Source organism: Sander vitreus, chromosome 19 (assembly GCF_031162955.1).
Source record: "Sander vitreus isolate 19-12246 chromosome 19, sanVit1, whole genome shotgun sequence".
NCBI lineage: Eukaryota > Metazoa > Chordata > Actinopteri > Perciformes > Percidae > Sander > Sander vitreus.
This window is the reverse complement of record NC_135873.1, coordinates 12856522-12928610: the sequence shown is the minus strand read 5'-3', so window position 1 is coordinate 12928610 and position 72089 is coordinate 12856522. Positions and strand designations below refer to the sequence as shown.

The following is a 72089-nucleotide window of genomic DNA, read 5'->3' as shown; positions in this document are numbered from 1 at the left end:
CACACACACAGAAAAAATGAGTAGTAAACAGTAAACAGTTTTCTACTTTAACTCAATAATCTGTTTGATGTTTGCACAAGAAGACAAAGCAGATTGAGAAATATATATATATGTATTCCTCTAAATAGCTTTTTTAGAAAATCTTTATTGTAATCAATCAAAGCTTTGCACACAAACATGGTAAGATCAAAGTGGTGTTGGACCCCAAAGCAATGAATGAGAACTGGTAGGTAAGTGCAAAAAGTTTATTTGAACAATAAGGGTAGATGCAAAAAAATACCTTTACTGGTAGAAAATCAGGAGAACAAGGACCGCAGAGGGCTACCGAATATGACGGAATTATCTGGCAGAGTATTGGCGTGAAGACCAGGCTTATATGGAGTGGGTGATGAGGTGGAGGGGAAGCAGGTGTTCCTCGTCTGCTGCCTGGAGAAACCGGCCATGCCCACTGCCACACACATGCTCTGCAGAGATGAGAGGAGAGAAAAAGACAACAACAAAACCAGAACCAAAAACAGGATCATAACACAAAAAAAATGAAAATGTATGTTCATGTTGCTTTCTTTTCCTTCTATGGAGGATCCAAAATGTCATTTTTCTAGATTGAAAGAAAGTCATTCTACTTTAATTCTACCCTACTTCTCTTACTTTCCAAATGTTTCCACACTCACACACACACACACACACACACACACACACACACACACACAGATTCCCTTTATTCTTCAATTTTGACCTTTAAATACACTGTCAGTTTTTTTTATATCTTTGTTGAGACACAAACAAAACCTGAAATTGCCTGTGGGCTCCTGTTCACAAGCTCACAATCAATGCTTTCTGACATTTAGGGGGGGGGGGGGTATACAAGTGTGTGTTTTGTGTGCATTTTACTGTGCGTGTGTGTGTGTGTGTGTGTGTGTGTGTGTGTGTGTGTGTGTGTGTGTGTGTGTGTGTGTGTGTGTGTGTGTGTGTACCACCAGATAGACAGGTGAGGTGACTTTTGCTTAACTCTGTTCTGTTCTGCTCTAACCAGCACCTGCTTACATTTATTAAGGTTCACATTTCAGAGCAGCCTACGCGCTGAGACCTAATGAAACGCAGTTTCACTCTCCTATTCTGTACTGACTCCATTTTCTTCTAAGAGTGTCCTTAATGTCATTTTTGTACTATTATGTTTACCTGTAATTACCTGTCGTACTACTTCACGATTCCAGCAAATCCAATATAGTGTATGTGAATTAGTATGTGAAGTATAAATAGTGTATAAAACCATATTATAAAGCTGAAAAGCCATCTGATTGCACACAATACAAGCACTGTCCGTACACTTTCAAAATCAATGCAATACACTGATCCGACTAATGGAGGGCAAAGTAGCTGAAAGTATTGACAGTGTGTGTACAGTTAAATCAATTGGCCACTCAAACTGTAGAAACACTAAAATGATCATGATTAAAAGAGAATGAAAGAATAGCTGCTCCAACTGTGCTGTCAAACTGATCCCCACACGACCTATTGGGAAATTGAACAGGCCTTCTGAAAAGCCACTACAGTTTAAAGCACCGCAGAGGTAACACAATCAAAATCAACAATGGGTTGCTCTGCACAGGAGTAATTCTTTCTGTTTACTAATTTGTGTGCACAGTGACAACCTGTTGCATCATCTCCTTGTGTTCCTCGACTGAACTGTTGGACACACTTGAGACTAATTATATACCAGCACGATTGACTGATTGTCTGTCCGACTGCAGCGCTGTAAACGCCACTTCAATCAGCAATCGGCAATCAACAAGACCTTCATCCCTGTCGTGGTGGGTTCAGGACAGGGGCTTGTCAACAGTGACTGTGACGATGGCTGCCCAAACTGTCAGACCAATGAGGGAGACGGTGAGGATGAAAGCGCCCTCCAGATGTTACTATTTGTATCTCAGGCATCTGTTGATTTTGGCACAAATATACAAATATAAAGAAGTTGGGTACATCATCTGTGCTCAAGAGAGAGTTTTAAGTGTTTGAAATGACTGATAGTGTGTCTGCTTGCTGTGAATATACTCTACAGAGAGAAACACATGTCATAGACTGAGCATCCATGGATTTTTAAAATTACAATACTGGTTTACTATCTACTATCAAAGATTGCGTTGGTTAACACAAATACAAAGAGTCTGAAAAGAGGACCACCTTTCAGAAAATGACATGCTTTTTAGTTTTTTACAGCACAAACCCGTCTACTCTTTCTTGGAAATGGTCCTGTCCTTGCCTGAGGCTGTCCTCAGAGTCTTTGCAGGTCGACCACTTAAAGGTTAAGACCTGCTCCTAACCTAAAATTGGTTGAGTTCACCAATTAGGAGGAGGTCAACGTCCGTCTGAGCCAGTTTATGGTATGATTTGTTCACACACACACACACACTACACACACACACAAATCTAATCTTCTCAGTGGTAATGCATGCTCTGGGCGAGATCACGTACCTGAACATTTAAATGTTTCAATGTTCACATGGAAAGGAAACCAAAGTTCAGTGCAGATTTTGCAGACTGTAGTATGAATGTGCTTATAGTGGACACTTTAATAAAGGAGTTAGGTCACTTTATATTATATTACATAATAATAAAACTGTCTAATGGAAAGTGACACCATATCTGTATGCATTATATGGCCTGTCACTTGGCGTGTTATTTTTGTAGTTGTGTACGTTCACAATGTACAATGAGGGATTATTAGCAACATTACAGGTACATTCCCTTTCAGTTTTACATCTAATACAAACATGGTCTAGAATTGCTACTGATCCCACCAGCTGGAAGCTGGACAAAGCAAGGTAAGCTATGTACAGCAGCCATTGGTCTCAGCCTGCAGTATTCCAAGATCAAACACTACCTACTGTAAGGGACCGTTTGGTATTTATGGAATGGACCACCGGAGGAAAATAGGGGAGGGTCATGTCTTTTTATTCTTTGTTGAGGGGAGGGTCACCCAACATTTTAAAGTATGGGGGGGGCGGGTCACCCAACTTTTTTTTATTCATGAAAAGAGCAAAATTTCAAAGTGGCTTGTTTGGTGCATATTTATCCATGTAGCTCTCAGTCTCGGTCCCCTAGCAGATGGGTCTGACCGCATATGCGGAGATGGCTGGGGGCAGGCCCCCTGGTGGCTCAAAAGGGTAATTGCATTGTTTAAAAAATGAGTGGAATAATTATGTCTGGCATGACCAGATATTTTATAATCAGATTTCATATACTGCTTTAGTAAAAAAATGAAAATATTACCTGGCTGACGACGGGAGCAGCAGGACGCAAAAAACGAAACTTACTGTTGCACTAGTCTGGACATCTTGCTGTGCCAACGTTGCAATAAAGGTTTCCTAAATGCCATGTATATAAATGTGATGTCAGCTTACTAATTGATTGCGGGTTTTGTGTAGATTTGGACTTTTATACGTTTATTCCACTTTGTTTAAACGGCGAAATGGAGAGGCCTCGTTCACCTGTTTGGAGCTGGCTGGTGAATGTGACGCCCGTATAGGCCTTGCTGGATACACCGTGACTCTGTTTGTGGATCTACTGATTGCTGTGGATTACTTTTTTTTCGTGTCATTGGATTACGACAAAATACGGATCTTTTTTCTCAACGTGTCTTAACGTTTTATGGTGAGTTTGGAGAGGCATCTCAACAGACTGTAGGTCCAACACTGATTGTTCACTGTTACATTTTGGTTTAAGCGTCTATTGCGTTCCAAGACAGCCGTGCCGCGATTGGATTTCATAAGGGTGAATTGTTAAATTGTTACAATGTAATTTAAAAATAAACATATGTGTTTTGGAATATAATGTTCAGCTTCGGCACCTTTACCTATGTGCTAAAATATACAATGACTGAGGAAGCCTAGTGACCAGTGTTGAATTGTTATTTCCCAGTGTCCTTTGCTGAATGGTCTCAATGTTTTATTGTTTTATTTCATATGAATACTAGTTTACTAGAGGAGGAACTTAGTATTTGAAGTAATGCAGTAATGCAGGAAGTGTGCATTTAGTTTCCATGCTAATTGTGTTTCCACAACAATGTTAGTGAGTAAATCTACTGAAATGGCCACCACACCATAACAGAGGAGTGGGATGTGTAAGATGAGAATGCAGAGGTTAACTTGTGTACATCATGGCTGTACAAAAGCAAATGGCATCTGTACTTCTTTATTAAGTGCAAACTTGCATGCAAGGGGAGGGTCATGCCTCTTTTTCAAATCATGTTTGAGGGTCATAGGAAAATTATTACTAATGAGGGGAGGGTCAAGTCATTTTAGGTTAGAGGCCACAAAACTCCCCCGGTGGCCCCTTAATTAAATAACAAACAGTCCCTAAGAATGCATAAAGCTATGTCAGGGCTCAAACTATATCCAAACAACATCAAACCCATAACGCTTGGCTTCAAGGTATTAGAGTATTTGACACAAATAAGCATATTGCAACAAATGTCATCTGTCTAGACGGGAACAGCATCACAAAAACACAGTGACACCGCGAAACCAGTCAACTGAGACACTGATGCTTTAAAGCCCAAATGTCTCATAACAATGGGATTAAAACGGCATTAATACCCATGTTCAAAAACAACTCTCAAACCCTTATATCCTTTTTTGAAATCCTCTTCCTCGATTCACCCCAAAAACACTTCCCAAATAATCAGCTTAAGTGATAAGACAGGGGCTTTTTTTTTAATCAATATTAAAGACTGCAGTGGTTCCTTTCAAGAAAATCACTGTTTGAAATGAAATGTAGATGTCATTTATTTATTTAATTTTCTTTTTGCTTTGAGGAACCTTTAAGGGGTCTTGCTCTCCTCATGTGTTTCAACTAAAATGTCAAATTTCACAATGAGCTGTTGAAAAAATAAGTAGGACAGGCAGGTCGTCTTAAGAAAACAAAGATCCACATTAAAGTACAAGGACGTCACTCTATAACCCACTTTAATGGATTAGCTGGCAAGACAATAGCTAAAACACACACACACACACACACACACACACACACACACCATATTGCATTTGAAATAACCTAATCCATTCTGTTAGACGACAGTGACAATTCTGTCCTGAGATAACTGGTTGTGAGTGTGTGTGTGTGTGTGTGTGTGTGTGTGTGTGTGTGTGTGTGTGTGTGTGTGTGTGTGTGTGTGTGTGTGTGTGTGTGTCCTCCAGCCACCAGCAGTGCAACCCTCTCTGACCTTAAAACACAGGTTTAATCCCCAAGGAGAGGCCCCAAGTGTCCCAATACACTCTCTAACACACACCCACACACACACACACACACACACACACACACACACACACACACACACACACACACACAGCTGGCTGCTCATGTGACACACTCCCTACGGTGTGGGAACAAACCCTCTTGACACCAGACGTGAGAGTGCTAAGGATGTGTGTGTGTGTGTTTGTGTGTGTGTGTGTGTGTGTGTGTGTGTGTGTGTGTGTGTGTGTGTGTGTGTGTGTGTGTGTGTGTGTGTGTGCTTGTGCCTGTGTCTAAAAGCGCGTTTGTGCATTTGTGTCCCTTCATTGCTCAGTCACCTGAATGCGTTTGATCACTGATCACTTCTATTTGTGTGTGTGTGTGTGTGTGTGTGTGTGTGTGTGTGTGTGTGTGTGTGTGTGTGTGTTTCAAAGGGGAGCTCAGAGGACAGCCGTTAACAATGATATCACTTCAGCCTCTATAAATCTCATTCTACCTCCCACAGGGCGAGGAGTGGTGGGAGTGAAGAGAAGAAAACAAGAGTGTCAGGAATGAAAGACAAGTGTGTTTGGCGCCTGGTGGGTGATGGAGAGAATAGGGAGAGATGAAGGGAACAAAAGAAGACACTAAAGAAGTGCCGCTGTTGGCATGGTGCAAGCAAGGTTGGAAAGGACAGAAAGACTAAGGCCAGAGATCAGAAGAGACTGTGATCTGTCCAAACTCTGAAGTGTTCCTCTTCATCATTGTCTTCCTTTCTTTGAGACTGTCTTTGCAAGAAAAATCATAGCTGTAATTTTGCGTTTACCTAACAAAGACCTTGAGTAGATGTGTGAAACATATTTTGTTGCTTAGCTTGGGAGACTGTGAGAAGATTTCCTATTTCCTTCTGTGTTCTGGTTGACATAAAACAAAGCAAGAAAAGCAAAGCACTAACATCTAGTGCGGAAGTGCCTTTGAGCAAGCCGCACAGCCCTGACAGTGCAGATGTGAAAGAGTAGAGATGTGTGAATGTAAAGTCCTCAGTCATTCTCTCCTTTCTTCCCCTTTTCATCTTCGGCATTAGTTAAACACCACACAAAGCTCACCAGGAAGTGAAAAAATGAAATGTTCTTTGGACAGACCCCCTCTCTCTCATTACTACATTTTCCTCTTTTCTTTTCCCACTTTCTCTCCTCCCCACCTTTTCTTTCTCCCCCTTTCTTGCTCTCGGTCTTTCATGTACAGATCAGAGAAGCCTGCCTTAGAGAGGCTTTCCAATAAAAGCTGGCGTTACATGCCTGATTTAAGAGGGCACACACACAAAGACCCCTCTATCTCTATCTCTCTCTCTCTCTGACTTTCCTCATCCCAGACCTGTCTGTAGGATAACCCTCCCTCTCTTTTCTCTCTTCCTTTTTCAAACACTTTCTCCTTACAGAAATAATGTCACTCACTCATGGACTCTCACTCTCTTTGGCGCGCACACACACACACACACACACACACACACACACACACACACACACACACGCGCCTGCCTCTGCTCTTGTTCTCTCACAATGGGATTAGTGGTGTGATTCCTCCACTCCTTTTAAGTGCACACCACCAATCCACTTACGATAGACTCCGCTGCATACGAAATGGATTGAAGAGGAGGGAAGTTAAAAGGAAGACGTGAGGAACGGGAGAAGAAGGGAGTGAAGAAAGATGAAGAGAGGAGATGGATATGCGTTTAAGAGGAAGGAGAAAAGTGGGAGAGGTCACAGGAAAATAATTTGGGTTTTGGGTTTTAAAATTACAGGTTTTAAAAACACTTTTTAGATGACAAAGTGTAACTCCGTGGGGAAAAGACAGGATGAACAGATGGAGGGAGGAAAGCAAGACAAAGCAAAGAAAGAGAAGAAAGAGAGCATAAAAGAGAATTGGCGGCAGACTTATAACCAGAGGTGAGGCAATCACTGCATAACTCTAAAAAGCACGCACACACATGCACGCACGCATGCGCACACACACAGACACACACACACACACACACACACACACACACACACACACACACACACACACACACACACACACACGACCTGTTGCCAGGGTGACGAGAGGCAGCAGAGGCCCCGCCCTCCCCCACCGTGTTTCATACAGTGATGTCATCGGTTGCCGCCGGCGCCCGGCGGGCTCTTGGCCAATAGGACAAAGGCACTGGAGGGCGCAGCCTGTCCTTGTCTCTCTCTCTTTTTCTTTCATCAGGTGCTCTCTCGCCCGCCCTCTCGTTTTCTGTCCCTCTTTTTTTTTTTGACTTATTCAACTCAGTCAGCGGGCGGCTGCAGAAGTTGAGTCTTTCACTGCTGATGAGGAGTGAAGCTGATTAGACCTGCTGGGAGAATATTACACAGCATGAGAGGCTAGAGCGATTGTTCAAACCCAGTAAAGGGAAGGCTATAGAGTCAGACAAGTTTATTTGTTTCATTGGTACGCTTTCCATCAGAGCATTCTTCATTTTTTAAAGCAGGTTTCATTTGAACAAGACTCTTTTGCCACACTAGCATCTCTTTGAGGATGTAATGCTCAGTGTAAAGAAAACTAAACTGTTAGATAGCAGTGGCGCTAGAGAAAAAGTCTTTAAAAATGACTTTAAAGTCATTACATACATTCTGGGGACCATGAATGTCTGTACAAAATTGCATCACAATCCATGCAGTTCAAATATTTGTTGAGATATTTCAGTCTGGACCTGAAAGTGTAAGACCAACTGACTGACCAACCGATATCGCCAACCCTAGAGTCACGCAGCTAGCATGGATAATAAGAGAAGCTAATGTTAGCCCATCACTGACTTCTTGACTCAAGGAAAAGTCTGCCGGCAAACACTGAAATAGGCTACTTCATTTAAACTAGAATGTAGTACAAAGTAGTTTTTTTTAATATATTTTAGCCCTTTACCATGAATAAGCATACTGTGCATTACAACTAAACATGATGCAAACCATGTTATGTCATGAAGAGTGGAGCAGGTGGACCCAAACGCCGGAGACTGCAGGAAACAGGAACTTGAAGAAATTACTCTTTATTTACATTTGTGCAGGCCAGGCAACACTGATCAGAACAATAAAACCAAGGATCCAACAAAAGCTCTATTCGCACAGGACTAGTATTACCTGGGGTCCTCTAGTAATTAGTCATAATTGCAGCTGTCGTCTGTGATCTTAATCCCGTGCGAAATCTGCCATTTGTAATTTGTCATGTAAAAATTCCATTACATTTCGCCAAACACTGAGGTCATAAGATATTAGTCCTGTGCAAATCGGCATCTCGGTCGATTGGGGTCGTATTGGATGCATCAGCAATTATAAATGAAAGTGTTGATATCATATCCTGGCGATAACGTCAGTAAAAGCAATTAAAATACAGATTACAGATACAGAAGACTTTGTTTATCCCGTGCAAATGCGCAGCACGAAACACAGATCTAGGGGTGGGGGATAATTTCTAAATCACATGAGGTCCCTTATTAGTAATAGCCTACTAGTCCCATGGAAATAGGGCTAAAGACTGAACTGAAAACCAGGGCCCACGTTTATCAAGCTTCTCAAAATGGTATTTTAGTCTTAAGTGCTGAGAATTCAAAATTAATACACTGTGGAAAACGTGTTTATTTCTTTCATTTCCAATGTGGATATCATAATGTATTCTCTTGAGAATTCTTTGTTGTCAAATATGTGTTGAGTGTAAACTCCTCTTAGGAATTTCACCATTCAATGTGAATTTATCTGAGGATATTATTATTTTATTGGACATTTTTAGACCTTTATTTGAGAGAGGGGGGGGTATGACATGCAGCAAATGGCTGCAGGTCAGAGTCGAACCCGGGCCCGCTACTTCGAGTAGTTAACCTCTATGAATGGGAACCTGCTCTACCAACTGAGCTATCCGGCCACCCATAGCTGAAAACATTCTTAAATAAGGACATCTATTCAGTGATTGGTCCATGCCTATGTCATCATCAAAATCCTGTGAATCATCTCTAATGGCCCTGACACACCAACCCGATAATCGGCCGTCAGACAGTCTGGCGAGGTCAGTGACTCGAGTCTATTCGGTGTGTTCCGTGCCGTCGTCCCTCGAAGGAGCCGTCGGCCTTCATTTTGGCCAACCTGACTTGCTGGGTCGGAGGGCGGGCAGTCAGACTCACTCCACCAATCTGATTGTTGGAGTGCTACACCGGAAATAATGAGCGGGATGAGTGACGAACGCCTCTCAAAATCTGACGAAAATCTTTTAAACTGACCTTTGTCAATCTGAAATGAAGACAGATTCAGCAACTGCACGGCCTATTTCTCGCTTAAAATGTTTTCAGAAACACGTTTCAGTGAACTATTTTTGTAAAATACAAGATGGTATTTCAAACAAGCCGCCATTACTATCTGGCTGGAGAAGCCAGACCCACGTGACGCGTTGTCATTTCCGGTTTTCATTTTTTGTATTACGTCTCGCGCACGCGCAGAACGTACGCTCAAAACTGCGTCGCTTCGGTATGTTCCAAGGTACTTTTTGGACCTCATCACCCGCATGATCAGTCCGACTGCCTTTTCTGCCGACGGTCAGCTGTCGGGTTAGTGTGTCAGGGGCTTAAGACTGATACTTAAGATATACAGTAGTCCTACAATGAGATGCTTGATAACTCACTTTTAATCGCAGCTTTGAGCCAAGATTTTTTTTTGCTCCTAAGTCAATTCTTAGCAGTGTTCTTGTGAGCTTGATAAATACGGGCCCATGACTGTAAATGACACAGATGTGACGAGGGGAGGAAGTGCAGATGGACAGATGGGCAGAGAAGTGCAGGTGAAGGGAATCAGCTGATTAGGCAGGCAAAAGTGAGCACTAACGAGGCTGATTGAGAGCAGGTGTGTACTGCAGATGGGCAAAGGAAGGACAGGCAGCACAGGAACACAGGAAGAAGAAGAACACACAAAGCAACCTTTGTACAGTAGACTTATTTGTGACAGTGGCAGGAACTGTCATTTAGCATTTTCTTTTTAGAGGAGACAAGTAGTCACCATCATGAACACCAACAGTATGAGGAGAAGGTACATCCCTGCATTGACCTCATTGAACATATGGTACTTAAACTTGAAATAACAGACTTGGAATAAGAATAGAATAACACTTATCGCACCACTAGTAGTGTGACTGAAATAATGATCTCCATTTGTCCATCCATCCAACAGTTTTGTTCTCTTGTGTGCTATTACAACCTTCTTTCAGATAAAGAGACTGCTCCAGAAGTTCATCACAAAACAAGGAACAATCAGCTTGGTGGTTGTTCCATGCAATGTGGACATAGCGACCACAGAGCAGAGGCTTTCAAGATGGCACAGGAGGTGGACGCTGATGGGGAGAGGACTTTGGCTAAATGGAGCTGAGGCCACCTCTGTCTCTGTCTCTGTGTCTGTCTGCCTGTGGTACCTTGACTAAGCCAGATTTGGTGCACAAAGGCACCGAAGACACTGTCATTCTTTTTAGGCAATTATACAAATCCAGCGTGTTTGTCAGGTTGTGTAGCATATAGTCAGTAGCTTTTTCTATTGCCTGTAACACTCTCTACAATGAAGGCCAAGTTACAGTTTCAAAACTGGCAGAAAGACTCACCCTTGAGCTGGTGCATCATATCCAGGTGAATACTACTTAGTGCTTCACCTTAATGGTTCACCACAAATGACTTTGCTTACTTAAGGTGTAAGGTTTGACTCAATGTGTGATTTATAGAGAGCTCTGCCTTAATTGGAAGAGCAGATAAAGAAGAAACTAACAATGACTCAGACACATCTTGGTCATTACATCACTTGATGTCTTTGCTGTGGTTTCCATACAACAAAACTGTAACCTAATATGTAAAGTTTACTATTGTAGTATTTTTCTTCTCGCTGTGGAAAATGCAACCTATTTTCAAATATGAAATGATGGTCTCTTTTATACGTAGCTAAGTTTGGGGTATGGATGGATGGATGGATGGATGGAATGTAATAGAATTAGAATACAAATTTATTTTTATTGCAGTCAACCTAAATATTGAGTGTGAGGTGGACCAATATCGAAGAGAAGTGCCAGGGTTCATCACGTACAAGAACATTGAGGCCATGGCCTGTGAATGTAATCTCATTTCTGTGTGAAAGGAGAACGACATCCAGAGTGGTGGTGTGCTTTATTGGCCTCAAGCTGGAGTCTACAAGGACTATTCACAGCAGATAAGCACACACACACACACACACACACACACACACACACGCATGCACGAACGAGTAGATAAGAAACCATCATTTTAGGTGTCCTTCCATTATGCAGCCCGATGTGTGCGTGTGTGACACTGTGTGTACCAGGTCAGTGAATGGAGCCACCGGGGCGAGACTGATTGCTAATTATTGCATTGGATGTTGGCGGCATGTGGAGAGAGGATGAGATAATAGGAGGAGCAGACAGCACAGAGACAGCCCTCTGTGCCTTACATGCACACGCACACACACACATTTAAAACACATTTTCACGCCAGGTCCCCTGTTCACCATATACACTCCAGGGCACATGCAATAGGAAGTAACAAATTAATAACGGACACTTCCTTGGTGCATTTGAGGTGATGAAAGTTAGATTCTGCTCAATGACAGACAGAATCTTGAACTTGAATTTTGAACAGCGTGACTCTTTCGCAAATGTACTGTCCGTAGTTATGTAACAGGACAGTTGGTTGTTGACCCCTTTGACAGCCCCTCGTAACACTTTCCTCGTTGCTACGCAGAGACAGGAAGTGGGTATGGCCAGAGGAGACCCCTACTGGACCTTCTTCCTGTTTGTTGACATAAGGTGGGGTGAAGTTGAGTTAATTCTCTGTGTTTGCTTCCCTGATACCAATCCTAGCCATAACAATGAGAAAACTGTCAGCAGACCAGGGTCAACCTGAAAGTACATCCTGTCAGGGATTCAAGGTAATGTTTGCTGGTTTTGTTTTTAGCCTTTAGTGCAACTAAGAAGGTTAAAGGGACTCATTTATGTGGATTAATATCAGTACAAGGTGTTCTCATTTCACATAAGCTGCCATGTTTTGGAGGTGTGCATAATTATCCTAAGATATGCATTAATGAACAATGACAAATGAATAAAACAAAGCACGTGTTGAAGAAAAACAGCACTCTTCAGGGCTTATAAATCAGAGATTGTGCATTGGATGAAATGATCCATTTAAACTCATGTTTTCCGTATTCTGGAGGCAAGAGAAACCAACATGATTAAGTAAGTTATTCCACAATTACCTCTTTAGAAGATGACTCTATACTGTGACAATACTGCAATCAAGACATGAATATGTGTAACTTTTGCTGGAAAAATGTGAATGCTTCACAAATGCTCACACATTGATAATACTTAGCTGATAAAACACACGTGAATCCAGAGGATCACATTACTGATTAGTGCTTCTTACTGGAATTTTGCAGCAAATTACATTTTGAAGAAGCTCTCTGTCTCTCCCCAACTTTATCAGGTTACGGTTGGTGAGATGCTCAACTGTGTAAGTGAAATTAGAAAGTGTTTAAAATAATCTGGGTAGAATGGATTGAAATTCTGCCAAAAATGTTTGTTTTTTTTGTTTTTTTTACAAAGTCATGTCAAATAAACAGACATGCTTCAACACTTACAGGTCCAGGTAAATGACTGACATGCTTCCAACATGGACTGGATGCTGCCTGTCATAATGAGGAGAGGTTGATTAATGGACAGGAAAACAGGAGAGACTGCATGTGTTAGAAGGTGCACATGTAAGTAATCATTTCATAAACTAAAATATTCTCTCACACTCATATTCTGCCTCAAACACAAATATCATATGATCTCTTTTCATCTCACAGACAAACACAAGTATTCATAGTTCCATGTAATGAAAAAGAACACAGGGTTCGTTGGAAGGTTAGAACTATCCACTCGACAGAAAAGAAAGGCCACAGACATGACAACAACATCACATGGCAGGGGTAGTGATGTAGTGATGTCAAGAGGGTAAGCGAGCATCCGGAAAACGTACCTCCTATGGGGATATTTTGATGCTAACAAGCATCCATTGCATAGCATTCCATTGACTCCCATTCATTTTGGCGTCACTTTGACAGCGAATAACTATACATCTGAAGCATTTAAAGACTCTATTTGTCCATTGTTCATTTCTTAAGAAACACAACAATGTATAAAAGGCTCCTTCTATCTCACGTTATGGCTCCGTAGCAGCTGTTTTTGTAAAAACGATTGTGTCATAACTACGCGACTTTCTGTCGCACAGTAGAGAAATTCGCGTACAGTACAGGGGAAGCTCGCAGGCAATCGGGGGGACGTGGAGGCATACAGGAACAAAATATTTCAGCAACGTTTTGCTCCTGCTCCTACGCTCATGGACAGCTCCTATTCACGCTCTCCATCTCTGCAAGATTTGGAATGATTGAGATTTCTCTTGGCACAGCTACCAGAAGACTTACAACTTTCAGACAGGTTGCTCACGTCACGTCTACGTCATCAAGCTCAGTTTGAGGCTGCACAGCAGCTGCGCCGTACGCTCAGCCATCACTGGAAAAGTGCTTCTAATTGACTTAACTGGTCTCCGTCGAAGTCTATGGCATCGCTGTGTCCATTCTTTTACTGTCTATGAGTGATGTAGTGCTGCGTCACTATCTCAGTCACATCAGGAAGAACAGAGTACACTGGAGATGCCATGACTCCAGGGGAAAGGGTAAACATGAATATGAAGAAAGGAAAGGAACTAAATATTTTGGAAAATGGTACGCACCTGTCTTTCTTTTATGCAAAGGAGGAAAAGTGTAACAGTGCTTGTTTGGACTGGGAAAGGAAGTGTAAAGGTGTGTTCAGGCCAAACGCAAAGCACATTTTTCGCCTCGCTTTACTTGCGCAAAAAAAGTGTTTTTTGGAGTATTTTGATACTCGTTAACATTACAACGTTAGTGCTAACTTGGTTCATAGTAAAGTATAAATGATAACTGGAATCAAGTAACACACATGTATTTTGAGAACTTACCATGTAGTCCTATGGTTTTGCTCACTTTTTTGTCTCTGTACAGTACTGACGTTAAGTCGTGGAGCTCCGCGTGCCCTCAGACAGCGACAATAAGTTTGTCCCCCATTTGTGATTCTCTGTGACATCTTATCACAGCTCACAGAGCAAACAGGGGAGCCTGTATGTCAGACTGAGTCTAAAAGACGCAGTTCTAATGTAGCCTGATGGTGATCATTGAAAAATTACATGATTGGGCACCCACACACACTGATTTCCATCTTGTAATTAAGACAAAGTGTCCCATTAGTTCTCCATTAATGACTGGAACAACTACATGTCCAATCAAGTGATTTGGTCCGCTATTCATTTTTGGTTTCTATGGCAACAGACCTATTGAACCACTCAGCGGTTGATTAACAGTGAAGAGTGTGCACCATAATGTACTCCATTATGACGTAATCCATCCATTGTTAATCAAGAGCAAAATGAACACTCTAACATATTAATAAACACATGCAATATATTCAATCCTCTGCACTCCATCTGTCTCTCAGTCTCACTTAAATTCAGTTCAGCTCTATTTAGTTTCCTTTATTGGCCTGAATGAGGATGGTTACAGCACATCCCAGTTGTGATCAGACTTTATCTAATTAAAATTTAGAAAAGCACTTATCCTAGCTGTTTAGAAATCACAGTGTGCTAGCTGGGATATTCCAAAAGAAACCTGCATACTGAGGCACCTTGTACAGGTGATGACTGTCTGTCCGTCTTGGTGCACCTGTGACTGAAGTAACTTGAAATGCAGTGAGGAAAAACTAGTTTGTTGCTGTCTTTTTTCAGTACTGGAGATCAAATGTCCCCTACAAATTACATTTATATAAAACTAAATGGTTGTGCCAAATATGCTTGAGTGGAAACTCAGTCGCAGCCTGGATTATTTAGTAACAATGTCTTTTTTGGGCTATGGTTTAGTACCCTGCGCTCAATGGTGTTTTAAGCCCCCACCGTCGACTTCAAGACAGCGCTGCAACCTGTACCTAACCTTAACCCTAACCTTAACCCTAACCCTAACCCTTGCCTATCCCTAGTGCCTTCCATGCAGTGCTGCCTGGAAGACGACGTTGGGGGTTTAAAACACCAAACACCGTAGCTGCACAGGTCCTGAGGAAGTGGTTGGGGTGGATGCTTTGCACACAGGAAAAGGACCTCGACATGGGAGACAGGAGTTTTGTGGGCACGTTTATGCAATAACAACACTTTGGCTAAGGTTGTCAAAAGATGACAGTATAGTAAAAATGTCATGTCTCCTGCTTTCATTCACTTTTTTCTTCTTCTTTTGCTAGTATTTGCTCTAGACCACAATCTTTCCAAACCTGTGTGGTGAGTGCCTTAATATGAGCATTCAAATATTTGAATTGCTTTAAGAAGATATTGTATTGCAAGTGCAGATATTGTATGGAAAACAAATAAATAAGTTGTCATTTAACGTTTTTGCAAATACATTCAGTACGAACATTTTCCGACTTGACAGATGCATTTATTATAAAACATTTCCTTATTGTGTTGAATGTAATTCACAGAGATATTGAGGAGTCACTGTTCAGGCAATCAGAAATATGGCATAGTGATATGATGCACATTGTAACCTAAATATGATCAAAGATAGGATATAATCAGGATAGAACATTAGTGTTTCTGTAGTTGTACTTCATGTCAGATACGAAAAATGTTGCCAAGAGGAAAAACCATTACAAAACAATAAAATGACCTACAAAATAAGTTAGGGAAAGTACTACTGAAACACCAAACTGGTCCTTCTACACAAACTACTGTGAGTGATGAGAGCAGTCTGACGAATGGAAGACTAAATCAGTAGAGTGGCTCCTTATCTCTCCACACTCACTCTCCATATTTCAGTCCTAGCAGGGGTATTAAAACAGGCCAATTCGCATCAGTACCAAAGCGACTACGGCATTCAGCTCTATCTATTTTGAGATGGCTAAGCGCCTCGCCTACTTTTTTTCTTTGAATTGAGCAGTTTTTAGCCCAAAGCAATTAGGCAAACTCACCAGCCCTGTCAGCGAATGCATTGAATGCAATCCTGCATTGAGAAATGAATCACTGGGCAGATTTTCTACCTTCCTGTCTCCATTCAACACATCTTTTCTTCTTTCTTTTTTAATTCATTTCCCCCTTTCCTCTTTTGAGGAAATGACAGAAAGAGTGATTAACTGCTAAAATCCGCCTGTTGGCCCCCTCACTCACACACACACAGATACACACACACACATATACACACTCACAGAAAAACTCAAATTCATCATTCATGTTTCATGTGAATAGTGCCGTTTGGAGAGCTCCATTTCCATGACAACCGGTCTGAGGATTAGGGTGAAGAACTGTCATTCCAGAGCAATTGTCAGAGCACCTTGATTCAGAAGAGCACTTGAGAGTGAAGGGAAGGAGCAGAGGACGGGGGTGGAATGAAAGACATTTGGGTCGGTTGAAAGGATCATGGGACAAATGGAGGAATGGGTAATGATCCCGCTGAAGATCACTTTACCCCCACATCCTTACTCATTCTAAGTCACTATATGTAAATGTATAGCAGAAAGATAAGAGAGAAAGATGGGGGGGGGGGGGATCAGTGAAGAGGTGATGGTGCAGAGGAAGAAAGCTAGGTCCAAAACCTTGTATTTCAACAACTGCTGCTAAATGGGTTTCCATTGTGGTTACAATTAGGTAACAATAAAGAGGCAATTATACGAAGTAGAGTGAAGTGAAATTAAGTAAAGCAGTCACTTTTCCAAAATTGAAAAAAAAAAAAAGATTAAGGAGTTCTAGAATCATTAAATACAGGTTTTAACCATGTCACAATTCATTTGAATTGACATATTCCTCTGTATTAGCATGCGTATTGATTTATGCAGTACTGAAGGTGTATGGGAATACACACAACCCATAAATTACAGTTCAGTCAGACAACTCACAATTGAAACAGCCCAATATTTGTGTTTGGTGGCCAGACTTCGACCTCATCACTCCCCGCAGATTGGTTTCCATGAGATATTGGGGAGTGATGATAAAGTAGCTTCCCCCTGGCCGGAGCCTGCAGGTGGATGCAGCATCGTAGTGTTCTGTCTTACAGCATACTGTAATATTTCACCGGTAATAAGACCGAAATAATATTATTAAAATAAAGAAATGAATACATAACATCTAAATATAGTTGATAGATGTAGCTGTTATAGTTTTAAAAATATCAATAAACAACAAAGCAGTCCAGCTTCCCTGGCAATAAGACCGAAATAATAACATTAAATACAATACATATTCCCATTGAAATACATTAGTTTAAAAAAACGTGCTGACCATCACGAAAAAAACTAGATAAACGTGCCTGCGTACACGAATCAATAGAACTGCCATGAGACTGGGTTGTACGTACATAAACCTGGAGGCAGGTTAAAGGAGCACCGTGACATTTTAAATTCTTTTCTTTTTTTCACTTCACCTAATCTTTCTATGACAGAAGGATCGCTTCCCACAAATTTCATATTCACTTTTTAAACTGCAGCTAGGAAGCAAAATTATCTTGTGTGAGCATGTTGCATGTGGTTTCCACTATGGCAGCTTGTCACTCTTCCTTTTCTCTAAAGTTTATATAACAAGCTTTATACATTTTGAAACCTCTGCGCAAAAAGCCTTAATGTATTCATTTTATTTTTACATATTCACGAGTACCTGTTGCTTGGAAGTCTTACATTACACACAAATCTTCAGCAAGCCTGCAAATCCAATAGACAAGGCAGCTGTCATTCAGCACTGTCTCCTCTGTGAGGATCGGCTTGGAACAATGTTTGCACGGGTGGAAACAGCCTCCCTCCAATTAGCTGTACTTTCTGAAGTTAGCAGCCATTCATGTTCATCTCAAAACATCTGCTAAACACACACACTTTTACTCTGCTGCAAAAAAATAAATCCCCATCTATTGGCAACACAGGAACTAATGAAAACACTTGAGATTTTACAATACATGTACAATATATCAGTTCATTGCCCTGGAGTCACAAAACCTAAACTGCACAAGGGATACACTGGTATTATTCATTAATGGGCAGAATTTAAGATGCAGAGTTTATGAGCTGATCAGGTGCTTTGGTGATGTTATTAAGTGTTATGCAAAAACATGCACACACACACACACACACACACACACACACACACACACACACAACATTAATCTTTAGATTATGATCAACAGGAAAACCAAACATTCATGAATATGTTAACAAACCCCGTGCAGGATTCTAGGGTCTATATATATATACTGTATATATATATATATATATATATATATATATATATATATATATATATATATATATATATATATATATATATATATGGAGAGAGAGAGAGAGAGAGAGAGAGAGAGAGAGAGAGAGAGAGAGAGATGACATTGTTACCATGATGTACTCAGCACCGGTGCCAACCCTTCACCTCATACACTCATGAATGAGACATGGCATTGTCTCATGGACATGCAATGCACCTTGAAACTGCCCTACAAAATGTAGTAACAACAGTGATATCTACAGCACTTCTGCTGTAGCTTTTGCCCCTTTAAAAGGAAATGAAGAAACGAATCCACAGTGTTAAAGTCATTAGCATGTCAGAGCACTACAGCTGGCACAATCTATCGTCTATGTCGCCGCTTGGCCCTTTCCTGAATGTGGGATAGAGAGTCTTGGGAACAAAGAGCAACAACAGAGAGGCTTGTTGGAGAGTCACGTGATACATCGGCAGATCCGATGAGACCATGCTATAACTGTTACTGTACAGGGCTATAGTCTCTATACTGTCCCTCAGCAGAGATAAGCAGGAAGTGCTTCCTGACATCTCAACATCACACATACTGTACAGTATGGCAAGAGGACAAAGAAGACCAATGTCCACTTTTGTCTACATCAACAACATAAGAGTCTGCCTTGTTTGGGCCTATTTCACCACATGCTGAAAGTTGGTATCCAGAGCTAAAAACATGTTTTTCTACGTAGACCAAGCAGACAGTTGACTAAACCTGAACATCTTGAGGGCTTATAGAGAGATTTAATATATTTTCAAGACCCAAATGTTTAAAACAAGGCCCTTTTTTGAACAGATACTTCAGACTTGCATTTAAGTAATGTCTGACCATTCAACCCTGTCTCCTAAAAATGACGGTCCCATAAAACAAAACTGTTTCGAGGTAAATGTATTTTGTCCTGGATTATGTTTGTCTTAGACATAATCACAAATACAGTTCTTGTTTAAAGGCCAAGTGGATGGATATGTTAAACAAACACATGACTTTCACCGTGGAGAGTGCTGTTCAACGTTGACTTGTTTACGTAACATGCAATTGCTGTCGGGCAGAAACCTCACATCTCCATATTTCGTAATTTATTTTTTAACGTCCGTCCGTGGGTTTTACAAATATTTAAACAGTGACGAGGCGATTTCAACTGACTTAGTCTGAGGTAAATAGCTTAATAAAATGTTTTTAAATTTGCCTTTTTTATTAATTTCCTGAAAAACAGAAACACTTAAGCTGTGTCACTTACATAATGTACTTAACATACCTAACTATAAAATTACGTAAAAAAAACCTAACCTAACCAATAGTTTTGTCGTCAAAACCAACTTTTGATTCAATTCACAACGTTAACTATTTATTACGTTACATTTCCCTCGAAACGTAATGGAGAATGCAGTTTTGTTGTATGGGAACGTTATGTTTTAGGAGACAGGGTTAGACCATTATCTTTTAAGTGTGATGTTTGCCACCAACTAAATATCATTGTCAATACTGATGTAAGTCACTGTATGTCCATTTCATGTAGATGTACTATTGTGCTGAATGAGAATGGGACTGGGGGCTGAAGTAATTACATGGGATCTTCAAACTGTCCCATTTGTTAGTGATTCAACATACAGGGGATACAGTAAGCTTAGACTGCTCTATATCACCAGTCTGGTTGTATAATGGTGCTATAACAAGTCTTAAGGATATAATAAACCAATTAATGAGCTCATGAGACATACAGGACCTGTCCTGACCACAATACCATCATCTAGCTCACAGCATTAGCCCTAAAGATGTTGACGTTCAGTCCGAGATGAGTCATCCATGTTCACGAGGAACACTCTCTGGAGTTTTGCCTCCAGAGAACATCCCTCTTGTTCATGTGGTACATTAGGAACACTGACTTATTGATGAAGCTGCAGTCACAAGATCATCAGGAGCTTCTGGTGTTTGGTAGACCATCTGTTTCCTCTGCCATTTTCTAAAGCAGCTGATCCAAAGCCCCTTGGAATGAGCTCACAGCTGAGATGAAACACCAGCTAAGCTAAGGTGACACTGGAGACAGACCTATTGAGGGTGTTGTGGTGATGTGGTGCAGGCTTTGAGCAAATATAAGGGAGTGGCTCAACCTTTACATCCCCCTCCTTCTCTAAAAAGCTAAAACTCCCCATCCATCATCTCATTAGAGGGGAAAGTGTCCCCAGGCTTTCAATAACAAATTAGATTGCCAATTGATATGTTATGGCTGATTACATTTAGCGGTACTTGAATGGTATCAGTTACACACTGAATAAGCCAGGCGGAGAACTACAGAATTAATTTCTCTTGCAGATGTCTTTCACCGGCCAAAATACATTGTATGAAAGAAAGAATAGGCAATAAAGGGATAGAATACATTTGAATTCATGCATCAGCAGCAGTCAATATTAGTACTTGAAGTTGTGTTTCCAGTCAGCTGATGAATGTTGAGCCCACAGTACGCACAGTAAACAGGTTTGGCTTTGTGCTCTGACCTACAAAGCCTTACTTCAAGTGTACGTGAGCATACACAACACACACACACACACACACACACACACACACACACACACACACACACACATACACACACACTTGGCTGCCTAAAAAGCTTTCCAATTAAGTCATTTTCCCACCCAGATTAGTACAAACTCTTAAAGTATTAATGCTTACCATTGCTAAGCTCAAAAAACACAACCTTCCTTAAGCCACATTCCTATAATACCCATCATTACACTGTGACCCAAACAGATCCTCTGTAACAGTATAGGATTGGCTCTGAAATGGGTCTCAGGTGGATAAAAGAACAGCGTGGCTTGTTCCTATTTGTACTTCTGAGCCCCAGTGGATTTAAAATTGGTGTCTACTTCATTTTTCAGTACACACACCTCCAAAAAAGGTTCAAACTAAAACTTCAGCTGCCCAGAGAGTTTGCAGCTGGAAAGAGAGAAAAATGTTATTTCATGATGTAATTGTCTATGAAGACAGCAATGATGGTCTCTGATTAAATTGTTCGTAAAGTGATGCTCCTGAGTAGCGATAATAATTTATATAATTGAAGTACTCAAATATGTGCACTTGAATGTAAGAATTTCAAACAAGGCATTCCAGTTCAGGTGGAAGAGAGAGTTAGACAAAACCATTTCTCCTAAGGGTAAATGCCTTCAGGGGGTTTAGGTTAATCCCATTTTTTGGAATATTTACACTTTGTTTTACAGGTAATAGCTACTCTGGAGTGGCAGAACACAGTTCCCTGCTGTGCATTTCTGTCAGATGTCTTCATATTCTCAGTCATCACATCTGCTGTACCTGCTCTATGACATGATTTCAAATTGTGAACACTTCCCTCCCCTGTCTTACTTGTCCATAAGGAATAACATCTAGTTTCAACATAACAAAAATAACCTATCTCTGAACCTACACTGTGAGATTGTATTACCACTGTCTACAGAACCAAGCAAGCACATACCTGCAGTAAAGAGGGCTGCATGAGAGGTGTGCTGTGCTAATTCTGCGAACAAGCAATTTTCACAATCCATGTTTCCTTCTAAACAGCTTGTTGCAAAAAGCACAACATTGTTCAGTCTAGCTAACGTGCTGAAACAAGCCTTTTGGTTTTACACTGAATTCCTCCACAGACATAACATGTAATATCCAGAGTGAATGTGGGTATTATTTTGTATATAACTCTGGTTTTCTTGTTAAAGGAATAGTTTGACATTTTGGGAAATGCTCTATTTACATACTATATCTAGCTTTTTGCCAAGAGTTAGAGGAGAAGTTAGAGGATTGATTCAACTCTCATGTCTGTACGTGAAGCTAATGCCAGCAGCCGGTTAGCTTAGCTTAGCACAAAAACAGCTAGCTTGGCCCTGTCATATATTTTCTGTTTTTTTACTACTAAAATACATCATTTTACACACTTTTTTTTTGTACGGATTAAACAGAAAATGTTGAACTACTGTATTCCATTAAGAGACATTGCTTGTAAACTATAAATAAATGCAGGCATGTATTTAGGGATGGGGATTAATGATGTGAGTGGAGTACAAAAACACATGTAGCGTGAGTAGCACAAAAACAGTATTGAGATTGGACCCAGCTCCACTGTCAGCTCATTAAAAACAGTTGTGAAACCAAGTTGCTGTCTGCTATCTGCTTCCATCTGATCCTCTTTAACTAATACTGCGAGGATGTACTCAGGGAATTTTTCTAATTTCATGCTCCTGTTCCCATTTTAGGGAATTAAAAGAAAATGTCTCAAGGCAGCAAACAACTTAACACATTCATTTAACCTCAATCACACAGTCGATAAAACTAAGTCCAAAAGTAAAGAAGAACCACGCTGGAATCAAAAAAAGCAACTAGTGTGCAGAATAAGTACTGAAACTATTGGCAAACTTTCCCCCAATCCCCCTGAGTAAATCAAAAAGGCATAGCGGATTAGAACACTGTCTCAAAGCTCCTATTGACCTAGAAGTATGTGTGTTCATCACCACTAAATCAGGAAGCATGTGTGTATTTTATTGTGTGTGTGTGTGTGTGTGTGTGTGTGTGTGTGTGTGTGCGTGTGCGTGTGCGTGTGTGTGTGTGTGTTTTTTAAGTGTGTGTCTGTGCATAAGAGTGATTAAGCTGCAATCATATCGGTGTCCCTAATCCCTTTACATGGGCCTTCATTTTTGAGACTGAAAGCTCAACATCCGTCTCAGTGGAAGATCCTCATAGTGAAATCTATGCATTCCAGTGTTAATCTTATGCACGGAATATACATTAGATCAAATTAGAGCGTCAAGCACTGACAGGCAGGTGGGATGTAGAGGAGGAGGAGTGAGCGAGTGATAGAAAGAAAGAAAGTCAGAAAGAAGAAACACTGTGAGAGGCAGCAGCCTCTGCCCAAATGGCAAACTGCCTGATCATCTGGTGTGACACACACACACACACACACACACACACACACACACACACACACACACACACACACACACAGCTTATCTCCAATAAGCAGATGTGCATGTTCCACATCTCTTCATGTCAATCTCATACACCCTGACAAAGTGACATGTTGTGTGTTTGTATGTGTGAGAGAGCGAGTCAGAGAAAGAGGGAGAGGAAGAGTCAGAGAGCGAGAAAGACCTACCCAACAACCCAGCATTCACCAAAGCCTCTTACACAGACCACAGCACTTCAAAACGCCTTCCCACAAACACACACACACACACACACACACACACACTCATCAAATAATAGATTGTATTTTCCCCATCTCCAATACTTCACACATTTTGATTGTACCTCCATGGCTTGAAAGGTCTCACACACAAACAAACACACACACATGCGCGCATACACACACACACACACACACACGCCCACACTGACTGCCAGAAAGCTCTTGAACCGAGCAGACCAACTATAAGGAACACATTTCCATAATCACTATTCCATTCTGTGCCTGGGCTCCTGCACTTGGTCTCTCATTTATATTTCCCTCTTACATCTAAAAATGATAATTAGAAAATAAGCACAAGGAAGGACAGGACAAGATACAACATTTTTGAAATTAATTTAACTAATTTTAAAAATAAATGTTTTTCCCTTTCTAACATAAAGAGAGATGCAGGATACTTGTGGTTTGTTTTATGTACTTGTTTATGTCTTTGCAGATGTAGCAGATGCTCAAGACCTCCTTATACTACAACAGCTTAAAAAATATATTTTTTTGTGATCCTGATTGATTATTATTGTTATTATACGTATTTATTATTCAATTATATCCTCAATCAACTGATTTCTCATTTGGTCTATAAAATGTCATAGCAACAATGTTTAACAACAGTCAAAACCACGAAGATATTATTTATTTATTTATTTATTTATTTATTATCCACTATATGGAGTTAACTGTGATGTAGCCTAAGACAAGGAAAAGCAGCAACATCTAATCTGAGAAGCTGGAACAAGAGAATGATTGGCAGCTTTGCTAGAAATATAACTTAAATGGTTTCAGATAAGTTATATCAATCAACTAAATGATTAATCGTTTCAGTTATTCAATAACAACAACAATAACACATGACGTACTTTACCTTCAGCCTAATGCAACAACAGTTCAGGTCTTTGGACATACCTTTAAAAATTACTGTAATTATTGTATTGAGTGATAAATCTTACCAATATACAATCTTTGGCTTCATGCGCCACTGCCATTGGCCACTGCCCAGTAAGCGAGCTCGTGACTATTTATTTACAGCTAGTTAGCCCACTGTTAGCGTGCTAGCTAGGAAACTGTTAAGTTAGCTATTTATCTCACGTTAGTTAGCAGTTAACGTAACGTTTTTTTTTTTTTTACTGCGTTTTTAAAACTAATCCAGAAGCCAGCTAAGGAGGAGAAACTTAACCTAGCTAAGGTAACGTTAACATTCAAAGTTAGCTAACGTTAGCTGTTAGCTAATGTTTGCTAAACTCAGCTAACATCTGATGATGTTGATCTAGCTAATCTAGTCGGACTGTACGTAATATTTAGCTTTTATCAACAATAGAGTTAGAAGTATTTGCTGACACTAGTCAGAATAATTCAATTCTGAAAGGTCCTTGTCTTTGGCTTTGGCTTTGCTATGAGAGTTACCTCTTGTTACCTCTCTTGTTTTCATCCATTCCATCCACACTGTCAGTACACTTTGTCAACTTTTATTGAACTTCATTTTGATGCTTATACATGTAACATTTGTCAAACATAGTCCATTAAACACACATACAACACACACACACACACACACACACACACACACACACACACACACACGTGCTTTACTGTACAGTGTTGTGTAGTACAAGGACATTTAAAAAAATGTGTTAGAAATTCAGCTGAACAAACACAAACAAACAGAAGTTATGTTATTTAGGTGAATTGACTGAATCTGATTGGGATTATTTATGCCAGAGTGGTCCAAGAGATGATGCAAGATCAAAGGTGTGAGGGTGAAATATGTGTGATCTGGGGGGTGGGAGGGGAGACAGAATTTATGCTTAGAAAAGGAAAAGTGAGTCAGAGAAAGATAAGAAAGGCAGAGGATCAAACGGCACACATACTTTCAAACAATAAGCTCCTTTATTACCAGTAAATAGCCCTTCTCTGGGAAGATCATAACAGAGCAGTGTTTCAGGACAGTGGATTTAAGCGTTTAATTTGCTCTTTAAAGGAGCTGACACACCAAGCCGATAATCGGCCGTCGGACCGTCTGGCGAGGTCAGTGACTCGAGTCTGCTCGGTGTGTTCCGTGCCGTTGTCCGTCCGAGGAGCTGTCTGCCTTCATTTTGGCCGTCCCGACATGCTCAGTCGGAGACAGGGCAGTCGGGACTCACCCGGAAATGGTGAGCGGATGAGCCTCTCAAAATCTGACGAAAATCTTTTAAACTAACCTTTGTCAATATCTGAAATGAAGACAGATTCAGCAACTGTATGGCCTATTTCTCGCTTAAAATGTTTTCAGAAACACGTTTCGGTGAACTATTTTAGTACAATATGAGATCGTATTCTGAACAAGCCGCCATGACAGTCTGGCTGTGAATTTCCGGAGAAAAAAGACCCACATGACACGTTCGTTCTATCAGCTGCCGGTTTTCATTTTCTGGGAAACAATACAGAGAAGCGCCACCTTCTGCTATGGAGACGTATTACGTTTTGCACACGCAGAGCGTACTCTCAAGTCGGCGTCGCCTCAGTGTGTTTTGTGGCATTTTTTTGGAAATTGGAGACCCGACTGATCAGTCCGACTGCCTTTTCTGCCGACGGTCGGCCCGTCTGGTTGGTGTGTAAGCACCTTAAAAGAGAGAGCCTTCAGGTGTTTTCCATAAGACAAGTTATTTCCGCCTATATTTTGAGTTTAAAGTAAATCATGCTGTTAGTGCCTCAGTCTTAACTACTACTGTTATTTTCATTATCGATTAATCTGCTGATTATTTACTAGAATAATCGCTTCATTGTTTGGTCTATAAAATGTCAGAAAATAGTGAAACATGTTTATCCCAGTTCCTCAAAGTACAACGTGATGTCTTTAAATGTCTTGTTTTGTCAGTTTATTATGATATGAAACAGAGAAAAGAAGGAAATCTCCATAAATTGAGAAGCTGAAAACAGCATTTTCTGCCATTTTTACAATTCTAATTTTAATCAATTATCAAAATAGTTGGTGTTTATTATTCCGTCGATCGAATAATCGATTAGCAGACTAATCGTTGCAGCTGTACTTTAACCAACAGTGATTTTAAAAATGATTTAAAAAAACTGCAAATCCTCATATTAGAGAAAGAACAGTCAGTGAATGTTTGATTTTTCTGGTTAAAAAGTGAACCAAACTATTCATTTATTAAATGCTTTGTTCTGTCGATCGACTAATTGTTTGTTATCTGTGTACTCACTGGTCTGCTTATGTCAATTGGTTCTCAACGCAACTTGTGAAATGACAAAATCACCCCAAAACCTGTATGTACGTACGGAAATTGTAGAGTAATATGTTGCCTTATTTTCCTATTTCAACGGTTTCCTCTCACTCTGTGTTCTCCCCTACCGAGGTATGGAAATGAAATGACTAAGTGTACTGATGTGTGTCAGAACAGGGTGTCATTGATGTTGCTCAATAAGGGGTTCTCTTCAGTAATGACGATGCTGGTGATCAGACACAAAAAGACAGATTCACACACAGACATCCATTCCATAATGACATGATTGACTCTTTGAAATGTGAGGGGTTTCCCTCTCTCCGTCCCTCTGGCCACATCCTCCATGTTTCATGACTGGCTCTTGCCTTTTGACATCCACACAGACGGGCCCTTTCCATCTGATGATACTTGTGAAGCTGTAAAAACAGGGAAAAAAAGATGTTTTTTCCTGATACGTGGATTAGGTTAAGGGTTTATTTAAGACATGTCTATAAAAAGTTGAATTTGAGAACTACATTTAGATTTGTGTGAAATGATTTTTATTCACTGAGCTACTGAGTGAGCCCAGTGCTCTGTATATGCTCCATTCTGTCCATTTTGTGTTACTTTCTGTTGCTGTGATGACCCATTTTCCCCACAGGAATCATTAGACTTTCTATTTTTGTTGTACTCTAATCATTGCATCATCACAGTGCAGGACGTTTCACAGCACTGCTACCAGTGTTCATCATTCAGCTGCAATGTCCTTAAGAGTTCAGATGGTTGTTAATTATGAACAACAAGTTAACAATCTTCATTCACCACAAAATGAGGACCTTCTGTACATAATTAGGGTACATGACCACTTGAGGGAGAATTTGCAACCCAGGATGGCAAATTGTGTCTGCTTTGCATATGCCTTATGGCATAGTTCCACCAGAACTTTCTGGCCTCCAAAGGGATTCTCAGGCTAATGTTGAGTCATTAAACTGTTGCCTTTCAGTCATAATTGCACAAAACCTACTTAAGTAGTCACTTCTTCACAATAGCCTCTTCAGAAGTCAGGAAAAGCCCCTAAGTTATGTGAAAACAGAACCATTTATAACCTAGAATCTTCATAACCATCCATGTTCATCATAGCCTATTTATTCATGTTCTATTTACAGTGGTGGTTACTGCTCATGATTATGACTACAGCTGATTATCATTACAGGGCAATGGTGTGTTATGATGTTTATGTTTTTTGGTCATTTTGGTAATTACCTGGTCTCCTAGATTTGATAGATTTGCTTGCTTACTCAGGTTTTTAGATATTTGCGCATGTATTTGAAGGGGTGAGAGGGGTGCTGCTGTTTTACATACAATATTAGGACTTTATGTCAAGTACAGCACGAAACATGCCATGTGAAAGGTAACCTCAAATTCAGAATATACATTTTTTTTCATTGGGATGAAATGTTCCATCAGAAGATTCCCATTTTCTTTGTTAATGAACACTGTAGTATTCTGTGTTTGTGTCTTTTAGATGTCCATGGACAACAGAAAGAGGCCAACGGCTTCCTCCAACTCTGGCAACTCAGTTTACTGGTCCTCCTCGTTCCCGCGGCAACCAGCCAGGGTCCTGATCGTGGAGGCACTGCCACCGTGGTGGTCAGAGACCTGTACAGTGCTCTGTGATGCTCTGGAGAACTTCCTGTCCCTGGCCTGTAGTCTGGACGGACCCTGTAGGATACCACTGCTCAGTCTGTACGTCATCAGCAGGCAGCAGGAATGTCTACTGCCATTTGTGGTAAGTTAGATGAAGGCAACGTGTTGTTCTAGGTCCTCCTCTCTCACCCCCCTCTTCCCTTCTTTGCGTTCTGTCACCCACATTATCTCACTTTTATTCCCTTTTCTTCTGTCCCTCTGTATTTTCAGCAGGTTCGTGGTAACCTGGCCAGGCTGCGTTCCTGTGTCGAGGAGCTGAGGACTATTCCAGGTGAAGGTTGTATCAGAGGAGCAGCCAGAGGAGGCGAGCTGCTGCGTCAGGCAGTGCTGGACAGTCTGCAGCAGTTTAAACAGTACATCAGACATATCAGTACTGACAAGCAGGCCAGCAACAACATATCTGTGGAGGTGAGCATAGAAAGACCTTCTTTTTGCACAACCAGCTCAACAAGAAAAACATTTATTTTTTACAAATCACACGTAAACACACAAAAAAAGGCCTTGGTATTGGTCATTAAGCTGCTGTCACCCTGAGGCATCATTCTGATACGCTTTTTAAAAGATCTCAGGTTCAAAAGTTAGACTATCACAGATAGGCATAATACTCCAAACTAAATCGGTGTATTTTTATTTTTGAATACAGCAAATGTCATCCACTCAGTGTGACTCGTAAGGTCTGTTTATTTCATAGCACAGTTTTTTTAGGACTAGCATCTTTGTATAGTGTAGTAATCCATCTGAGAGCATCACTCAACCCATCTTCTGTAAGTAAAAGTTGGAGATGCTGGGGATTGAACCCAGGACCTCATACATGCGAAGCACGCGCTCTACCACTGAGCTACATCCCCACATTGCTTTGCCACAAACCTCAATGTTTCTGACAGAAGTTGGGGCCACAGTAAGCCAGTTTTAAAAATTAGCATGTGTATGAAATTGATCTGACTTAGAATAGTGTCATTAGTGCAGGGTTCAATTTATGTTAATGTGACGAAGCTTCACATTTTTAAGTGATGCTGAGCTTTAACGATGATCACTCCCAGTGATCAACTTCTGAATCCTTTGTTCTCTTCTCAGACAAATGGGCGAGCATGACAATGGCTGTTCTGCTTCATAGGCTATGTTGACATTAAAAATGAACAATCACAGAGAGTATTACAAGTGACAACAAGTAGTTTTCTTAACTTTAGTAACACAAAGCTTTGGACCATGACTTAACAGGCTTACATCTTCACCTGTTTCCCCCATCCACACCAAAATGCAAGGCCAGCATTTTTAGTTGATCCACTGTAGCACTCATGAAAAGCTCAATTTTCATGTGTGAAATAGGGGATGGAGGGTCGAGCAGAGAAAGAAAGAGGTGTTATCAAATGTAGCCATCTTAGTGTAGTGTAAGTGTACGTAGTAGTCTTCAGGTGATGTGACGAAGCTTTACATGAAAATATGGCTTTAACAATCATCATTCCAGTGGTCAGCCTCTTCCTTATAAAGGAAGGACATGGAGATGCTGGGGATTGAACCCAGGACCTCATACATGCGAAGCATGCACTCTACCACTGAGCTACATCCCCACTTTTTACCCACTGCTGCTCCAGAAAAATAGCAGCGTTTCGGACAAAACAAATGTTTTGTGCCAGGTTATTGTATAACAAGTCATTTCTACTAAATGTTTTTCTGCTTCTGTCTCTCTAGATCCATTATGAAGGAGCGTCTCTTCAGCTGCAGAGTAGCTCAGAATGAATAGACCCCTTTTGATATTCAAGCTTTGTACTTCATGTCCACTTTAGTGGCTAAAATATATACCAGATAGTCCACTTAAAATTAGCTCATGTTCATTTTTAAATGCAGAAAATGGGCTCTATTTATCTGCTGCGGAGCCATCTGTGAGTGAGTTGTAAAAAATAACATCAGTAAAGCTTCAATAGTTGTGAGTGCCTTCCTGCTAGAATATCCGCTCCGATCAGCTATCATATTTAAGTGGCAAATCCTGTGAGTGCACAAAGTATTTAAAGCTATAATGTGTAGTTTCTGTCTCCCCCATGAGGAATTCTAAGTAATGACAACAAAACTGTCGGCGCGTCCACATGATGCAGCCTTCCGTGATTGCGCTCAGCCCCCACCCCTCCCCCACACAGTTGCTAGTAGCCAAGGAGGACACGGAGGATTAAAAAAACATGAGAGAAGAGGTCATGATCTTCACTAGAGTTTCTGCACGCGAAAGTCACCGTACGACACAATCTTCTGAACACAGCCAAACTGAGAAATACAGAGAGAGTGGTGTGGAGCTGATAGTCTTAATGTAAAGGACGTTCATTATTATAAAAAAACGTTACGTACTAAAGCTTTAAACCGCTTTCCTTTGTGAGATGCACCCATTTTTGTACAGAAATAAATTAAAATGGTTTTAATTTGTTTAATTTGTTTCCACTTACTTTTAATGATTAAAATGGATGGAATTGTTGACATCCATATAAAGTCATAGATATCACTTGGATGCAGCACATTTACTAGAACTATGAATTCCTATTTGTGTTATGTTATGCAAAGCCAATATTCCGTACATGTTCCAGGCTCAAACCTTGAGATGCAAATACAACATTTTAGATTGCAGCGAATGAGAGTTTAGGGGAATAGTAATATTACTGAAAACTGTTAAAGTTAATTGTTGGATATATGGGGAATCAACTGAGAGATGAGCCAGTCACTGTCTTTCTTGATAAATTTAAACAACATATCCTCTGGATACAAACCTCTGGGTTGTTGACGAGGATTTCTCAAATCCAACCAGCATTATAAGAAAACTCTGGACCAGATGATTACACTAAGACCCAGTGTTTCCGACAGCAGCAGATATGAATAGCACCATTAGGAGACAGAGAGACACTAAGCAGAGACATGGCCCTCTGTGTGTGTGTGTGTGTGTGTGTGTGTGTGTGTGTGTGTGTGTGTGTGTGTGTGTGTGTGTGTGTGTGTGTGTGTGTGTGTGTGTGTGTGCCATCCTCTGTGATGCTTCAGCAGCAGATTCTACTTTTGGCCAAACAGCAGAGAGCAGAACCCATCAACAATCCCATAGTAATCATCATTTACTGTAACTGTTAATGGGATTCAGTCGGGTGCTCAACATTAGTCTAACATTAGTTTATCTGTGTTCCCCCCATTAGGCATATACATGCCACAGAAAACTAATTTAATCTCTTTCCATCATCAGACATAGTGAAGACTTCATAAATCTTAATGATCAAAAATAATTGATTAGTGACAGACATTTTCCCATGCATAACCAGTCGTTTTGTTCATTCCTTATGCCATGACGTGTGAGATAATGATAGCTCAGTTACAGGAAACAGGCAAATAAATTACAGATCATAGGGCAAGATGGCAGTTAAAGCTGTGCTTTTTTCTCTCGTGAAAACATCGTTTCACAGTACGTGTAAGTTAGAGTTGTGTCTTTATACCATATGCCACTTTTCAGTTAGGGTGGGAGTCTGCTTTCCTGGGACAGCGGTTCTGTCATCATGTTTTTTAATTTAGTAACTTAACGTAATTTACTGTATGTCATGTCCTTTAAGTACAACAGAAACACAACAGTCAGACCCAAGGAATGCTTTGCTGTGGTGATGTTGTGGCCTGTTCTTCTGAAGATATGACAACTTGAAGCACAAACTTGACGTTTCATAACGCAGCCAGCTGTTACAATTCAGAAGTGAGCTTTTGGTAAAGAGTTGTGGGGAGGAACAGCTATGTGGTCCCAATAATAGTCAAATTAAAACTGATTGAGGTTTTTCCACTGTTGTGAGGAAGGAGCAACAGTGTCGGATACCCCTAGTTGTGTTTTTTTTCTCCTCTTCAATCTAGTGGGAATAGAAGCCATCTAAATGAAATGTTGAGGGTTGTCACTGTTAAATGTTTCTTATTTGAGTCGATGTCCTTTGAGTCCTTTTTATTCGGTTTGCTGAGGAATTTTTCCATTTTTACTCTTGCTTTATCCACAGGTTACTGTGGTGACCAGCCAGCCAGGACGGGGAATCGTTCGCCAGTTGGAGACGGGGCTCAAAGATGCTGACCTGGTGTCACTGAAGCGTCTCCTGGTGGTGCAGATCTATAGTGCGGCAGACTGGGGACAGGAAAACCACTCACCAGAAGCCACACACACAGAGGCTGAAGGTACATGCAGACACACACACACACACACACACACACACACACACACACACACACACACACACACACACACAGTGGAACAACTTGAAGGAGGTCTGCTATCTACTTTCTTTACTCCCCCTCACTTTCTACATACTTTTCCCCTGCACTTTCTTAATCATCTTCAGAGTTTTGTAGCATTGACCCATTTATTACGCTACACTGTTTGTTACATATCTACAGTCAACACTCGAGATGCATATCCCAATTTATAGAACTTGGCTACCAACCAAACATTTTCCAATCCTCTCAGGAAGACTAATTTCATAATGATATGTCATTCTTTGTAATTACATGAAGGTTTAAGTTGTGTGGTCTGAATAAGTAGAGAGTGCACTGAGGACTGGATAGAAATGAAGGGGAGACAGAGAGAAATAGAAAGTGAGAGAAAAACATACAGCAAGGAGGGAGGAGAGAGAAAATGAGAGCAAGTGTAAGAGACAGGGTGTGGTAAAGACAGGCAGTGAAGTCTTTCTTGTGAAAATATTTCTGCACCATCTGAAATATTCATTTCATGGTGATAAACAGTTGTCTGTATGACTGACTGCAACTTAGTTTTCTCAGAAGTGTTTGAGGTGCTGGAAACAGGATACTGATGATGATGTGAGTTTTAACTCACCTGACACAATTATGTCAGTTATGTAATCCCGCCTAGTTTGTTGTCATCACCCACTCTTGGTTATTTTTACATCATATCTAAAGTGAAATGTTATACATTTGCCCCAGTTCTCCCCATTAAACCAGCATTGGTTACCCCTGGAGTCAATCTTGTTTTGGAGCAGCCTTTCAAAAACAGAGCTAGTTGGCAAAATAAATCTGCTTTCAAATGGGGGTGCCATATGTGAATTGCACACATTAATAAAACCGTGGAGCTGTCAAAGACCACAGTAACCACTTTCCCACTATCGCGCCATTGTGAGCTAGGGCTATCTTTGGGCCAGTTAGTGTAAATGGCCTTGGGCCTCAAGCTGCGAATACCAAAACCATTAGTGTTCCTACTATTGCGCCGATAGCCCCTGCAGTATTGCCCCAAAACCTGCTCATAACATGCCACCTCGGTGTAAACGTCACCTATTCTGCCCATTTGACCTAAGTTGAAAGTGGGAAGTGGAAGCTCAAGTTGAGCTATCATGCGATATAAAGTCTGCATGCGAGGCACCAACGAGCTAACGTTACTGCAGAAGTTTGCTTGCTGTTGCTGACCTTTGCTTGGTTGAGTAATGGCGACTATGCCGAAAAATGATGTTCCTTACAGCAGATGCAACTGGTAATTTTCTTATCATAATGAAATATTGTTGAATAAAAATAGTCCTGAGCTTTGTAGTGGTATCGTTGATAAGCAAGCTGAGATGTAAATATTGTTCTTTATTCTCAAGTGAACTAAATTAAGTGGATAAATAAATGGATAAGAAATGACCACAAGGGTGTGGAGGACCTAGTTGTCTTAAAAGCAGATAGTGTCCAGTTTGATGTTGCTTTACCAGATAATTACAGGAATAAGAAAATAATCTGTCACAAAATCATGTTCATATTTTCAGATATATGGAAAAATAACTTTTGTTAAACTGCTCATAACTCATGTCCATAGTGAGGTCATGCTATGTAATGGTAGGTTACAAGGAGTCTTCATTTTAGTAACAAGACTAGACTAGTGTCCCTGCAGCAGCTCCTCTAGTACAAATTCCTTTGTATTTATTGCATTCATCGATTAATATGAGTGATGCTAATTCCTCTTACTCTCCAGTGTCTATTAAAAAAAGAAAATGTTTGGAATTTAGTTACCACAGTTTGATGATAGTGAAGCCTACACCCTTTTAGCTGCTGTGATGCCACTGGGACGAGATCACTGCGTTCCTCCACAGTGTCTAGAAGTGTTTACAGCACTGAGTGAAACACGATAGTCTTCAGCTGTCTGATACTACAGCCAACACTCTCTTCATTATGTCAACACCAGCGGTGCTACTAGACCACTGATGTCCCACATAAAGCTGCTTTATTGGAAATGGTTCTTTCCAAAGTGGAGAAAACATGATGGCTGCTCCCATGACATCTTCAAACGCATTGTGATTGGTCGCACAAGCATGTAGGTGGCTCAAGATCGTCTCTAATGAATCAGTTTCACAAACAAACAGTCAGTTTGAATTTTCATCTACCTGTGTTTTCTGTCACCATCAGTATTCTCTTAAAAACAACATGTTTTAACTCAAATACTTGGAAACATGACAAACAACATAACAGCATTACACAGTTGATGACTCCTTTTTTTTCTTTTTTCGTTTGCTGTGATATCAATTGGCTTAGTAATATATACATTATAACAAAACAAGCAGGCCTTTAGATACCTCCTTAAATATAGGACCATTCAGTCTTTTGGTATGAAAACCAATCCTAAATGTACTCTGCCTGGTATTTCAGTCTGTGACATTACTCAGTAAAACCACCACCAAAGTTCTGTGAGAACATCCAAGAGCTTCACTGACCTCAAGAGTTCATCTGGCTGAAAACTGAAGCAGGCTTAAATCAAAGATAAGAACTTTAGCTGTCTAGTCCGTGTGAATTCAACTCAGACTTACAGGATGCTCGTAAAGCTCATGAAATTGGCTTTAAAAGTAGTTTTGTCACTGTTACCAACACCCCTGGTGAAAGTCTAAAAGGGTGTTTAATGTGTTAAAAAATAGTTCAGATACCTGCAGTTGCGGTGTATCCCACAAGGGTTACACACAAACTGCAGAGGTGCTCAGAAATGACATTGTCATTTATTATTATTATTTAAATGATAACTCGATGGGGGGGCCTTGTAGCAGAACTTTGCTATTCAGCCATGGGATCTAACAAGCAAATTGAAGGACTGAATTGCCCATTGTTTATTCTCTCAATTTATAAAGCACTTTGTAATTTTTGGTTTTGAAAAGAGATGTGTAACTAATCTGCCAAATCTAATACGCAAAAATGAAGGAAGCCACGTTTATTCTGGGAATACTCTGGAATCTGGGCGTGTTGTGGAATCTTAATAGTCTCTGTGTGTGTATGATGCAGAGTAGGAATGCTGTGAGAGAAATTGCAGCAAATATATGTCTCACTTGACACCAGACTATTTATTTAAACTGTGTGTGTGTGTGTGTGTGTGTGTGTGTGTGTGTGTGTGTGTGTGTGTGTGTGTGTGTGTGTGTGTGTGTGTGTGTGTGTGTGTGTGTCAGTCAATATCCATGGAGTGCAGTAGTATATTATAGGAAGTGGGTGGAGTATCCATTTTTGTTTTTATACCAGAGTGAGACTTGGAGCCAAAACCATAACTTAATGTTTGACTCTGTGGGTGAGTGAGTGAGTGTGTGTGTGTGTGTGTGTGTGTGTGTGTGTGTGTGTGTGTGTGTGTGTGTGTGTGTGTGTGTGTACAGTACAGTACAGTACAGTATAGTACAGTACAGTGCAGCTGTTTGATAGAAACATCAGTAAGAGGACAGATGCAAATGTCTCATTATTCCGTTGTGCTCAAACTGCGTGTGTGGCTGGCTGAGATGCCGCATATTTGATAGTGACTGGCAGCACAACTTTGAGGTCTGCTGTGTGTGTATGCACTTGTAAGTCTTTGTGAGGACCAGATTGAGTTCAACACCTTTAAATTGAGGACATCATTTGAAAGTGTGGACATTTTGAGTGTTCCTCAAGTGCTTTTTTAGGGTTAAGACTTGGGTTGGGTTAAGGTAAGAACCAGGATAAGGGTTGAGGTTAAGCATGCAGTTGTGATGGTTAAGGTTAGGGGTGAGGAAATGCTTGATTTCAGCGAGGGTCCTCACAATTATTAAAAGTACAAACATGCGTGTGGTTGTCTGAGGGCCAACGCCTTAAGAGCATCCTGTTTTTGTTGAACCTCATCCAGTGTATCCTTGAATCCCCGGCCCTGTTCTGTAATTGTACAGTTGAGCACCAGGGAGAAGATAGAGAAATGGGTCACGGAGCAAGAGAGAAGGAACACAGAGTGAGAGGAGCAGAGTGAGACAGACATAGGGATGATTATGGTACCAGTGGTTTTTGGTTTCCCAAAAGTTGTTGACTGAAACATATTCAACAAGTTCTCCCACACTGGATGCACTGGTTCCTTAGGGATAGACAGCGACAAAAACTATTCATTTCCATTGTTTATATTCATAGGAGGAAAATGTAATTGGATTGTTTTCCCTTAGCTACAAATGAAACAAATGAAATCTGTAAGTTGTGCAACAATCTTTTGCAGAGGCACTGTTTTCTGAGGACAAAGTTGCGAGTTTGATTCTTTAGGCTTAAACATTGATGATGTAATAATCATAAGCTTTATTCACCGTATTAAATATCAACAAATAAGTAAAAATGTTCTATAGCATATAATCAAACATGAACTATTACCGTTTCCCAAGAGTAGTGTCTATTCTCAGAGCTGTTGCATGTCTCTCTCCCTGCATTTCCTGTCTGTTTATCTCGCAAAAACTAGTAGTTATAACTGTATTGTTTGCCACATAGTAGACACACAGGACACTGCATCATAAAAGTCAGACAGATAATAACTGTTGCAGACAAAACGTATGGTCTATAAGTGTTAGTTTTTTTTCATTGGGCATTCCCCAGGGATGTGGCTCTTCCACACGAAACAGTGCACAAGGGTCTTTCTTTTATTATCCTCCAAGATGAAATTGGGGTCAGAGTTTGTTAGAAGTAGAGGAAATTATGCATTTTAAAAATAACACTGGCTGGCCAAAAGGGGATGCTAGGATGATCGGCCACACCAAGGTTGTTACTGATTGTCCCAGAGGGGGAGTCACTTTTTTTCATGTTTGGCACACTGTATTTAGTCTCTGTTGACCCTTCTGCTGATGTAATTAATAAGTGGTTTCACAGCTGTTGGCTTTACAGCCATCATTTTCTAAAATGGTCAGTCCTTAAAGGACAAATCCGGCGCAAAATGAACCTAGGGGTTAATAAAACATGTGTACCGAGTCGACCGTTCTCTGGGATTTGTTTTCATGCTAATCGAATGTGACGAGCTCCATAGCAAACCGCTAATTAGCTCATAACGCTATAGTCGTCGGGGCAGAGGGTAAAGTAAAAAGAAATCGCTATTTCTGTACCACTAACAAGGCTCAAAATAGCACCACACTTCCACGGTAGCATAATGAGGGTCCCTACATGTAAACTGAAGCATTGAGAACGTTGTAAGTGTACAGATAGTTTATCAAAAAGATAGTTTAGAAAGACAGTACCGTTCATGTATACTTGCGGGCGCCATCTTGGGAAAGCAGTCACGACCAGTCGAACACCGAACGCCGTGCTTGAGTTATGTTACTGGTTACTGGTTGCACGGCGTTTGTCGTTCGACTAGTAAAACTGGAAAACAAATCCCAGAGAACGGTCGACTCGGTACACATGTGTTATTAACCCCTAGGTTCATTTTGCGCCGGATTTGTCCTTTAATGACGAGAGATAGAAGGAGAGGTGAAGGAGGAGAGGCCGAAGAGAGAGGGGCCAGGGAACTGTCTTTTCACAGAGATAAGCATTGTGTTGGAGCAGAGCGAGAGAGAAATGCTGATAAAGGGTAGAATACAAAACTAAAGAGAAGATCAGACTGATAGAAAAGAAGATCAGACAGGAACAGTGACAGACAGGTGTTGATAACAGTATCAGTAGGTGGGTGGATGTCCTCTGGCTCATTGCCTGATTGAGGCCAAGGAGATTCGGTGACATCACCTGAGACTGACTGTGGTGCTGGCATCAGGCTGAAACCCAAATATCTTTTTACTTGCCAGACTGCATTTTTGTGTGTGTGTGTGTGTGTGTGTGTGTGTGTGTGTCTCCTCCATGATCTTAATTTGGCACATTATACACACATTCATGCAAACACACACCAGACAAAGCTTATATTTATTCTCGAGACAGAATCACGAGTTCTAAAAAGAAGCATGCGTTTTGGCAGTAAGAGGAGTTATTTTTCGCAAAGTCATCGTCAGCACTAGAGGACACCCACTGTGACAGACAGCCATGCATGTGTGCGCAGACACACACGTGCACAGACAACGTCTGGAGAAGCCACGGAGATAGATTACTACTGTCTGACTGTCTCCCATGAACACCTTGGCCTCTCCTCAACGCATCTCTCTCTATCTCTCTGTCTCTCAGAGCCTGCTTAAACCCAAACAACATAACAATATACAGAGAAAGCTGGTCAGATACCACCAATCCACTTTACTCCACCTCACCCTCAAGCTGTCTGCTTTCCATATCATGTTAACCAATGATCCGATATTCAGATTAGAAGGCTTTTAAAGAAGCAACAAGTCTTAGAGTTAACAGTGGTCTTGTCTTATTACATTCTTAATGCAAGTCCAGCTCCAGAGCATCTTCATGCAAAGTTACAGTAATAATTTCTGCATTTGCCTGCCTGTACTGTCATATCCAACAGTACTACCTCAGCTTTGACTGTACTGCATCTTTAAACTTTGTCTTCTATTCAGCTTGGTCAATCAGTCAAATCAATTTTATATGTCACATGACAATTCCAGTGAAATTGAGTTATCCTATCAGCTCTCAGTGCTGATCTTTGGATGGTTTTTTTTTTTTTAACTAAAATGGAGATGCTGGGGATTGAACCCAGGACCTCATACATGCGAAGCATGCGCTCTACCACTGAGCTACATCCCCTGTGCTGTAAATTGACTAATTAACTGCATATAGTCAGCTGTGAAGCTGTTCTGAATGAATGTAGCCTTGTTGAAGACAGCAGATCTAGTCTATAAGTGCTGAATCACAGTGGGAGTTTGCATATGAATGATTTAACTTGTAGGAAGTTGTTCCACCATCAGAAATTTTCCACTGAGACATTCTTTGAAAAATCTCCATACCTAACAAACCATAATGCAGTTTTGTTGACTAGTGCATTTTTCATATCTGAAGTATAGGAGGAGAACTATTATATAACTACTTAATCAGCTGGAGATGCTGGGGATTGAACCCAGGACATCATACATGCGAAGCATGCGCTCTACCACTGAGCTACATCCCCTTCATGCTGCTGATAACTTGGCATCCTGACCTGTGCACAATTTAGCAACTATGATTTAGCCTCTGCAAGAATTAGCAGGACTGAAAGTTATAAAAAAAAACGGGCAAACGGTAAGCAAAAAAACATCTAATTTATTTATACTTTTCATACTTCATTTTCCAAAACAATCAATCAGACAGTCATACACACTTTTGCAACGATTGGCCAGATGAGCCTTTTTTGGACACCTGCCTGTTTGCAGCTCAACCACAAAAATCGCCTTTTTACATATATTGCATTCAAATCTGTATGTGAATAAGTGCGCTTGTGTATTTGTGTGTTTTTCACCCTTTTGTCGCAGTATTATGACATTGTGAAGCATGCTTCTAAAAACTCCCTGTAAATCCCTTTCAAACAGCTATCCTATTTTGACAGATATTCATTCAAACTGTTTTAGTCTTCTTCATACCATTTCTCAGCTTTGTCAAAGCTTTTATTTCATTCAAATACCTAGTTTTCAAATGCTTCTCAAAGTGACAACACAGTCATTCCATCCACGTATATTTAATCCCAAAATCCAGGTTTTAAGTGACAGCCGTTCTTCTATTCAAACACCACAGAATGTATTTTTTTTTTTTTTTATTGCCTTTGGAGGTTGTGTATTATCGTCACTGATCTGTCCTCCATCCATCTCACATCAGTAACCTCCTTTATTGCTTCTCTACTTTAGCTCTGAGCCTTGAGGTAAACATTATTTTCTCATCCACGCACCAACACAAACACATTTGGGCTCCGCAGACAGGGTGCTCCTCCAGGAGGTTCAAAGCGTTGCTACAGTCAACATCTGTGTATACTGAACCCAGGACCTCTTGCATGTTACCACTGAACCACATCCTCATATCTTATTGTGCATCTTTAACCCAATTACTATGTTCCTCTGCCAAGACATGCTAAAGGAGCTTTACATTATCAATAAAGTTGGAGATGCTAGGGATTGAACCCAGGACCTCATACATGCGAAGCTACACTGAGCTACATCCCCTCCATCTAAGTGTGTAAATGTACTGATAGATTTTTGAAAAGAACCGGCATCCCTTTATTGTTTCTGACCTTTGATCAATTTTCAAAAGTTACCAGGACTGCAAAATGTAAAACGAATGTGTATATGTGCATAATATGTGACTGTGTACTTGCAAATCATCATATTACATTCAATTTAAATTCATTTTCTTTAAAATGTTGCTAGCTGCTGGAGCCATATTGTCTGTATAGAAACTCAAAACCAAAATGTATCTATCTTTCTCATGTACTGGTGAAATATCCCCCAACATTATATCACTTTCGTCCTTACTACCTGGGAGCAGTAATCACACTACAGTACTCTTTGATTTACAGTACTTAAATAGGCAAATTGAGGAATTTCCTTTCTTAGGCATCTACAAATCCAAACAGCTATGATTTCCAGTGGTCTTGGGATGAGATATCAGATATGGAGTTGCTTAGAAATGAGTAATCAAATCTTATTCATCAAATAGGATTTGCTTAGACTTAAAGGGAAGTCATCGAAATGTAAATGCTACATCAGTGTTGTCTGTCATTTAGAGTTCAAACAATTGCTCATAAAGCCACATTTACTGATAAATATTAGATATTATATTTTTCCTCAGACATTGAGCTAAAGGTAGAAGCCGTCTAAAAGCAGACTTATATCTTGGACAAAGAGCTCTTTCAAACTGACACCCCATCAGCAATTCTTGGAGCCGTCTCTCAATAGAAAAGGATTATAGCCCATTATATCTCTCCTAATCCTCTCCTTGCAAGCTCTCTCTCTTCCTTTTCTTCTCTTTCTCTCTGTCCTCCCAAACTGCCCACAGCACTAGCTCAGTGTCTTCCCATCCAGATTCATCTTTTCTTTTCCTATCTGTCTGTTCTGTTTGTACGAGAGATAAGGAGCCTTTACACGGGACACAGGACAGTTGTTGTAGTTAAGACGAAAGGAATAGAGGGAGTGTGTAAGACAGAGAGAGAGAGAGAGAGAGAGAGAGAGAGAGAGAAATGTTTGTTTATGTAACTGAGCGTGCATGTGTCTGTTTTTTGACTGATTGTAAACTCTTGTGTGTTCCATTTGCTTGAGTACAAATATGGCTATAAATGAGTGACTCCTGAGTGTCTCTTTTGCACCTTCACTCTGTGTGTGTGTGTGTGTGTGTGTGTGTGTGTGTGTGTGTGTGTGTGTGTGTGTGTGTGTGTGTGTGTGTGTGTAATTTCCCATATCATTTTCACTTTTCTTTGAAACATTCTCTGCTTCACGGGATCTGCCTTGCTCCATCAAAGCGCAACAGAGCGATGAGAGGATCTTTTCCTCGTTCCTTCTCTTCTCCCTCCAGCTACTTAATTACTTTCTCCTCCTCTGCCGCCTCCCTTTTCCTTCTTTCCCTACATCTCATTTTATATATTGTTATATTTTTTGTCTCCAACTCTCTCCTCCCTCGTACTTTGCAGACTTTCTGTGAAGTATTTTCATTTCCTCTCGGGTTTTATCTTCTTCTCACTTTATCTCTCTTGTATTACCATAGATTTATGATGTATTAACCTGGATTTATTGTACTCCTCTGCCTAAAACGCTTAGAAGTGGGTCTGCTTAGATTATATCTAAACTACATTAACGAAAATGCTACTTTAATACCAGTCTGCAACTGTGAAACTTAGTCTTTAGGTAGCTGAAATCTTTGAAACATTAACTTTGCACATGGAATAAAGATATGTTAGGCAGCCACTGTTGTATTAGTTTAGCATGTTAATGTTGCAAAGATAAAAAATGACACACACTGAGGGGAGCCTGTTTTCAGTCTATACACTCTACAGCAGATCACAATTGAATATATATACATGTTGCCATAGATTGTGGGTGTTCTGTATTGTGTAATCATGTTAACTGTTACACTGCCTGCAGTACTGTGCTTTATCTTTGTGACTGCCACCTTGAATATGTAATGCTCTCTTTGTTTAGAAATGTTTTCTTTCTCCTTATTTGCCTTCTGCAGAACACTTAAGCCATTTCCACACCACACACAGTTGCACTTGGATCAGCATACATCCCACATATCCATTTTGAGTCGCAAGAATAATGACTCTGAACATTTTTGTCCCTTGAGAAGAGGATTATAATCCACTGGCCCAAAGCCAAGATTTATAAATGGGTGGGACAAGTCATCCTGAGGACTCACACTGAGCCCTATTTCTTGTATAACATTACAATAATAATGTGAAACTTCATCGATCCCCAGAGGCAACGTCTCCACAGTTTTTGCTTCACTCCAAAGGGAGTTAAAACCTACAGAGCAACAACCATGGAGCTTTTTCATAGAGGCTTTTGCAGAGGGAATGCTTGCAACTGTGTGTTTGTATTAACTGTGGTCATCTGGACATTAAATGAATGTGTCCCTGAAACCTGACCCTGAATGAGCAGAAAGCCTTTATCTGTTCAGCCTTAAAACAAAATAGAGTCATACACTGGGGCTCAACATAGTATTTCGCTTATGACATATCTACTCTATTTTGTCCAAAAAAATCACTTTGTTTGCTAGCAAGAAAAACATAAATGTTTGGAAATAGTCCTGCACATAAAATCGGCCGTGAAGAGCCGCAAACTTTTTTTTTTTTTTCTGAAGTTGATGTGAGTCTTTTTGTTACCATCCTTCCACGGCAACTCAACAAGGAAACACTGTCTGGTGTTATTATTTCTTTCAGTATCCCCTCTTCAGTAAATCTAAAGATTTTAATTAGTGTGTAATTTCTCATTGTGCAGGATGTTACCCTGGGAGTAACTAGAGGATGGTATCGATGGCATTTGTGACTTGCTCAGTTCATCAATCTTGTGCAGAAAACTCCAGTATAAACTCAACTCCTGTGGGAGGTTAATAAACACCTGGGGTGTGATTCTTCCGGATAAATCCGGAAATCCGGCTTTTCCGACCTGAAAATGAAGCTCTCGTAAATCATGCAAATCCATTTTTTTGGGGGGGGGGTGGTCGCAAGGCACGGGTCAGGGGTATTGGTAAACATAATGACCGGTCACTGCTATCAACGTTTTTTGTGCCTCTGATTCAGGTCCATTAATTTGTTACGATGTAACTTCATTCAAAGCAGAGCTCCACCAAAGAGCCTGCAATCGTTGCGGAAGGTTATCTGAATAAGAATTTTGGACGTGCGGGGGCGAACTAACTTCTTAGCTCAAGCCGACAACGACAATTTTTATTTTATGTTGCCAATGCAAGCTGAAGCAACGTAGCAGATGACATTGAGAAGTTGCAGTGAGGAATATTTTAGGAGCACCATTTTTGGCAGTGCAGAGAGGTAGTGGCCCACACTAACTTAGTGTTGAGCCGGGAAACATGGCTAAAAGAGCTCTACAGTGAACAGATGTGCTGGGCGAGCCGTCAGTCGGTGGAGCTAACAGAAGCTAGCTGGCGTAAGCTGACAGCTGACCAACGCTACCAAGTGATCGGCGGAGACGGGGAGTACATGTATTTGAAAGAGTCCGGCAGTTGTGGCAGACAAAAGTCCATTCGGGAGTTTGGATGGAGAGTTCACTGAAGTCCACTGTGGTCTGAAGGGCTAATCCTTGCTAGATCACTAGCTAGCGGTCGGGAGGTTGACAGCTAACGTTAGCCGATCGATGGTGAGTAACGTACGTTAGCTACACAGGCTGGCAGCAGCACAGAGTCCAGAGTTGATACGTGTGGGGGTTGTAGAAAGGTGTTGAGAATGACCAACACCTAATCTTAAACTTAGGGTACTTAATTTACTACGACCCACTCAGAGGTTACTTAAATTGGGACATTCAGTCAAAATCAAGCATGTCACCTTCAAACGGGATCTCTGTTTGCAGGGTTCAGGCTGGACCCTTCCGGTGATCATCCTGTCTGGGGGACCGGCTGCACAGTGAGAAGCCGCTGCTGACGGGCGCAGAGCTCTGCCGGAACTCCGACTGCTGTCTGTCCACGCGGCCATCTGACGGCATCAGTATTAAATTGAAACAGTTTCATTACCGGTTAAAAATGTCTCGTTATCGCGTTAAATAGTAGTCTTATTCGGTACAGCTGGTTTTAACGCCGGATGCGAAGTGTAGCTAGGCCTATGGGAGTGCACATGAAAACCCTGAACAAGCAGCGTTGTTCTGATCTGTCTTTCTGCTGTGCCCCATTCACGTAGTAGTTTTACACTATGTAGGTTAAACTCTGCAATTAATCCGCGGTTCACATGTATGTATGAACTGTGGTGGTCCGTTACATTGTAGGCTATATTCAACATCACTGATTAAGTAGCCTAAGTCAATCCTAATTTTTTCCCATGTCCCGGATGTGAAAAGCCCCCTTACTGGACTACTGAATATAATAATATTCCATTATATTTTGTATTTTGAATTGTTACCTGCCACCATAATTTTATGATTTCCTTGCAATAAATATTGACATTTTGATCATAAATTGGTGCCTAAAAATGTATCAGAATGCAGGAATTGAAGTATTTTACCCTCAAAACCCCAGATCCCCTCCCCCCCTGCTTTGTGTGTTCCTGCAAAGACAAATTCTGAGCAAGGAAAAACCCTTAAGTATAGTCACAGACAGCCATTAAAACATTTCAATTGCAGAATTAAAACGGATGAAAAGATGGAGAACCAGACAGACAATATGTACAACAGAGAGAAACACAGACAATCGAACAGACAGACAGTGACAACATACATACTACATAGGCCTACGTACATACTGTAGAGAATGACAGTAACAGCATACAAACGGCATAAATAAAAATGCTGTCGCAGCGTCATGGGTGCGGCGTATATTTTCCTGCTTTTTTGCCAATCACACCTATGAAACACCATCCCTACATTTTTGCGTAATTGGTTCTGTGTAAAAACAACTTTCCACCAGACTTTTCCTTCTCAGCTACGATTACAACACCAAACCTGCAGTCATTGAACCCAAGGTCGCTCTCTTCCTCTCAGTTTTTTTCTCTCTGTATCTTTCATTTAGTTAATTTTCCATCACAGTCAGTTAGTTCAGTTTAGTGTGTGGTGGGTTAAAGTGCACAGAAGTGCTCCGGAGGAAACCCCACCCAGACCTGCTGACATAAGCGCACACACCCAAGCACAGCTACTGCAAAACATTCACACAGACAGGAAGCACGCTGCACACACACTCAGATTATTTGGCCATGAATTCAATTGCACTAATCAGGGAAAATTCTGTGCTTTCTCTAGCTTTTTTATTTATTTATATATAAATATGGTTTTACGTGATTTATATATGAGGATGCATGAATTATAGGAGTGCGTGTTTTTCATCTTGCCACACACACATGGTGCCAAGGTCAGGCTGTTCACACCTCTGTGTGACATTAGCTGAGCAGCAGGTGGTCGTACAGATGGAGACCGGCATCACTCTTCACACCAGGATATGGAACCTATTAGTCCCACACTGAGAGATGGCTGTTTGCGCCGCATCATGCACACATAATATTCTTTATCTCAACCCTCCTAAAATCTTGTTTGTCTGTCAATCTGCCTCCATATACATCTTTTAATCTATTCTTTTTGCACCATTTTCAGAACAATTTGTCAGAAGGTCATGAGAAAACGAATCTCATAGTATAGCCTGACAGACATAGTTAGAAAACTAAAAGGTTAATGTCAACCAGCTGATGCATTAAAGGAGTCTTCCTATGGTTGCAGTTTGCAGGTACATATTTCTTTAGCCCAAGAGAGCTGTTTCAGTTACCCCTCTCTTGCTCTTTCTTTCAGAACAACAGATGGTTGCTTGAAGAAAGAGCAAGAGAGTGAGTAGAGAAAGGTATAGAAAAAACTATGGAAAGGGCTCCTCAGAGTGGTCCACAGCTATTAAACACCCAGAGAGTGTTGTTACTCTTTCTTTTCTCCCTTCTCCGACTATACCTGCATCTGTCTGCCACTATCTTGTTCTGTCAACCATATTGCTCTTCTGTCTTCATCACGTGTCCCTAGTCTTCCGTCTGGACCAAAATTGGTTGCCGACCAACTTACTGAAAGACAGATTTTACAGTACATAGAACCACACCGCTAGTGTTGCTACAAATATGCTAAATGTTTTCATTTCTGTGGTTTCACTGCAAAACAATTTAACCTGCTGGGATTGTCTTATCATCACAAAACAGCAATTAAACACTTAATCACTAATTTCTGTTTCATTGGCCTGCGGTTTGTTTATGTCTTAACAAGCACCAACATTAGTCCAAACACTTGAATGGGCTATCTATAGAACATCATTTAATCTCCTACGTATGCAGTCTCTGCCTTTAAAATATCACTCTCTCATCTCTTCTGTAATGACACACTTTCTCTTCCTCTTCTCACTCTTTTGCTCATTTCTCACTCATCAAGGCAAGGTAAGTTAACATATTTAGCACATTTAGCACATTTCAGCAACAAGGCAATTCAAAGTGCACCATCGAGACAAAGCGCAAAAGATATGCCACAAAAGGACATTTGCATACAATTATAAACATCCGTCATTGAAGAGAAAAGAAAAACAAGCTCAAATAGTGTGTGACAGCTATAAAATACAAGAATAAAAGCTACAGAGCAGTGTGGGAAATTAATAATTATTTAAAATCCATTTTTTAGGGAGCTTCACCGTTAAAGTAGTTGAGTCTACTAAAGATAAATGCATGGACAAGTCTTTAATTGAGTTCTTCATTGATTTGTTCAATGCGCTTACTCAGTCCCAAAACAACGTCCCCTGGTAATATAAATGTGTGTGTCGTCTGCAAAATGATGGTAACTTTTTTGTTGTTTTCCATAATCTGAGCCAGTGAAAGCAAATAGATGTTAAACCGAAGAAGCCCCAAAATGGAGCCTTGGAAATTCCAAATGGAGTACAAATGGAACGCACCCATACTGTATGTTGTGGTCAACCGTGTTGAATGCCGCAATGAGATCCAGTAATAGTAAAACTGAAATTTTGCCACTATCTGTGTTTAGGTGGATGCCATTAAAGACCTTAACAACAGCACTCAGTATTGTGGTGTGTTCGTAAAAGCTGACTGGAAGACATCATAACAATTTACCATCTCTTACTTCTTCTCTATTTTCTTCTAATTCCCTCTTTTACCTTCTCTCTATTTCTCTAATCACAGATTGTAAGAGGACAAAATCACCGCTCCTTGTGCATGTCTCTGTCTCTGTTCCTGTCTTTTTTATCTGCATCTGAGCATACACAGATGGACTGTGTCGCTCTCATCTCTCAGCTTTCAAGCCACTTAAGGAAAACAAGGTCATGCTTCCCTTCTCTTTTGAGAGGTTTGTTATTTGCTATCACCTCTCCAATCTCTTCTCTGCACTCTCTTTTATAGGTCTGCTCTGTCACCATCATCTCTCCTCCTTGTCTCCTTTCTTTTTTTCTCTCAAAAGTGCGTGAGAGTCACTATGAGTGTGGGATTTTGTTAATTCCTAGAAAGTGGTGCTATAACTGTATGTATTCAGTACAGTTGTAATAAGCAACGATGTTAGGTCCTCAAAAAAGTATACTTTCTAAATATCTTTTTCCTTCTTTCCTCTCTTATGTACCTCAAATGAATACTGTCTGCAGAGCTCTTCTCATCCTCTGTTCTCATGTGTTTTTCAAGTGCTTCAAAGAAGGCGTCCAGCTGCCATCCTCTGAGTCTCCATGTCTTTCTTTTCAATCTAACTTTATTTCCAGATTCTGCTTGAAACCAGGCAGTTGATCTCTTGCGTCTGACGATCAAGCTCTCCGTAACGTGATTTATTTGCATTAACATGGCTGCAACCACCAAGGTTTATATAATTGGTTTGATATTAGCTTGTTGACTGGACAGATTTGTGATTATATTTTTATATTATCTTTTTTCGAAACATATTTTCATTTAGCATACACTGGGACTTAGCATATGCACAGAATCAAAACTTCAAGAATGAGGTAATGAACCTAATGAGCTGCCATAAAAGGATCTTCCCGTTTTTTGACCTTCTGTCAAGTACGTGTCGCCATATATCTTCTTTTTTCCTCAGTGATGATGGCCAGATAACAGTGCTGTTGTTGCCCCCCTCGTCCCTTTTGTCCTTTTCAAGTGTCCGTCTGCTTTAATTGTCTCTATGACCACATGGCTTTATCAGAAGTGACTGCGGCCGCTGGTGTGTCGAGTGCCTGTGTTTCAGACCAGATGATCAATGTCCTATTTGTCATAGTCTCAAACTACATCAATGAGCTATTCATCACTAACAGACACACTGACAGACAAGGACAGAGTGTGTGTGTGTGTGTGTGTGTGTGTGTGTGTGTGTGTGTGTGTGTGTGTGTGTGTGTGTGTGTGTGTGTGTGTGTGTGTGCAGTCAGTGTTGCTCTGTACGTTAAATATGGATATCAGAGGGAAATTCCACAGACAGTCATCAACGTTTCCTTCATGTTTATGTACACTTTGTAAAGTTTGTGTCAGGGGAATGCAATATCACAGTATTGCCTTACCCCATTTAAAATTGACACATTGGTGGCAACTTAGTGAGGATATTTTTATTAAGATTACATAATAAAAGTTGCTTAAGGAATTGAGAGAAAGTTTCTAAAGTCTGTCTGTCTGAACGTACGTCTGTCTCACTCTTGTAAAAGCAATATCTCAGGACCCCCTCGAGGGAATTTCTTTAAATTTGGCACAAACATCCGCTAGGACTCAAGGATGAACTGATTAGATTTTGGTTGTCAAAGGTCAACGTCACTGTGACCTCACAAAAAGCATTTTTGGCCATAACTTAAGAATTCATACGCTAATTTTGCCCACATTTCACACAGCTGTCTAATAGGATAAAATGATAAAGAATTGACATTTTATATCCAAAAGGTCAAAGATTACAACGCTGTGACATCATAAAGTTCTGCAGAACGCTTTTGTGTCCATTATTCAACGTCATAACATAGGAACAGAAGGGGAGACATCTGTTCGGATACACTAATCTTGGGTGTCCACCTTGAAACTGTGGTGATTGTATAGATCTTTGTTGCTGCCGGGTTGCACATGACGTACAAATCATCCATGTTTTTCCAGAAAATACACTTAATACCTTTTTATTAAATTACTTTAAAGTCTTCACTACATATATTATGCAAGTCTGATCAGACGTGGATATAAACTGCAACGATAAGTCAAACTTATTTTCAATGATATAACGTTACCTGAAGGCGATAACCTGGTGAGTACAATGCTATCAGAACCAATAGAATTGATGGCCAAGTTGATCCAAGTTGTAGTAAACTGGAATTATGCATTATGAGAGAGCTCAACCCCTGTAAGTGTTCACTGTATTGTAGTATCACTGAGAAAGAAGCTCCAACTCAGTTGTGTCTGTCCTCTGACCTCATTGGACTGGAAATTATCAGTGAAATGCTCTAATCCATATTTAAAAAATTAAGTTATCTAAATGAACTGAAAGAGGAAACAGGGTTGAAGAGTAATGCTCTGCTTCCTCTTCTGCTGCATTAGCTCACTTTTGTCACTAATTTACCCACAAAAGCTAATGTTACAATGGTCGATGGTCATGAGGACACTGCAGTCTTCCTAATGCACATTGCAAAGAGTAAAAGGAACCATTACTGGGCGTGGGCCAGGGTGGGATAGAGAGAGCTGAGGGTCAATAAGAAGGAGAGACTGAGGGAAAAGGATGTCTTGTTACAGAAAGCAATGAATGTAGTTATCTCCCCATAGTAATTTATATATATATATATATATATATATATAAAATTAAATTATTACCAACCCAAAGATAAGTGCTGGTCGTGGAGAAACAAACAGATACACTCATGTCTTTGGGGTTTAAGAGATGTACAAGGCCATAGCCAGATTTCTCCTTGTAGATCACCAAGTACATTGGTCAAATTAAATTGAACTCAATTTTGAATTTAGAAACATCATTACAGATTGAATATTTATTTTTTTCCCCACAGGCGATTTTTAAATTGAAAGTGACAGCCCTACCCCAATTGGAAGAGTGGAGAAAAATAACCCAACCTTCGCTGAAAATGCTCATCTGTCATTCAACCAAGGATGTCTTCAGGGAAATTACAGCAAAATTAAACTCATTACGTCGTCATCTAATCACATTGTGTTTTAAGGTTATTTGTGTGCGTAAGTGTGTGTGTGTGTGTGTGTGTGTGTGTGTGTGTGTGTGTGTGTGTGTGTGGAGATGAATCACAAATATGTTTGCCCTTTTCAAATTGTATTTCAACAAGCAGAGATTTAGCAACCGCACAGCACCATTAAAGATGTCAACTAAAGCAAAAATATTCATAAGGTTGTTGTGTCTTAGGGGTGCATCAACATCACTCAACATCTGCAATTATAAATGAGTCATCTGAATAGGAAAGGCTCTCCGATCATCAGACAGGGGTAGACAGAGGAGAGATGCTAATGTACTGTAAAAGAAAGCAGGCAAGGCATTAGTGGCCGTCCTTTGAAGGATGTGCGTTTCCAGGTATGTGATGAGTCAGCAACGGGTACTCAGTTCCTGCCATTAAGATCCAAACGGTTTGAACTGTTGCAACAGATGCAGTGTAGAGGTTTCGGGCCTTGTGATTAAAGAGGATATAACTGACAACAGCACAGGTCCCCCCCCCCACCCATACAGTATGCTACTGCATGTAATCTCCCTTTATTCATTTTTAAAGCATTCATGTTTGAGTTAAACGTGAGACATGAGTACAACACACACAACATACTCGCTACTTAATAAGATCCAGCTGACACCCTGCACCTCAGAATGTGTGTCACACTCTATCTTCTCACGTATATACACACACACACACTCACACACACACAAACACACACACACACAGAGGACATGCTAATGAGATGCAGGAGCATTGTAGGTCAGAGGGATGGGTCACTGGCTCAGGCGTTTAATAGTTTCTTAATCTCTAGACCAGGGCAGGAAAGAAAGGATATAGACCAAGAGGCGCGGAGAAATAGTGTTGGAAGGGACAAATGATAACACGTAATTGATTTTTTTATCTTGTATACCTATAGTAAACACGCACTTGATGAACTCTGCAAAGATTGAGAAGGAGAGAATTTAGCAGTGTAAACACATTCCTCATGGAGTCAGATAAGCATGCCGGCGAGGCGCAGACAGCGTCGCATCACTTCAGCTACTCGCTGTCTCACTGAACACACACCTCGAGGTTAACTACTCTCACCTATCCTCCTCTGTGAGTGATGCACAGCTTTGTGGAAACCAGCATGACACACACACACACACATGATGGACTGTCCTGAGTTATACCCCTTATTTTCTCTCTTCCTCTCTCTTTTTATCGCTCTCTCTCACAGATACTTTGTGGTCTAATTACAGACGGAGAAGCATTTCTGACATCATCCCTCACCCACCATACCCATCCATCTCTTCCCTATCTCATCTTGTCCCTTCTCCTTCCTCCTGCTCTTTCTCTGTGTAATTTATACTGTCTTCCGCTCTCTTCCCTACACCAACTTCCATATTTCTTTCTCTCTTTTCTTTTCTCTCTCTCACTTACTCTGTCTCCTCTCTTCAACCCTTCTTTCATCCATCTCTCTGTTGTTCTCTCAAGGATGTTTCTCTTATCACTGCATTACAGTTTCCATAAAGGCAAGAACTCATCCCTTCTTTCTTTTCCCTGTCCTCTTCTTTTGAATGTACATGTCCTTGTAAGGCCCCTTACCTGAACTTTTAATGTCTCTCTTTCTAACTATTTTGGGTTAATGTGAATTGATCCTGGCTCCTTCCTCCTTTTCCTTCTTTACACTTGGTCTCTGCAGTCACTCAGTCTTCGCCCAGTAAGGCAGCAGTGCTGACATACAGTAGGACACAGCTCTTCTTTTGCTGCTGATCCAAAGTATCAGAGAATTTCCGTTAGTTCTTTAATCCATATTAAGAGCAAGTGCTATGTGGCACGTGTCAGAATTGATAGCAAAGTATCTTGACTTTACATGCTTTTTTCACTTCAGGAGGACTCATAAATCAGAAGTGCTCTCAATACATGCTTTGATACCCACTTAATCTTCTCTCTTTGTCTCATCCTTCTCGCTATCACTGAGCAAGGACCTGACTGCAAACGTCCATCAGCAAAAAACCTAGCAAACACAATTCTTTCCCCTCAGATGAAGTACTTATTTCTGGATATGGCACTTTTGGAAACTGGCCCGGAACTAAAAATAGCTTCTGTACTGTAGCAGCCTCTGATAGATGAAAGTAGCAATGACATATTTTATTCTAGGAATTTAAAGTTTCTAATTTTCTTTCTAAAAGTTCCTGACAGGTATAGTTTAAATACTTTGTCTGTTCTTCATCCATCCTCTGTGCTCTTTCTCGGTCTTATCCCCCCTTCTGTCAGCCTCTCTCCCGCCCTCGCTCTCGCAGGGTCTCCTCCTGATCCTCTCCTCTCCCTTTAGTCCCATTAGTTATCTCCTGATGGGTCATTAACTATTAAACACCAGATAGAGGGGAAAAGAGAAGAGGGGCCTTATGTAAGGTTTGTGTCTAGTTTGCAATAATAAACAGAGAGCAGGAGAGGAGGGTGAGGCAGGTCCATGGGGTGTCTTTTCCGTAATGTTAAGTGAGAGTGGAGCTGCTGCTTGCTGTCCTCTGGGATAAGGTGTGCTGTACCTACAGAAAATGAGAGAAGAGAAACAGAGATTTACATTAACATCTCAAAAATAGCCAGAAAAGCAGCAGATGTTAGATCATTATACAGTCTGCTCTTTCTCTGCATAGTCTGTCTCACATCCAAAATGCAGCCCGACTTCTTCCCCTCAGGAAATCAGTGCCAGGATTTCTCATCCAGTCAAGTCCAGTTAAGAAGGTTTTTGGATGATCCAGAGACACTTAAACCCATCAGATGACACCAATTTCAAAGAGCCATCAGTGTCTTATCAAGTCACTGAGGCCATGTACTGTAAACTTAATTTATTGAATTTTGCTTCCACCTAGTGGTCATAAATGAAAAGTTTAATTTTCCTTCCTAGGAATGTACTTTTTGCAACTGATGTCTGTGTAAAACATGGATTTGGAAAACAACATGTTTGGCTTGTTGCTGGTCTGTCAGCAGAGTCGACCCTTAATCCAAATTGATGCGTCTGTATGTCCGTCTACAGACTCTCTGATGTTGGGAACGGAGGTCGACCTGCAGCGGGTGGAAAACAGCACGTTTGCCATGGAGATGGTGTTGAAGGCGTGGCTTCAAGAGCAGGGTGGAGACAGAGAGCACCTCCACCTCCTGCTGCCCAGCCCCTTGGACAATCCCATTCCAAGTACAGATACTGCACACAAACATATTGAAGTATCGTGTACAGTAGTACAGTAATATGTCTTTTTACACTTTTTTATGACATTTGTCACCTGTGTAGTATGCGTGAAGTGTGACATGCAGGAGCGTCTGATAAGCCCCGCCCTCATCCCCCTTAACCCCAACCTGGGAGTGAAGACCGAGAGCGTCCGGGACTTCCTGCCTGTCACTAAGGGATCAGCCAATCAGAGCCAACCGCCACGGAAACTGAAAGCAATCAAGTAAGAGACGGGGCTGATGCATTAAAAAGTCCCCTTCTATTGCTTTCAACTCAGATCTATCCACACGCCTTTTGAGCTTCACTTAAAAGGAATAACAAAATACTTGTGCTGAAATATGCATTCCTTTTTCACACAAGTTAAAAGTGGTATGATTTAAAAGCCACAGGCTGCTAAGAGGGCAGGAAATGTGTTGCATATTAAGTAACATGAATGAAAAAAGAACGAACTCGAGTACCAAATCTGCGACAGAAGACATGATGAACATGTTTTTTTTCTCTTAAGTTTAAACCTTAAAGGGAGTGTCTAGATCTGATGTCTGCCTTCACCATCTGCCCAGTCACATCCACGCTTCCTTGTTGGAGTGAGCAACGACAAGCACGTGTGTGTGTGTGTGTGTGTGTGTGTGTGAGTGAGTGATTATGTGTGCATGCTCCATCAGCCGTGTCCAGTAAAACCCTGCCTGTGTATGAATGGCTCCATTCTGACAGCAGTGAGTAGTGGAATATTTCTTAGATAAAACTATCCCATCACATCAGAGTCTGCTTTGTTCTGCTATGCTGGAAAACACTCAAAATAACTGGAGTTGGGCTGAAGCATTGCTCCATGCTCAAAGAAAGTCGAGAAGTTTCCTTAACTTGTTTGTGAGGGAATGTTGTTCTTCTCATATAGTAGAAACTCATGGGACATGGTAACAGTGGTAACCAAGGAAAGGACAGGGATTGAACACAAGATAAACAGAAAGTTTAGACAGAAAAAAAACGTGTTTTATCAGTCACAACAAACACATTCTACTTACCAACAAACTCAAAAGAAAGTATTGAATTAAGTAAATGTATACATATGAATTTGTCTTTATGCACACTAACACAGATGATGGTTAGCTGACTTACAAGTTTTTTAAGTTACACTATATATGTATTAGTAGCCTGGGTTTTGTTATATTTCCTGATTTATTTTGTAGGTTCTTCTCAAGTGTCATATTCTTGTTTGACTTCCTCCCTTGTGTGTTTTCCCGCCTTTGTGATTGTCTGGTTGTTCCTGGCTCTCATTGTATCTTCTAGTGTTAAGTGTTTCTAGTGTCCTTGGTTTTTTGGATTAAGCCTTTTGGTTATTAATGCTTGCTTTTAGTTCTGCCAACCTGCCTGACTGGTCTTTGTGTTATGTCTTCATGTGTTTTTATGTCTTTATGGATGCATATTACAGTTTTTCTTGATTGCTTTGACACAGCAGTCAACTCAAACTCCACATTTTTCAAAACAGTTAACACACATGCCGAAACAGTGGCACTCATGGTCAAAATGACACATTTTGTTTGCAAAAGGCTCTAACCGTGCCAAAACATTTAAAATATGCAACAAAAGCTAATTTTGCCTTCAAACAACACAACTTGCAAACAAGTGTATGCGCTCTTCCAATCAACCATTACACAGTGGACAACAAAATACAAAATACAGCACTCAGTGTGAATCAGTGCACCATTGCTTGTCATTGTAGCCTATTACTGTACGTAGCTTTCATGCCAGTGACATTTGTCGTCATATTTGCCTTCTTGCAAAGAATTGGATCCAGAATCAGAAATGCTTTGATGCACATTTTATTGATTCCATTGATTCTTATTTTCAAACTGTGGCTGAAAACTGAAATACTGTAAATATTACACATAATACATGTAAACCAAAATAAAATATTAGAGTATAAGAAATTAAGTACAGTATAAACATCTATTACTGTAGAGTATAAGAAATAGCCACTATTGATACTCAGTCTCTTCTGTCTTGATGATGGGGCCACATGGCCATGATCGATAACGTGATCAATAACAGTTGCTCAAATTTCATCAGAAACCTGAGCCCTTCCAACTATACCTCCACCTCGCACTGGGACTGGGACTCGGACTCGGACTCGGACTCCTCTACCTCTTCCTCTCACACTCATCTGCCTTTGACCTCTTCCATCCATGTTGGCAAAGAACAACACAGACGCTGCACCTTTAAGGCCTGCAGACTGATTGCTAATTGATGATTTGTGTGAAGGAGTGTCAAACAGGTGCTTCAGTGATTTCATACTGATGTAGGTAGTTTCTAATAGTTAGGAACAGATTGTTTCTGTTTGGTTACCATAGCTAAAACAATGGAGTTTGGACTGCTTGAATGACATCCGTGTTAACTGTTCTGCAAAAGGGTGGGGAAAATGTATCAATCCAATGAGAAAGGGTTAACACATTTGCAAGAGGTGTCTTCTGCTCTGCTGAGACAGTGATGATGAAAACCGAGTGGATCCCAGTTTCTTTAAGCAGGTCAAAGCAATCAAGAAAAACTGTAATGTCTCTTTATAAATGCTGACACTGTTTTGAATAATTTTTTTAACAACTCATATACTACTGGTTGATCAGCAGGAGACAACTGGCTTATACTGGTATAAATAGCTCTGTGATTGCTGAAATCATTCCTTCTAAAACACACACACACACACACACGTAGGCGAGCACTGCTTGTATTGTATGTGCAACAGTTTCTTCCTCTTTCCTAATTTGCATTGATTGTACATTTTCAGGAGCTGCAGTAGCATGTTAGTTGTGTGTGTGTGTGTGTGTGTGTGTGTGTGTGTTTTGCATACCGGTCGGTCCAAAAGTTATGTGCTCTGTGTGTTCACTTTGCATACTGATGAGTTATGATTTACAGCAGTGACATTTATATAAAGCTGGAGGACGGTCACACTGCTAACAAATTATTCTTGGCAGGGATGATGTCATTCTCTGCCTCACTCTGCTCATGATGATTTGTTGTGTGTTTGCATACAGACTGCCAAAATCTATTCCAGGAGTTTAGAGAAGATGGATGATGTCTTATTTAACATAAAATGTTTAGGCTACACTTCCAGTGGTTACACGTAATGACAAAGAGTGTTTTTTCTTTGATTGGAGAGAGTTGCTATAGAAACAAAAGGTCTGCATGCTAACCAAGGTTGTGGTGTGTGTGCACTCTAGGACTCTGCGTGCAGACGGAGTGTGTGAGAGTGTGTTGTACGGCCTGCCGCTGGTGATCCGCCCCACCACCTGCTGGCAGCTGGACTGGGATGAAATGGAGACCAACCACAACTTGTTCCATGCTCTCTGCAACACACTCAGGGTGTGTGAATGTGTTATGATGTTATGTGAATATGAACACTGTTTGTTCATCTTGTGAACATTTTCTTTACAATTTAGACCAGAAACCGGATTCCTCCCAGCCTTTTGACAAAATAGCTATGGGGATTAGTCTTATTTACAAGAGTAGAATAGAACAGTAGAAGTTAGGGCTGGACGATTAATCGAAAATGTATTGAAATTCTGAAGCTGTTATCGACGTTTTTTTCCCATGACGATAATTTCGATAATTTATTCCTGTTGATAGGCCTACTTTCTCCTTAAAAACATTCTACCGCATGTGTAGTCACGTGACTTGCCCCGGGCCAGTCATCTGCATGGAAAGCATAATGGAGGATAACTCAAACATCGAGTCTGAGTCAACTGAGCAACTTGTGCTCGTATGTCGTCTGGAAACATTTTGGCTTCAGAAAAGATGATTTAGTACAACGTGATTAATTATTCATTTATCGTTATCGAGGAAAAATGATTTTAGATTTATGATTTTTTTTTTATTTTAGGTCATATCGTGCAGCCCTAGTAAAAATAAAATAAAGTGCAAAAACATTCATGCTACAGAGCTTGTGATGATAATTTACTAAATCAGTGATTTCCAAAGTGGGGTACGAGGACCCCCAGGAGTCCGTGGCACTCTGCCAGGGGGTCCGTGAAGTTGCAGTGGGTAGAATGCAAAACAACAGGAGTAGAGTGAGACCTCTTCCTGCAGTATGCCCTCTTTGTCGCAGAGGCAATGCATGCGCAAAACAGCCAATAAGAACTCTCTCTCTCTCTCTGAAGTGGCCAGTAATTGACCAAAGTCTCCTGTGACAACAACTTTTTTATTTTTAAATCTATAAAAGTTCATAGATTACATTCTAATCTAAGTTGAATATAGGTCCCATGTTTGAGTGACAACATTATTATTTCCATCACTCTTGGATCCCCTGATTGGCTCTTTCGGTTGCTTTTTGCACCATCTAACATTCTCAGTACTCCTCTGTGCAATACAAATGAATGGAAGTGTTTTTTGTGTAAGATTTGTTTTTCCCTCTTTCAGAGTCGTGACTTGTTCCTGCTGCTGCAGGTGGAGCCGGCACAGAGGTCTACAGCTGGAGGCTCAGGTCCATATGCCTGTTTGAGAAAGAGGGAGAGCAATGTGAATTGATCAGTCCTTGTGAGCGCACTCACATGCCGTGTGTGTGTGTGTGTGTGTGTGTGTGTGTGTGTGTGTGTGCGTGCGTGCACAACACAGGTGTGTATTCTCACTATGTCCTCCAGCCGTCCCCGTCCCTCTGCCTCCTGCTGAAGCCTGTGGTCTCCAAAGAGTTGCTGCTGCCGTGCGCTCTTCCTGTCACCACTCAGGAACCTGCACCTGATGCCATGCACACTATGCAGGTGAGGTGACTGTTCATTCATTCATTATATTCATTACAAACAAATGAGAGAAGTAGACTGTATATATAGTTTATAGATATATATAGATATACAGTTGTAATGACAAATTCAGATGCAAATACACTTATACAAATAGGTACCTTACGTGTGAGGATAAACAATATATTTTAAACAAAAACACTAATTATAGTTAAAATATCACCACAAATCTATATTATTGTTTACTATTATTGTATATTTATCCCATGAACCATGAACAGAAACACCTCTGATTCTCAGCCACTCATTTCAAAGCAGAGATGCAGAAATGGACATAATGCTTGATTACTTTCATCACATTTTATGTTGTGATGAAACTACACAATTTATTTATTTGCTAAAATAAGTATGATTTTTTTTTTTTTCTTTTTTTTTGTCTGAAGATGGGAATTATTTTTTTAAAGTTTTAATTCCATTTAAGAACGAGATATTGGCTGTCATGTATATTTTGGACAGGACATAGCCTTATATGTGCGTAACTCCATGTCATTGAGTTTCAATGGGTTTATTTGTACGTTACCAAAGTTGTTGATGTGTCCTGTCTATTTCTCTGTCAGGGTTGTCTCACTCAGCTGGATGAGGAATGTGTGTTCAACCCTCTGTCTCTGAGCAGTAACCTGTACCAGCACCTGAGGAGTAGAGGCCTGCTCTCACAGCCACGATACCCATACAGGTCAGAGGGGGTGGATGCCACGATGCAAATACATCCATGTATCCCGTGTGATAATGTTAGAACAGTGTAAATGTTTGGATGTAGAGGTCTCAATGATGACATACTGATGATGGTTGATTCCAGACTGCAGCCTGCTGCTGCCCACAGAGACCAGTCCCAACCACTAGAGGGCCTCAAAGGCACAGCCAGCAGGCAGCCGCGGCAGGTAAACACAACAGCTTTATGGCAGTGTAAAGGTCACAATGTGCTGCTCACACAAACGAGCACAATGATTATGACTATGAGCAAAGTTGATAGCACGGGTCAAGAGCTATTTGAAACAACTGGAAGAATGTTTTTATAAACCTCATTTAGGTTTTTGTGCAGGGAGTGTGTGCTTTACTAATGCAACTTCCTCCTCATGTCTCACTTCAGTATTATCTCCGTAGATGGCAGCACTTACCGTCTGCAGAGACAATTTAGTGCATAAGTACACAGAGCGTAAACCAGCCCTTTATGTTAATTTATCAGAATATTTTAGCAAAGCTTTTGTCTGACATATTTGAAGTCATTTTACCTTAATGTTTTAACACTGGCAGCAAATGGAATCAGATGCAGCAATTGTCTCCTTGTGTCTTCTGGGAAGAGTTTAGATAATCAGACCTTAACCTTTTAGAAGAAGTAATCCAATTAAAAGTCTTGCATTTAAAATCCTAATCAGCTAAATGTAATCCAAGTATTAAAAGTACTTGTTTTGCAGAAATATCCCCCGTGACTGTATACCGTATACAAAACGTATATTATTAATACAGATGCACCAATGTTTAGGCAGCATTTTACTGTTGTTTTGCTTGAAGTGGGACTAGTTTAAACTATTATATGAACTGTATGTGTCCATTGTGTACACACAGGGTTACACTTTGAAAGATCTTAACATTTCATGTTGTTTCGTTACATCCACTGAGGCCGACTATGACCTGAGAGTGTTTAGCTGTTGGCAGTGTGACTCATCAGGCTTGATAAGGCTGCTTACATGCAAATAGTTCACTACCGCAGCAAAACACAGAGAAAATGTTTGCCTGCTCTGCTACTGCTTTGTTCTGTTCTTTGTCACGCTGTCTTTTTATTCACCGCAGTGGAACTTAACCCTTTAACTCTTAACATAGTGTTTGTATTTGCCCTGTTAATGTCTTCTTCCTCTCTAGTTCTTTATCTCCTTTGTTCCACTTTCTTCAGAGCCTCCTCCTCTTCCTGTCTTTTAGCTCACTCTTTCTTTTCTTGTCTTGTCTTTCTTATAAATCTAAGAACTGACAGCTCAGACTAAATCGTTCAATTCAGGAAACCAATATATTTTGTTGTTTCAATATCATTCTAAACAACATTTTCAAAACTTAAACTTGAATTATAAAGGCTGTGTGTTGTCTCCACTCAGCCACAAAACCAGGGTCGCCAGCTGGGAATGAACAGCAAGGTCAGGGCCACTGTGGCTCCCCTTCCCTCATCCTCCTACCACTCCTCCTCTTCCTCCCTGGGACCTCCTCCTGCTAAGGCCTCACGTCCGGCTCTGATGCTCCTCAGCAGCAGCAGCAGCAGCAGCAGTGGCAGCCGCCGGGCCCTGGCCACTGCTCCACAGTTGGAAGACAATGATGACTCCATTGTGATACAATAAGAACACTGGGGGGTCGAGCAGAAGACAGTGGGCCGAGAGAGCAATACAGTGACAGGGAGGTGACAAAGAGAGAGAGAGGCGGTGTAGTGCTTCCTCAGCAAGTCACACACACTTTGAAATCCTTCAGCATCCTGACCTGCCACTTCAAATGGCCTTCCAGTGTAAACACACACACACACACACACACACACACACACACATTTGGCTAATCGATCCCCATTGTAAAGGATGTGAGTAATCAGGCATCTCATACAGGCTTTAAAGACTTTGTAAAGGAGGGAAAGACACACACTAATTTGCACGTTAACACACACAACACAGTCACACTGTTCTGGGTGGTTGCAGCTTCTTTGATACTTCAATTCATCTCTATTTATTCTCAAAATAAATACGAACCATATTACCTAGATCTGAATTTAACAAGCCTTGGTGTGTGTGTGTGTGTGTGTGTGTGTGTGTGTGTGTAAGGAAAGTTTCGACTCGCTGCCATCTTAAGATTGCTGAGGCAGCAAAACTTCCACATCACACACTGTGAACAATGAAAAAGCGGGAGAGAGCAACATAAGCCATCTAGAAACAGGCAGAAACCGCTTACAAAATAATGATTCAGGCACAATAAAGCATGCACACTGCAGCTATAGTGCTATACTACATACGGACTCATAGACAAACACACATATGCACATTCCATTTCCATTTAGCCCTTAAGTCCCGTCTGAACACAGTTTCACTGTTTTAATGAGACAGAGAATAAAGCAGCACACAGACGGGCCTCTCAGCTCTCCTTCACCCCCACAGCGAGCCCTCTCTCTGGGGGTTGAAAGGTAGCGTGAGGGGGGGTGGATGAAAGGAGGACTGAGACGAGAGAAAAATGTTTTTTTTTTTTAAACTGCAGCATGTTCTTTAAAATTGACATAAAAAAGGTATGCAAAAGTTGTAAAAAAATTCCTTGGTGTTTGAGATTTCGAGAGAGTTAGATTGGAGTTCATGCAGTGACATCACCGATCACACATTTAATTTGATTTTCGTTCATACACACGTATTTGTCAGTTAGGCATATCCATCATTACTATTATTAATTAATTCCTCTTCAAGGAGCTTTGTTATCTACACACACACACACACACACACACACCTACACACACAGGCTTAATCAGTCTCCCGCCATTCCACCCCCTTGTTGAACCTTATAACATTAGGGACTACCCAGTGACTTCATGACGTTGTGATGTCACGGGACTTCCGCATTCACAGATCGCATCCACAACGATCCTTTTGTCTCCGAAGAGAATTTGACCGGCGGACCTCCAAAACTGCCCACTGACATTTTACCCACTTCTCCCTCGCTCTCTCCATCCTTTTCCCTTTTCTCTCTCGCTCAGTACTTTCATTTCTAATGATCACGAGCTCAGGGACGTTGAGTCAACATGTGTGAATTTCATAAATTTGTTCAAATAGAACAACAACCTCTCTGTCCCTGTCTGGCAAAGTTCCCCATTCTTAACCGGGACGACGACAGCCGCACTCCTCATTAAATGTCACCAGATGAATGGGGCGGGAGCGACAGCTAACAAAAAGTGTCCCTGTTTGTGTTTGTTGAAATTTAACAGAGAGTCTCGCTAGTGAGGAGATTATTCAGGTTTTGGCAAGTTGTTGACCCATTGCCGCTGTTCTTTTCCAAGAAAGTTCTTTGTTCATTGTTGTTTTTAGGACTCCACCACCCAAACAGCCTTATCTCATAGTGTTGACTTACTCGTGGTCCTGTTCAGCTTTCATGTTGTGTGTGTTGACTGTTTTCAATCCAATTCATTGTCTGAGGTGCAAAGGAAATGGACTGATGTCATTCATTCATTCTGTAAATTCATTCATTTAGTTGGTTATATTTCAGCTGTTGTGTCATTTCAGGGTCTTGTAAGTTTTTTGTAGTATGTATGTGTGTGTATATATATATATATATATATATATATATATATATATATATATATATATATATATATATTTGTTTTTATCAGATTTGTATTTTAACACTGTGTATGAACTTTGGGTTAATAAATTGTCTTTTAAGAAACATTTTGGTGGGAGGATTACGTTTGCTTTAAAAAAAAAGGGCATCAAACCACGTTTAACCTTACACTTTAACAACGTTTAACACCCACTGGTTGGCCTGCAGAGCAAACTTGCACAGATGGACAGTGCTATGAAAACGTGTTATATATGTATCGATAGATTAGACTCTCGTCTTTTCCGTCATTGTGTTCCCTTTAAAACAATAACCGCCCTGTAGTCAAAATAATCCAGGCACAATGCATGACAGAGTATACAGCTGAAACCTTGAAAATAAGGTGTACATCTTTGAAAATGTTATGCCAAAATATATCACAAAGATCTGACGATCAAAGGAAGGCCATTTGTTTTAATTTAGGCAGACCATCACCAAAAGGTGGTCATTAAAGAAACCATAAAGAACTTCTAAACCAAATCATATGTAACCCAAAAATCCTATAAGGTGATGTCAGGAAACAGCACATATTTATGAGCTGGGATTAAATTGCCCCAAAGTTGTGGTGGTTTTGGTGTTAGGATCGAATGAGAACTATCTATTCAACTTTAACCTTTTACCAAGTACAATACTGTTCCACCCGCAGCGTGCTAGCACTATATAAAACTTTCACTGACTGCGAATACTATGAATAGGTAAGGGCGGCCAATTTGTGGTCTCCTGTAGGTTGCACATGTGGCAGCTAGATTTGAGTTTGTATACGCAGTGAGTTTGTGCCAGCTTTTTCTTTTGAGTCCCTTGCTGACACGTACAATGCGGCTACTTCACAGTGAAACCTTATCTTTATATGATGACAAATGTAATATCTGGGAGGTCTGCTTTTTGCTAGCGAAATGGCAGAAATTGCATCTCAAGGCAAGTTGCCTCAAGAAAGCCCAAGTGTGGTCAAAATGTTGGTACAGTAATAAAATCATTGGAGCTTAGTGAGCGGCCATCTTTAGCTTCCATATATGTCATTACCATGAATAGCATTTACTGTAGTCTTTGGTGTGCATTCACCAGACAATAGTTCAGTTTTCTGATCACCATTTCCTGAAGGGTGAGAGGTGACCTTTCATTTTGCAGACAGTGAATACATGTCTAAGTGTCTCAGTCAGCATGGACAGGACACTTCTTTGTTATAGTCCCACTTTGGCTGATAAGCTCTGACTTTTTGTGGATAGGTCTTTTGTTGTTGGCATCTGCATTTTGTCCATTCAGATCTAAAACAGAACAACTTTTGTGGCCTCATTGACTTAAATTGCAATAGCATTTCTATGTACTATGTCTCATCAGCTTTTATATCTGAGTTAGGATAATATTAGTGCTGGGACTTCCTGCTTTATTCTCAATGTATCATTTCCTTCTTTGCCTCAATCTGCAGAACAGAAGAAAACTCTGTCAGACTCTATCTGTCTCACAAACTTAATACACTGCCTCTTTCCAGTAATTGTTCTTACTGGTCAACAACAACAGCAGCACAGGGCTCGAATATACACAGATGAATAGAGCAAGAACGCACACAAGAGTCACAATTCATATACAGCTTACAGGCTTTCACAAGCAGAGCTGAGTGAAAACAGAAAGAGGATGTGCATCTTTGTGAGGAAGTGAGGAGGTGAAGTGAGGAGGCTACAGGACTGGAACTATAATCCTACTGACAGATATTTGAAAGGTCTGTACTCCTACGCACATCTAGAAAAGTCTGGAAATCAGATTTGCTGATTAGCACGCCTCTGAATCATGAACATAAATCACCAAATCAAGTCACGAAATGAAGCTCTGAAAAGGTATGAAAATTTGAACTTAGTTTGGTCTAAAAAAACTTTGCCATACAGATTTTCCAGAGCACAGTTCTTGCACCCCTTTTTATCTTCGAGGCAATGGAGCGACAATCATTTCCTTCAGATAACGCTGAGAGTTGAGAGAGAGAGAGAGAGAAAGAGAGTGAAAAAAACTCTCTTTCAGACAGTGCACAACTGAATGGGTTAGCCCACGCACAGCTAAAAAAAGAGCTGGTGGTCTGCACAGTCTAGAGGAAACCGGACAGTTTCAGGTGTGTCTGAAGGCAGGACACAAATCCTCGTCAGATGTGTGTCATATTTCAATATTTTTCGTGTCTTAAAACGGAATGAGGAAATGCAGTTTAGTTAAGTTTCGTCTCGAGGGTGTTTTATATTCAGAAGTGCAGCTGTCAGGTGTGACACTTTTTTCAAGATTAGAAACAAGTGGTGTCTCAACACGTGGTCTGCATTCAAAAGGATGAGTTTTGAAACTTTGAGGAAATGCACTGAAAAATAAGATATTTTTTAATATTTTGCATCATCATTTTTTTATCATTATTGCATTCATACGTTATAGCGGCAGATGTCAATATGGTAACTACATCATCAAGAAGTTATTAGGAATCTTAGAATGATCAGTTTGTTAGATGAGGTTTCCATCTAACGATGAGGTTTACATTAAATGAATATTTTTATCCAGTGAAAGTATGTCTGTGTTGTGATTACAGCTTGGTTCATTGCACCTAAGCAGCTAAAAACTCAAGTAATACTCAGACAGAAAGTAAAGCAAAAATGTGCCTTACGTCAATCATGCAAATCTGACTGGACCGTTTGTGTTCATTTGCCCCTAACAGCCCATCAACGGCCGTTGTGTGGAGTGTGCCTGTGTTCTTTCTGTTTTACTCCAGTCTCTCTACCTTTTTTTTCCTATTTTTTAGGAGACAAGTTGAGACATTTTCAACCCGCTTCGTCTTCACGAGTGCAAAGTTTGGTATTTAAACTTTCACAAGTTCTGGAGATTTGTTTCCCAGCATGTCAAGCCTCCACCTGTTACTGTAGTGTAAAGCCTAGTTTCAGTGCCTCTTGTTGTTGGACTGATCGTCTTCTCTTAGTCTGACATGACCTTTGAAAAAGAGAGAGAGACAGAGCGAGAGACCTTGACGGGACAAAGACAGTCACATAATGCTGAGGATAGACAGAAGACAGGAAGACTGACTGACATGATAATAGTAGTCAAAGATTTTGTATGTGCGTATGTGTGTGTGTGTGTGTGTGTGTGTGTGTGTGTGTGTGTGTGTGTGTGTGTGTGTGTGAGAGACAGCTCAAACCTGCAGATAAAACTGGTCAAAGATAGCGTTGGTGTGGTTAGAAACAACACAAACACGCCTACACGTGCACGAGTCTAGTTGTGTCTGCCATATTAAAGTCAGTGTGTCTAGCTGTATTGAAGTGACTCTTGTTTCTACATTTATCGATTGAGCCCCACTTTTGTAATTCAGTGTTTTTGTTCTTTTTGTGTCGTGTGTGCTGCAGCAAAGCCTCCAAAAACTGAGAAAAAGCGCAGAAGTACATCTGAAAACTGTGAAGTGAGGTCTCTGATATGCTTTCATTATGAGGCTGCCAACCTTTAGCACACACATAATCACGCAGGAATGCGCACAGGGTAATATGGCAGCAGTGGTGGGACGTTTGCAGACACATAGTCCCACCCTGACATACCGTTCACTGAACAAACTTGACAGCAGCAGGCTCGTTTGTAGATTTCTCACTCGCCTATAGATGTCACACGTACGCACGCACATTCATCAGCGACCAGGCAGTCAGTTGAGCTGTTTTGCAGATGCGTGAAAGGTCAAAGCAGATGACGAGAGAAATGTGAGGAAAGGAAGAGAGAGGAGGTGACAGAAAGAGCTTGTTGTAACACAGGAACAAGATCCAAGCCACTTCCAGTTTGAAAAGCTATAACAAATGTGTTGTTACAAAGTTCTAATCAGTCAGTAAGTTGTGTTTTTGATACTACTACTCTGGTGGTATTTAAGATCTTAAGAAACTGCATTTAAACCATTATGAGACACTTCAACTCGTCACTGAAACCAAGATGATTGCTGTCAGTGTCGTGTCAACCTACCATACCTACCCTGTGCTCTGTGTTCAGTGACAGAGGAAACTCTGAGATATGTTAGGATATGTAAAGGGTCCCTCCAGCCAAAATGTCTATTGTCTTCTGGATAATGATGTCATCAAGGTTATCTCAGCCTGGTCTAACAAAATGATGCTGTCGGTTGCATTGTAGGAAACGTAGGAGCACTAAAAGTCAGGATATCTCAGCCTCTGCTGCTTCTAAGCATTATGCCTCTGGAATCCCCAAACTTTATTACAATCAGGGTTCATACGTTTTGAAAAAACCTGGAAAAGTTATGGAATTTGAAAAATGCAAATTCCAGGCCTGGAAAGGTTTTGGAAACATAAAAAGACCCAGAAAGTTTTGGAAAAGTCATGTCTTTTTTTTGTTTTTGTTTTTTTACACAGCATGATAATATGTGATTAATAAATGTATTTTCACTTCGTCTTAACCTCAACGTTCTATTCGGGGCGCGATGTTACGACTCCCACCATGAACCACATAAATTGTCATTCATTTTATTGTTAAACCTCTGAGGGTAAACTTTAACACAGATTTGTATTCTTATTGTATAATGTCGACTGACATTTTCAGGAATACATAGTCATGGAAATTTGCCAAAAAGTCATGGAAAAGTATTAGTTAAAATGCGTATGAACCCTGTCCAATACTAAATAACTTGAGTACAGCTTTAAAGGAATAGTTTGAACACAGTTTGAAATTATGTTTATGTGCTTTCTAGTTAAGAGTTAGATGAGAGGATTGTTACCACTCTCGTGTCTGACTGTTAAAGATGAAGCTACATCCAACACAAGGTTCGCTTAGCTTAGCATGAAGACTGGAAACCTAGGAAAGTATAGCCTGGCTCCGTGCAAAGGTAAATACATTAAGGACGACCTGTTGTGGATTTACGGGTTGATAATGTGCGGGACTGTTTCTTGGCCGGGTGCAGTGACTTCCTGGAGTCTCTGCTGGTTGCTTGGCAACCTCACAGTGACAACAAGACTCCAGGCAACAGCCAAGCTAGCTGTTTCCACACTGTATGCTAAAAAGAGAAGCTAATCAGCTGCTGGCTGTGTCTTAATATTTAACGTATACAAGTTGTAATAATATTATCTAACTCTAATCCACAGTTAATGCGGTAATTTTATTTCACATTTCATTACTTATTAACACAATGAATTATATAATAATTCTCCATTCTCTCCATGAAAACAAAAACTCCCTTTCGTCAGTATGGTATGTTTCCATGAATGCCGTTACAAACTAAATGGTTGAATGATCCTTTCTCAGAAATGAACCACAACCAAACACTGAACGCACTTCACTTTATGACCAGCAATTGGCCAAAGTCTTTACACACACTGTAAATGTGTAAACAGCCTGCTTTGGATATTTCAACAAGGAAGTGTTGAGCCATAATAAAGAACACTACCATGTACTGTGTGCTGTGTGTGTACCATGCTGCTTTTTTTTCCCAATGAGTTCATCCAGAGTTTAATGAGAAAGACAGAAGCTTGTCGTCGCTCTTTCTCTTTCTGTTTTTCTTCCCCCACTCTGTCTGAAAAAACAGCGGAGGGAGGGAGGGGGGGGGGGGGACAAGTTAGGAAATGTAGCCCCAATGTGTAATCAAGTTACTTTTGGAGGACTTCCCTGTCCAGAAAGTAGTCCAGCAGCAGGTGGGTAAATAAGGAAAGAAAAGAAAAGGGATAAAGAGGGATGATGGGGATAAAGAGCAGCAGCAGCAGTGACGGGAACAGTCTGTACCTGTTGTGCAAGCCAACCAGACTCAGACAGGTTCATCCGGCCAGCATTCATCATGTCAGCATCTTTTTCATCTCTTCTCTCCCATCTTTTTCTTCACACTCTTTCGTCATCCTCAGCTCAGGATAAATAGGATAGGATTTCTTTTTTTTTTTTCTTCTATCTTCCCATTTGACCCCTCTTAACATATTGTATTCCTGTCCTCCTCTCGTGGTATTTCTGCAGTTAAAATGCACAGCGTGTCCGACACGAACCAGCCGCCATTAACTGTCACCGGAGCAACCGAACAACAGAATTAATGCAGAGAGGGAGAAAGGAAGGAAGAAAGAAAGAAAGTCTTTTGCTGCTTTTTTTCTAGGCTCAACTTTAACGGTGTGATTAAGTGGTTGGAAAACGACTGAAACAACAAAAACAGAGCGTGGCAGAGGAAGGGATGAGGTCAGACTGTTTTACAGTCCTGTTTGGTCCAGAAGAACAGAAAGTCTTTGAAAACCTAAAAACTGTGTCTGATTGGCTCCTGATGGGACAGACACATTAAGGGGTAAGGCGTGATGTAGCAATCAGAAGAGCTCTCTCGTTTACAGATCCACTATAGAGAAATATTTGATGTTTTTGGAGCCATTTTTATTAATAGTTATATTTACAGACAGCACAGCTGTTTATGACACATCCATTCACATACTGACACATTGCAGGGGATTGATTAGTTTCATATTGAGTTTGTCTGTACAAAGAAGGGATTCAACAATATTACCCTGTGCAGGAAGTCGCCTCTGTATTCAATGGCTACATGAGGACCATGACCTCTTTATGACCCAATTATGGCTGTTCCCAAGATCCAGTATTAAAGTCCAACTTGTAATGCATCCTCCAAAACGGTAGTAACAATGTTTTTCCATTTAGTAGATCCTAAGATGCAACTACGTCACACATTAGTGTCCTGGGCTGAAAATATTGTAAACTCCCCGATGTATAGGGATTTAGGATGATAATCAGTCCAGGACACACAAACAGAAAAAGATCAGCTCCTTTTGAGAAAGTGCTAGCCTCAAAGATACTCCAAACCTAAGCAGTGCAAAATCATGTTTCCCAGTGACTTCATAAGCACTGCAGACATTTTATAAAAGAAGAGCCAAGCCACTCTCTATGCTTGTTAAAGTGAAGCCTGTGGGCCAGGTTCCTTTTGGCAAACGTTTTCTGTGTGTGTTCAAGTGAAGTGGCTGCTTCCAACCACACTGTGGCCTAGTACTTCAGTTATGGGTTTGACCATGCAAACACTCACTCTCTTTCTCAAACACACACACACACACACACACACACATACACACAGAGGGTGGCCCTACAATAGTTGCACTCCATGTTTCAAAATGCAGCCATAATGTGGTTTTCTCATAGTTCTGAGCTAATCCACTCCAAATGAATCGACTGTCTCAAATAATTATGCCAGTCCACAGATGGGAGCAATGTGCTCAGTCCCTACAAAAACTGCAGGAATAAAGGCATCAACCAACTTTTCTGCATTAGAACTTCTCCTCTCTTCACAAAAGTAGATAAACATTTGATGTTTAGTGGAGCATTTGATGTTTAGTGGAGCAAAAGAAGGATGTCAAACATCTCCCAAATTGTCATAGATGATGTCAGGTGATCTCAGGGGCGCCTGGTGGTTCTGGTTGTAGCACGAATTAGCAGATGGAGGTTTCTGCTTAGACACTTTGCTGTACAGCACCCTCCCCCCGTCTCCTCCTCCTCCCCCCCAAATGTTGTTGTTGTTGTTGTTCACATTACTACCAGGACCTCCATGTTTCCCAGGGGGCAGTGGCACCGGCTCCTTCCGAGCAAAAGCAGCCCTGCCCGGCTTGGGGGCGGTAGTAGGTTTGGGCCACCTCCGAGCCGGAGGTTGTGGCGTTCCGCGGCTCGGGCCCAGCTGAGGTGAGTGTCTGTGGGACTCTGACGGATTTCCATGGGAGAGGGTGCTGTAATTTCCCTCCGGTCCTGACGGGGCCGCCACCTCTCCCTGTCTCCTCTGGCTGTGGGGCTCCAAACGCGCCTCGTTATAAATACTCATCCCTGAACTAGTGGACATGCTGGCGCCTCCTTTGGCGCAACCCTCGGGTTCATCGTATATGTGCTCCAGATGAGGAGTGGGAGGGGATGAAGCTCCTTCTGCTTTGCCTCCCGGGGGTCGCCTGTTACTGTTCACCCCTCGTCCTCCCCCTGCAGCCCCGTTCAGACTCAGCACACTGGTTTTCTGGCTCAGCTCCAGGCTGATCCGGTCGTACAGGTGCGAGTACAGGTCCGGTGGCTTCCTGTGGTTGCTGCCACCAAGGTGATGATCCCCTTGGACGCCACCTCCCGAAGCCTCATCTCCTACTGGTCGGAGGCGTGGGGTGGGCACTGGAGCGTTAGGGTTGCTGGTTGGGCTTTGAGCTTTGATGCTGTCCACTGGGTCGGAGTAGAGGCAGTCAGCGCTGTGCAGAGGCAGGCGCACTGAATCTGCTGGCTCAGAATAAAGACCTGCATGTTCATCAGCTAAGGAGAGACCTTTAGCTGCCGCTGGCCCTCTGGGAGACTTTGGAGGGGCCCCGCCACCTCCCAAAACCACCAACATAGCTGGTGGTTCTGGTAAACTCCTCCCCTTGAGTCCTCCTGCTGTTCCTTGCCCCCTTCCTCCTCCTCCTCCTCCTCCTCCATCCCCACCGTCTCTCTTCCCGAGCACGCCATCAGCAGAGCCCGGTTTGCTGCCGCCTGAATCTCCGTCTGCCTCCCGGCTGCTGGAGCTGCTGCAGCTGCTGTCGCAGCTTCCTGCCGTCGTGCCACTCGGATGGGTGTTGCGTATGTGCTGCAGTGACGCAGGGCAGTCTGAGTCAAAGTTGAGGGGATAGCTGATGTGGCGCTCCTCAGCCAGAACCTTCTGCGACTGGATGGCCTGGTCCACCAGCGTGAAGATCTCGTTGCCTTGCTTGG

The 72089-nt window shown here is 41.0% G+C and overlaps 2 protein-coding genes and 4 non-coding genes across 7 annotated transcripts in view; 1 reads left to right on the top strand and 5 right to left on the bottom strand.

Moving 5' to 3' along the window:
- The first annotated feature begins 28569 nt into the window (after positions 1–28569).
- On the top strand, positions 28570–61819 carry m1ap (meiosis 1 associated protein). Its single transcript, XM_078276168.1, has 11 exons — positions 28570–28833; positions 28962–29159; positions 32741–32912; positions 54127–54282; positions 54379–54538; positions 57525–57666; positions 58720–58783; positions 58915–59057; positions 59654–59769; positions 59893–59974; positions 61181–61819. Exons 1-11 carry the CDS (start codon positions 28570–28572, stop codon positions 61415–61417), a joined length of 1734 nt encoding a protein of 577 aa, XP_078132294.1. The 3' UTR covers positions 61418–61819.
- Positions 29528–29599, bottom strand: trnaa-cgc (transfer RNA alanine (anticodon CGC)). Its single transcript has one exon. It is a non-coding gene; the product is annotated as a tRNA-Ala (tRNA).
- trnaa-cgc (transfer RNA alanine (anticodon CGC)) lies at positions 30248–30319 on the bottom strand. Its single transcript has one exon. It is a non-coding gene; the product is annotated as a tRNA-Ala (tRNA).
- trnaa-cgc (transfer RNA alanine (anticodon CGC)) lies at positions 39543–39614 on the bottom strand. Its single transcript has one exon. It is a non-coding gene; the product is annotated as a tRNA-Ala (tRNA).
- On the bottom strand, positions 39904–39975 carry trnaa-cgc (transfer RNA alanine (anticodon CGC)). The gene has a single exon. It is a non-coding gene; the product is annotated as a tRNA-Ala (tRNA).
- Positions 61820–69727: 7908 nt separating the features above from the next.
- The window catches only part of dok1b (docking protein 1b), a 16426-nt gene continuing 14064 nt past the window's right edge, over positions 69728–72089 (bottom strand). For both annotated transcript variants that reach the window (XM_078276100.1, XM_078276099.1), the window contains exon 5: positions 69728–72089. This exon is cut by the window's right edge and continues 64 nt beyond it. In XM_078276100.1, the coding sequence (XP_078132226.1) occupies positions 70732–72089 (1358 nt within the window). In that variant the 3' untranslated portion in view covers positions 69728–70731.

What these genes read in the sequence shown, in the direction of transcription:
- m1ap (XM_078276168.1), top strand. Translation starts at nt 28,570, where the DNA reads ATGTCCATGGACAACAGAAAGAGGCCAACGGCTTCCTCCAACTCTGGC. An exon ending in CTTGGACAATCCCATTCCAA is followed by an intron (nt 54,283 to 54,378) that starts GTACAGATACTG and finishes TCACCTGTGTAG; the next exon opens with TATGCGTGAAGTGTGACATG. An exon ending in GTCTACAGCTGGAGGCTCAG is followed by an intron (nt 58,784 to 58,914) that starts GTCCATATGCCT and finishes TGCACAACACAG; the next exon opens with GTGTGTATTCTCACTATGTC.